This window comes from Silene latifolia, chromosome 6 (assembly GCF_048544455.1).
Source record: "Silene latifolia isolate original U9 population chromosome 6, ASM4854445v1, whole genome shotgun sequence".
NCBI lineage: Eukaryota > Viridiplantae > Streptophyta > Magnoliopsida > Caryophyllales > Caryophyllaceae > Silene > Silene latifolia.
The window spans coordinates 28857761-28929849 of record NC_133531.1 but is presented as its reverse complement, the minus strand read 5'-3'; the positions used below and the strand labels follow the sequence as shown (position 1 = coordinate 28929849).

Genomic DNA, 72089 nt, shown 5'->3' with positions numbered 1-72089 from the left:
CAACATGATGAGATACGAAAATGAGAAAGAATATTGGAGATTGCTTTCTTGTCTGATTAGGTAGATTTATTTGGTTATTTTATTTTTCATGTATATCTGTATATTTATCGCTTCCTTTTCTGGTTGCAATCGTGGCCTGAGGGAGAATAAAACGAATGTGGCTTATGCAGCTAATGTATTGCCATCTGATTCGGCCCCAAATTGGACCAAGTTCTTTATCATAGGGAAATTGAGTGTTTTTATACTTGGGAGCTTGCCTTATCCGCTACTATGTCTGGATGATGTATGTTGCTTACAATTTGCTTGACGAAAGTTCTGGCACCTTAAGATATCCTAGGAGGGCATGGAAGCCGTCTTTCTCTTCAATTGTACTGTAATAACCCAACAAATGAACTCTGGATGGCGCACTAGAAAGACTGTTGTGGGTTCAATTGCAAACAGACGCATCACATAAGGCATTAGACGAGCTCGCCTAGATAAAGAATGGAATTTAATTAATGTCGAAACTCAAAAGATCATCAGTAATTTGGATTTGGATAAACAGCTATCGGAAAAGTGAAAATATATCAAGCCATGGATCGTTAGAGTGAAAACTAGTGATATTAAAGTAGAAGCCATGGCAAATTTACGTTATGTCATTACTTGTTCATCTCAGCTGAATTTTTTTACTCCATGACTGTTCTGGTTCCGCTACTAGTTCCCCCCTCTCCTTTTTGGGCTTTCTATCCCGTCTCCCTCCATTCTGATATCTAAACAAGCCCTGAGTTATAAATACCCTTGTTTTCCCTTGAATTGTAGGTAGAATTTAATAAACTGTAAACTAGGCCACATCTCCCTTGGATGGAATTAAGTCGACGGGACTGTCACTATACCACCAAAACATTAACCTAGTAGCAAATCTTGAAGGGAGCAAAAAAAAGGGACGGCAAAATTTGAACCCATAGCCTATGTTTTATTAATCATTAAGCCAATAGGCCAAGAAGGGTCAAGTGATAAATTCTACTGAAATATATTACATTGGCTCAATTATTTGTTTATTATAAATGATCAGAATGAAGGGTGAATATGTTGAGGGTGAATATGTTGAGAAATCAACATGGTTCAGCCCTTGACAGACGAACCGCATCAGTACTTAAACCACTAGCTTGGATTAAGCGAGTATCAAAAGTTATACTCCCTCCGTTTTAATCATTTGCTTACATACCCGTCGTAATTTAATAATGTAGGTTTGAATTTTATGGTTTACAATTTCAAATTAATAAACATAATAATAATGTTTTTTTTTGGTACAAATAAACATAATAATGTTAATTTACGTAGTTAATCAAAGACAAAAAGTTGGGATGGGACGGGAAGCACGGGAGACATGATGATAACTCAAGCAGGCAGGAGCTTGGCATTACTGGTTTACATAAAGTTGTCATTTGCATTCTAAAGCAACTTTTGTTCCTTTTTTTTAATTAAAGAAATCCCATGATTATGATTACGCATTATTTCCTCTGAATTATTGCCTAATTCCCACTGTTTCTAGATCTGATTCTTTCGTTAATCACCACCATCTACTCTTACTTATCACAGCACCGATTTGCACGAAAATACCTCACTAAGATCGTCTAAAACAAGAACACAAAATCTCATTATAGACGGCATATATCCGTCTATAATTAAAGACGAGCCAAATACAATACCACATTCCTATAGAAGACAAAGAAGTGGGGTGGTGGTGGTGTAAAAAATGCCACCACTTTCAAGCCTTATTTAACCCGTTTTTAACTATGTAGATTTGATATATCCGCTCATAACCGATCCAATTGATAATATTTGTGACCACTAATAAATGATCGATGTAATATACATTTGCAAGTTGTTTTCATACAATAATTATAACATTAGTACAGTAATTCAGTACATTTTTCTTCTGGACTTGTTGCTTTCACGACCCAGATAGAAAAAATTACAATCTTGCCTCTTCTAATTGCATTTCTTATGACATACTATATTATACGGAATACATAATATATATTCGAAACAGAGTTCTTAGTTTCTTACCTTATGACGTAGTAATTCGAGTTATCCAACATTATTAAATGGAAATTGAGATAACAACACTCGAGAGTTTTCCATATTTGTAGAAGGAAATATAGATATCGTCACAAAACTGGATAGTACTCAATTTCAGTATCACGTCGTGTGAATAACGACTCATGAATCATTATTACCGTAGTTAATACCTTTCTTTCCTCGTCCGCCTCTCTTCTTGATCTTGCTACTACTACTACTACTACTTCCATGAAACGTAGTAGTTGTATCAGTAGTAGTATTACCATCGTTGTAAATCAATGGTAATTCATTAATATCATCGGCATCCTCAACGGTGTTGACACGGATACAAGAACATCTCTCAAGGGATGCAAAAAATGCAGTGGCTACGCCATTGATAACCCACATAGCCACCCCATCAAGCCTCGAACAGTGGTTCGATGAGGTGGTGTCTCGGGCCCTGTTTGAGGCCGTCGCCTTGGCTCGGAGGTTCCAAAAGTTGTTGTAGCTTCTTGATGTTGCTGTAGTAGCCATGATTTTTTTGAGTATTGTTGGTTTAGTTTTGTGTCACCTTGTACAAGAGAGTGATGGACCAACTTGGAATGTAAGTTGGGTGTTTGATGAGTTGGTTCTCTTCACTCTTTGGCTCTTTGCTCTTTCAATATGACTTTATGGAACAAATTAAATCTAGTATTACTATTTTAAGGGATGACTTGGATAGAGTAAGGATTCTTCCGTTTTTTTTAGAGGTCCATCACTTTTTAATAGGTCGGATTAAATCTGGACCCGATTGGATGATTGAAGATTTACGTGAGAATGAAAAGGTAAATGAATGACATTGGAATCTACTAAAAGAATAGCTGAACTCACAAATTTTCCCTAAAAAAAACTTCTTTTTAAATAAGAAATCTATTGATAATTTAATTGTATTCACTAAACAAACACTACACAAGAAATTAATAATTATAATTTATTTATTATATAATTCTTTTCAATAAAATTAATATTTTCATCAAATTATATAATTTTCACTACACACTAAACTATACTCCCTCTGATCCACACCAAAGGTAATACTTACCTAAAACGGATGATCCACAATAAAGGTAACATACCTTATTTGATCCACAACATTACCAAGTTGTCCTTGTACGTATACCCATTTCATATTTACACAAAATGTCATTACATACCCCACATATCATCCCACAATTAAACCCACAATTACATGACCCACCTATTTTTTCCCCCTTTTCCCCTTACTTTTTCCACATTTTCTTAAATACTTTCTTTTTCCCTATGCTACCTTTGGTGTGAATCAGAGGGAGTAATATTTTAATTAAAGTATAAATAATATAAAACCATAAACTATTAAATCTTTTATTGATGCTATTATTTGATAATGACTTGACTCATACTATTCATACTATGTATAAATAAAACTATAAATCGTTTTGATTACTTTCATAACAATAAAAATTGATAGAATTTATAAATTGGAATTATTAGCTTTGTGGTATGAAAAAGCTTTTAAAAAAAGGTTATTTAACAGGAATAATCCAACCTAAGCCCCATCTTCTCATATTAATCCCAACTAATGTTTAACTGAGAATAATCATAACTAGTGCATCATTTAACTTGCACTAAACCCATCCCGTAATTGACCTGATATAACCGGTTTCTCAACAAGTGACAATGTGGGTCCACCTCTTTTCTATTTTTTTTTTCATTTTTCATTTTTCTTCTTCTTCTCCTTCCTTCTTCATTTCTTCAATCTGTCCTTCCAATTTCTTCATTTCTTCTACTTCCTCTTTTATTTTTCTTCTTTCATTCTCCATATTTTCACCTTTTTATTTCCTTAATTTATTATTACTCCCATTAAATCTAACACAAAATTAGATTGACATGATGACATCCAAAATTCCAATAACCATTAAAATATCCTAAAAAACTCAGATTAGTGACACATCTTAACAACTCAGCTAAGCCAATTTGGATTTTTTTTAAACCATAGACCCCTTTTTTTTCCGAAAAGACAAAGCTATACAAAAATGAACATAATTTCCTACATATACATCTACGAAATCCATATCCTACCATTTTCTATATACACATTTCCTACCCTTCAAAAGGTCCACCTGTAAAGCTTTATAACAAGGGACAAGTTACATGTGACTGAAGACTACCAAGGGTATTGAAGTTCATTTCATTTCATTTCAGGTGTAAACCATAGGCATCGAATAAAGATTTCAGAATAATTAAGGGTAGTGTTTTTATGTTCATAAATGAAATTCCTCGATCCTCCTTGGTCAAAGTCGTCATATCAACCACGTCTCTACCGTTTATCCCAAGGTTTGCTATTGTTGTTGGGTTTGTGGCGGAGATGCGGCGAGGAGCAAGGAAGAGAAGATTGGGGGATTGGTGATGGACGGTGGTGCAGGAGTTTTGTTTTGTTTTGTTTGTGTTTGGTGATTGATGGTGGAGCAGATTAAAGGGGATGAAGATAAAGAGGATGAAATATGAAGTTCAAGTTAATTAATTAGGATTATAGTCAAGAGAAACCGGCTGTTCAGGTTTCCCTTCCACGAGTTTAGTGGAAGTTAAATGATGGATTTGATAGGATTATTCTTAGTTAAACATTAGTTGAGATTAATATGAGAAAAGGGGACTTAGGTTGGATTATTCATATGAAATAACTCTAAAAAAAATACATTTCAGCACATTACTCAATTTTCTTGGATTAATTTTCAGTTTTAATTTTTTTTTTCTCGAAAAAAATATAATAACGGGAAAAATGAACAATTAATGAGATAACACTATTATTTTACATTTCAATTTTACTCAGATTTCTTGAATAATTTCACAATTCAATTTTTTTTCTCATATCAAAATATAATGACGTTGATACGAATTTTACTCGAGAGGATAAAACTCGTATGAGTGCAGCGGAAACAAAGAAAGAACAAACAAGATCCGAACGTACTAGGTACGACCCGATCTGATTTGTAAGGATATTTGTTTCGATTTATGTGAATAAATCGAACCAATGAGATATTTGCTATTGTTAGACCTATAACAATAACAATGGGGATAGACAATGTTAAACTACACCGATAGTCTAACAAAGAGATTAACGCTCTACACCGATAGAGTTAATCGGGTTTTCACAAGACGACGCTTGGGAACAACCTTTCGAAATTGTAGACACAACTTCTATGTTTTACTTGAAAATACTCAAATAAAAACAATGGTTTTGTTTGAAACTCTTAACTTGATTGATAAAACTTCTGAATGAATAAAATTGCCAACAACAAAGACTATAAATAGCCTCTAAAGACCAACGTCTTTGGACCACTCCAAAAGACAACTAATGATAGACTTAATAGCTAATTAAGACCATTAATCTTGGACAAATTAAGGCCCTCTAAATGCAGAATTAAAACTACAAATGAATGGTAATTGTTCCGGGTGTAATTCCAGAGCAAGTATAGTTACCACCCGTGGCTTGTTGAATGATGTCTTGAGTTGGATTCTCCTTTGGTCTTAATCGTTCCTCTCGGCCTCTCCTGCAACAATGAACGAACTGAGGGCTTGGCTTTGTGCCAAGCGTACTCACTCCGACGCTCAAGTCAGTAAACTTAAAGGATAAGTTGTTACTTGGCTGAATGTATATTGTAGAGAGATAAGGAAGATATTACCAGATGAATACTGTGTTTAGGTCAAGTTGTATATTTCTGGATTGGATCCTTTCCTCAATGAAGGTTGAGGAGTATTTATAGACTTCACCTTTTGTCACGTAGTGGCCAAGTGACCAAGTGGCTAGCAGGTGGAAAGACTGATCTGCCCCTCGGCCGAGGGACCTATGGCTGGCCGGCGGGCGCTGGTGATGTAACACCCCGGTTTATAAAAGAAGTCCTCGTCAAGACATTCTCTAATAAAACGGACTGTTACCATCTCGGTTTCCCGAGGTAGTGAATAACAAATTAAACTCCAAGGCAATTTATGTAATATTTTCAACTTAATTATTACAAATACTCTTTTAATTCGAATTACAAGAACTGACATAATTAAAAGTGAAAGTCTTCTAGATGATGATCTAGTCACTAAGTCGTCTGATCCAATGTCTCACGCCCATCAAGCTCCCGTCCTATCTCTTAAACCTGTCAAGTCTGCTCCCCATAAAACGGATCATCACAGTGTTCACGAATACACAGGGTCAACCACGAGGTTGAGTAGGGAAAACAAAACAAGTACGACAACAAAATACATAACTCCATTTCCAATTAGTCACATCCTCCACCTCACCATATCACAGACAGACTCTGAATAATCTCCGCACCGTATCACAGTCCCTGAATAACTTCCACACCATATCACAGATTCACAGACCCTGAATACTTCCACACCATATCACAGATTCACAGACCCTGAATAACTTCCACACCGTATCACATATTCACAGACCCTGAATAACTTCCATACCATATCACATATTCACAGACCCTGAATAACTTCCACACCGTATCACAGACCCTGAATACTTCCACACCATATCACAGACCCTGATTAATCTCCACACCATCCACCAACGCATATGAATGATCAAAAGAAATTGATGCAACACAATATATATAAATCAATGAACTGATGAATCATAAAATCATGCCAGTTACCCGATGTTGTGATATCATACTCAATACGATCAAATCAGTCAATCACCCTTCCCAATATAAATGATAGTATAACTCGACAACCAGGAATCCAGTCAACACAATTCGATCAATAACGATAATAAGACAAGTGTAGTTCCCCTACCTCAAGTGCCAGCAAATCCGATTAAGCAGTTAAGCAGTCCAGAAATAAAGCAATGAATTGGATTATCGATCCTTCACGAATCTGTCACCTAAAACAATTATAATATTTATAATTACTAACTACCAAATATATCAATCTCCCAAAATAGAAGCTTCCCGAAATACAATCCCGACACCAACTTATGCCCGGCTGATAATTAAAATGATCCGATTAGTATTTGACCCAACTTCCCCGAAATAGAAAGTTATTAAAGTATAATCTCTTAAAATGGAACCTTCCCGATATAGTAACCTTTTCATTTAACACACCCGTCTCAAAATCCCGTTTCTAGTAAATAAATTATTATTTTATTTTAATTAGTTCGGAACTTAAACCAACCCGATAATTTAAACGAATTATACGATTTTAAGAAAACCCGAATCCAACATCGAACAACTCAAACATTCCCGACTCAAAATATGTCTTTAATTATTTAAATACTCGGGAATTAAATTAAATAATTAATTTAATGAATTAAACGATTTAAGACAAACCCGAATCAAACATAAAACAATTCCACAATCCCGACTCAAACCCATTTCTAATTATTTAAATAACTCGGGAATTACATTAATTAATTATTTAGAAGACTCGGAAAATAAATTAACTAATTAAGTATACAACTCATTACGAATGTGACGATTTAAATATTAAAACCCGCTTCGAAATAACAAAAACACTCGATATCAACTCGTCCCCTTCACAAACGCACATACACCACCACAGGCCACCTCACCACCGCGACAACCACCTGACCCTACACCCACTCTGACCTCACCACCCACGACCACCACCAGCCTGGTCGACTGCCGCCGGCGAGTCGAACCAGGGCTGGCAACCTGGCCGGTTCACCGAGCATCATCACCAAACCCCTCTGTTTCTTCTCCAGCAACCACCGAAACCAACAGCATATCCATGCCCAACTACCACCGTCCTATTCTCCGTCAACCCACGGCCACAGGCACCATAGCACCACCCTGCTGACCTCCCCTAATCGACGTTGGCACTACCCCAAACCCAACCATCTAAAACCCACCTGAAATCGCTGCTTAAACCCGTGTGTCTACCACCCATGTCGCTGATTCCTTTCTCCGCCATTATCACCACCAACAACCACCCTAAACACCACCAACACACTCTCCCCTTACCACACTCCTTCCCCACCCTGTCAACAACCACTAACAACACCGCTACAGGACACGACACAACAATCAACACTCGACATTAATACAAAACAGAGGAAAAGATGGGTTGAATACTTACCTTTCCCGCCACTACACAGCCACCATAGCCACCCTAGGTCGTCGACAATAGTCCCCTGGCCTTCCCTGCTACACCGTCAATCAGCCACACTCTTTCTCTCTCTCTCACTTGCACAGTTGGGTGAGTAATCATGGTAGGAAAATGGTAGGGTTGTCGGTTTTGATGAGGAAGAAGAAGAACATTGAAGTATGGTTTTTATGGGTGTTGATGTAGGCGTGGAGTTGGTGTTGGGATTGACGTGAACAGGGGAGTATGGGCTTGCATAGGTTCCATAAAAAAATAATCAAGCATGCCTATTTCTTGTCTCATGGGCACGAAACACCATCCTAATACGGTTTCCCATAATTATTTTGGGTCCGATGTTTAATTATTTAGTTTACCTTTCGAATCCTTATAAACCCGTCTTAATTAACTTAGCTCGATAACTTAACATAATTCTCGACTAACAATTAACCCGACATAACTAGTAATATAAATGTATAATAATTAATATAAAATAATATCCGTTTAATTAATTTTATTATATAAAAAATACGGGGTATTACAGTCTTCCCCCCTTAAAATGAACTTCGTCCCGAAGTTCGCTCCCATACTCAAACCTCAAAAGGGTATTGTATATCGTACCGACAGACGTCACGCATTTCTAACTCGGTTAACACACTCTTTTGACACATCAATTAATCATAACAAATACGGAATGTTACATTCTGCCCTCCTAAAAATAAACTTCGTCCCGAAGTTTAACTCATCATTACTTAACCAACTAATTAAAATTAATAACTACCTGAGAACACAATTGTATAACAACTAAATAATCATCTGAGAACACTGTCATCTTCCATCTAAATTCCGATCTCAAATTCGACATAAACTCATTAACCATGGTCGCACTGGACCGAAAACATAACTCCCGTCATCATCACTCGGCTCATAGGCCAACTCATAACTCATTACCAGTAGTTTAATCACACTCTCCTTTTTCACATCAACCAACTAACAGAAGTAGGAACAACACATATGGAACTCATTTGTATAGGTACCCCACAACTAAACATCAACTTGATCAAACTACAATCTACAAACATGTGCAATTAATCATCAAGATTTTACAATCCTCCCCAACTAGAAATATGGTTACGTCCTCGTAACCTTCGTTATTATAACCGAGGTTCTCAAACTACCGCTAACAATTGAAAGAGACTAAAAGATTCACAACTCACGCTCAAGTTAGCTAATCCTTACCAAGGACAATCAATATTCAAACTCTCTAAAGGAAGCTACCGTTACCAGTAAAATTATTAGTATTTATCCATTTTACTAATCGTTGTAATCTCATACTTTAGAAACATAGGGAATTAATCACATAAGGAAAGAATTAAGGTCAACATTTGATAAATCTATTTATGTGAATTTATAACTTACTAGGTTCAATCTGACTTTCCTTTACTTAGTGGTGTAGATTTAGGTCACGACCCAGAACCCTCAATAAGATGGAGACAACCAGCTTCGCAGTACTTATCATCCCAGAAATATTTTCAATCCTCTTAACAATTGGGTTTGGTATTTATTCATGAATGACGAATGCACATTGATTGGCAAATTTTATAACTTATTGGTCGAGTCACACAAGTGATTAAGCAACGATATTGGAAAGGTAACATACAAGACTATCATACATAAAATTTTGTTCTTTGTATTAATATATTTAAACTGCACCCAACACAATGACATACAAGGTTAATGTATTTAACGACACCAATTTTACAATTATTCGTTACCTGTCATGCTAATATCACTTACCATGTTAACACGTGATTCACTTAAATCACCACATCACATTTCCCGTTTCGACATTCGTAACCAACCACAATCCACCAATTCGCTACATGAACGAACAACATGACTAACTTGACCCACCACTTGTGACTCCGTTCTAATTTCATTACTCCAGACTTAGCAACTATCATGAAACCATTCAACCAGACACTAGCTGGAAATCTCCTTCCGAATTTATACTCACACGACAAAATTTGGCTTCATTTTCAAACTTTTACTTTCATACCGGACGATGAATAACTTTCCTAATCATAAATCTTATAACAGAGCCGTCATAGAATCCACTTACGGCTTACTACGAAACCCAAAATCAGATAAACTTAATTCAATTCCTTTAAACAAAACAAGCTTGGGTGTCGACTCATATATATTATAATCTTACAGATTCAGCTTATTCATTTCAGTCCTATCTTTACTAATGGACGACTATTACCTCAATCATCAGGATTTTAGTTGCACTTCTTTACTCAGTTATATTCACGACTCAATTAAACGTAACTATAACAACTATCATTTAAACCGATGTATATCATGTGAATCGTAAAAGGGTTATCCCATTATAATATTGCCAACATAGTTATCATAACCAATCCTTATCAGCATATAATTGATAGTGATGAACATATCCATTAAGAATTAACAACACTGTTTATTATCATGTTATAGGTGCAGTTCCACTGAAATAGATTAATGCAATGTAAGTAATAAACATACTTTAGGCACACTGACTCACAAAAAGGCATTAGAACTCAGATGACATCCTACATGTGTGAACATTTAGACACGATCATTACTACCATCCATGTGTAAACATTTAAACATAATTATTATCATGGTCATGCGAGTATATTAGAACGATCCAATTGACTTTTAACGCCATTGACTTTACTACGATATGACACTGTAGTTTATATTTATATATTCAACCACTATGCAATTACGATGAACACACCAGGGATATTACAACATGCCAAACATATAAAACATGTATCAACTGGACTCGTATAAGATATTTCACCCTTGATTACGAATCAAATTAATTTATTCAATTTTACTCATACCATCACGCCAACAATGTTATCAACTAAACTTCAATTTTTATCACTGGTTGAGATACGTAACTACTGAACATGCTTGCTACTATCATCATATAAGGACATTATAAATTCATATTATTAAAGCTCGTAGGTTAATCAAACACTGTATGAAGACTCAACCTAGAACACACATTTTACAAGTCATGATTCACGTTGTAACTTTCAGAGATCACGAATAATTAACCGTTCGATTAAATCTTGATTCATTTTACTTTTACAAAACACGGAGAGTTAAAATCACAGGGACAAGAATTAGGTTCAAAGCACAAGAATACTATTTTTAAGGACTTTTACAACTCAGTTGGTCCAACCAAACATGTGACAGCTATTGGTCCAAAACTTGGGTCAGTTTGCAAAACTCATTATTTAATATTGAGACATCAAGATTTTTCGTGGCTTATCAATTTGAACACGTATGTGAATTTTACGACCGATGGAGTTGGAATTATGCGAAAATTATTAATACCATTTAAATGAGGATTTTCACAAAATCGTTGGACAAAACATCACTGCACAGAAACTTCCTAACCACAGTTCACTAAATTTTTTTTTTTTTTTTTTTTTTTTTTTTTTTTTTTTATTCATAATCCGTATATCATATAAGCGTGAAACCAACGTCAAATGATCACTAACTCACGAGGCTATTTCTCATAAAATTTTCATCGATAGGCAATAAACAGAACAGGAATGGTAATAAGGTCAATTAGAGAGCAACATCAACCAAAACAAGTTTCATCACTAAGTTTTTCATTTACTATGTCCCAACTCTTACAACCCCACTATTGTTACTAACCCATACCAACTTAGATCGCACACTGTACTTACGTAAACATATACCCCATAGAACCCCTTCGCGTCTCGATCTACTCATTACATCTACATTACGATTGCTATGACTAAAAACAGGCAATTCAACAGCGTTTCTTATTACTATCACATTATTATACTAGCATGGCTTCGGGATCACACAACCGCATATTGCTTAGTCACATTAGTACTATCAGCACATCATTCAACATCCACCTAGGTAATTATCATTGACTCATAATTATTTTCATGCTCACGACTAGCACAACACTTCATTGATTATTATCCTGAACTTGAAAATTTATTTCTCATTTCCCAACATTATATGATCACGTCATCATTCATACAAAATACTTACCGTAGCGTTGTCTGCGAATGGTTAGAATATATGGGTTTCAAAGTATATATCAACTCGATCATGCAATAATCAATGCATCAATCAATTAACACTTAGGCAACGGTATAGGCATTTTAGGTTCAACCTTAGGCAACTTTTCTACCCTTTCTCTCATATACCCTCGGGGTTTTCCGAGTCAAACCGAGAGGGCCACTGTTCGGTGTGAGGGGGCCCCTAACTCAAACCTTACCTCGGTGTGCTCTAACGATTCTATCCCGGTGTTCATTTTATTTAGACTCATCCTATGTTCATTGGGCTCATTGGTTTAGGCCTGAGGATCGTTCGCTCCGATACCACTTTGTAACACCCCGGTTTATAAAAGAAGTCCTCGTCAAGACATTCTCTAATAAACGGATGTTACCATCTCGGTTTCCCGAGGTAGTGAATAACAAATTAAACTCCAAGGCAATTTATGTAATATTTTCAACTTAATTATTACAAATACTCTTTTAATTCGAATTACAAGAACTGACATAATTAAAAGTGAAAGTCTTCTAGATGATGATCTAGTCACTAAGTCGTCGATCGATCCAATGTCTCACGCCCATCAAGCTCCCGTCCTATCTCTTAAACTCACAAGTCTGCTCCCCATAAAACGGATCATCACCGGTGTTCACGAATACACAGGGTCAACCACGAGGTTGAGTAGGGAAAACAAAACAAGTACGACAACAAAATACATAACTCCATTTCCAATTAGTCACATCCTCCACCTCACCATATCACGATGGACTCGAATAATCTCCGCACCGTATCACGGTCCCTGAATAACTTCCACACCATATCACGATTCACGGACCTGAATACTTCCACACCATATCACAGATTCACAGACCCTGAATAACTTCCACACCGTATCACATATTCACAGACCCTGAATAACTTCCATACCATATCACATATTCACAGACCCTGAATAACTTCCACACCGTATCACAGACCCTGAATACTTCCACACCATATCACAGACCCTGATTAATCTCTACACCATCCACCAACGCATATGAATGATCAAAAGAAATTGATGCAACACAATATATATAAATCAATGAACTGATGAATCATAAAATCATGCCAGTTACCCGATGTTGTGATATCATACTCAATACGATCAAATCAGTCAATCACCCTTCCCAATATAAATGATATTATAACTCGACAACCAGGAATCCAGTCAACACAATTCGATCAATAACGATAATAAGACAAGTGTAGTTCCCCTACCTCAAGTGCCAGCAAATCCGATTAAGCAGTTAAGCAGTCCAGAAATAAAGCAATGAATTGGATTATCGATCCTTCACGAATCTGTCACCTAAAACAATTATAATATTTATAATTACTAACTACCAAATATATCAATCTCCCAAAATAGAAGCTTCCCGAAATACAATCCCGACACCAACTTATGCCCGGCTGATAATTAAAATGATCCGATTAGTATTTGACCCAACTTCCCCGAAATAGAAAGTTATTAAAGTATAATCTCTTAAAATGGAACCTTCCCGATATAGTAACCTTTTCATTTAACACACCCGTCTCAAAATCCCGTTTCTAGTAAATAAATTATTATTGCACCATAGCACCACCCTGCTGACCTCCCCTAATCGACGTTGGCACTACCCCAAACCCAACCATCTAAAACCCACCTGAAATCGCTGCTTAAACCCGTGTGTCTACCACCCATGTCGCTGATTCCTTTCTCCGCCATTATCACCACCAACAACCACCCTAAACACCACCAACACACTCTCCCCTTACCACACTCCTTCCCCACCCTGTCAACAACCACTAACAACACCGCTACAGGACACGACACAACAATCAACACTCGACATTAATACAAAACAGAGGAAAAGATGGGTTGAATACTTACCTTTCCCGCCACCACACAGCCACCATAGCCACCCTAGGTCGTCGACAATAGTCCCCTGGCCTTCCCTGCTACACCGTCAATCAGCCACACTCTTTCTCTCTCTCTCACTTGCACAGTTGGGTGAGTAATCATGGTAGGAAAATGGTAGGGTTGTCGGTTTTGATGAGGAAGAAGAAGAACATTGAAGTATGGTTTTTATGGGTGTTGATGTAGGCGTGGAGTTGGTGTTGGGATTGACGTGAACAGGGGAGTATGGGCTTGCATAGGTTCCATAAAAAAATAATCAAGCATGCCTATTTCTTGTCTCATGGGCACGAAACACCATCCTAATACGGTTTCCCATAATTATTTTGGGTCCGATGTTTAATTATTTAGTTTACCTTTCGAATCCTTATAAACCCGTCTTAATTAACTTAGCTCGATAACTTAACATAATTCTCGACTAACAATTAACCCGACATAACTAGTAATATAAATGTATAATAATTAATATAAAATAATATCCGTTTAATTAATTTTATTATATAAAAAATACGGGGTATTACAGATTCACAGGCCCGCCGCCGAGGGGTCTTGGATATGAGTACGCGGACATGTGTCCCGGCTGGCAGGTTGTCGTGCCGGGACCTAGGTTGGCAGGCCGATGGGCGGCATCGGCTAGGCTGTCTAGGTCGTTGACTTGGTGTGGACATCTTTGACCTTGCTCAATATGTTGACTTGGTCAGCGGTGCAGAATATGCCCCATCAATTTGCCCCCAGCGTAGTCTATGCCGTGGTATGGGCTTCGATGTACGTCTGAGCGTATATTCTGCGCAAGTAGTTTGTAGAAAATTTTCCTGCATCGGCTTCTTCTGCGGCGGCTTCTTCCGCTCTGCCTAGTCTTTCTTAGGCCGTACCATATCCCCCCTCCACATGGATGTGTATTGGGCATCCGATGTGGAAAAGAAAGGGACGCTGGCCGAGACCGGGGTTGAGACTGCCGGTTATTTTTGATTGCCCCCGGCCGGCGGTGTCTAGCTTGGTTGATCATGTGGCCGGCGGAGAGCAGATGCTTGGGAGTTTGTTGAGGAAGGTGAATAGGCAGAGAGATTTGAATAGGCGTGTTGAAGACGTTTGGTCACTGTTGCATTGATTGACATAACTGTTGCAACGATTGACATCCCGTGGTTGCATGTCCGACACGTGTCTGCACGCTGATTGGTTGACGCTTCATGGGCTGTTTGCTGATTGGTCCTGCTTCATGGGCTTTTCCCTATAAATAGGGCAATTGCTCCGAAAAATTGGCCACCAATTTCATTCTCCAAAATTTCCTTCTCTCTAAACTTCCAAGGGTTTCTTTGTCTTCTAATTTCCAGAGTTGTTACTCCGGCGAGCGTTTTCTTCAAGGTAAACAAACAAACTTTCCAATTTTTAATTTTGTAATTTCATTGTAAACATGTCTTCTGCCGACGCCGGGCCTAGTAAGCCGGGCCGTAGGTCCCCTTCTCCCGAAGTCGATCCTCGAATTCTGGAGGAATGGGAGGATGATTCTGATGTCGATGATGATGCAGAAGATTTTGGTGACGATGCTGAGGAGGCTCGTCCTAATAACGTGAGGAAGTACGTTATGGATCACGGCCTCGCTTGTAAAGTCCGTCTTGACTGTACTTGGACCCATAAGTTAGCCCGCTGTTCCGGTGAGATATTTTTCGAGAAACATTTCTTCTTCGGTGAGGGCTACGAAATCGTTATCCCGGAGGAGGGTCAGGCTGTCTGTTGCCCTCCACCGGGCCACACCGGCGTATATATGCGACATTTGGAGTTTGGGCTCCGGTTTCCGCTGAATGGGTATGTTGTGGCCATCCTTAAGGCCATGAACGTTGCCGTTGCCCAATTGCACCCGTTGGCCATGAGGACCATAATCGGGTTTGTCTGGCTTTGTCTCTTCAAGGGGGAGGCCCCAACGGTGAACTTATTTCGCCGACTTCACTACCTCCAGCCGTCATTCTCTGGCCGCGCCGGGTGGTTCAGCGTGCACACGGAGAAGGGTTATGTCACTCTGCGACAAACTTTCCTCTTGCGAAGGGCTGGCGGGGTCGGTGGGTGTACGTTAAGGTGCTTAACGACTATCCGCTTCCTCGCTCCTTTCAAAGCATCAAGTTAACTTCCGGTGTGAGACTAAGGCGGAGCATGACAGATGGGTCTCCGGAAGAAACTCAAAATGGATGTTTGGCAGGTTCTTCTCTCGGAGGACGAGAGGCTGGCAATGCGGCTTTTTGAGGTAGACAAGGGTGGGCTGCCGAAAAGATGGATTCCTCCAACGCAGATCATTCTCCAGGATGAGCCGCTTTGCCATGTCGGCCTCATACCGGCCCTAGCGCAGGGTGAGTGGGGTCGGTGTGAGGCCCATCACCGTTCTCGTTGTGTCTTTGAACTTTGATTTATTTCTTCTACTTAACTCTTGCTTCGTTTCCTTCGCAGGCCATTTTGGACCGGACCTGTCTGAGGATATCCTCCGGAGAATGGGACTGAACAAAGATAAAACCGTTGCTAACTTACATCCCAAAGCTCTCCCCAATGACCGCAGGAGGTCGCCGACTGATCTCATAGAGCAGCGGCTGAAAAGCTTGAGTGCGGTGGAGACCCAGGCGAAGGTTGTTAGTAACGTGCCGCGCCATACGCGCAAAACGAAGTCCTCGGCGGTGGTGGCGTCGACACCGGCTCCGCCTTCCATCCCCCTTGTTCAGAAGGAGACGGTGGAGATCATTTGTATCTCCAACAGAGATGACTCCGACGAAGAGGAGGGCTCGCCCCTTGTCCGTAAAAGAAAGCAGACGGCCTATACCGCGACCGTTGATTCTGCTGCTGACGAGGAGACGCGCGTTTCGGCCAAGAAGGCCAAGCACGGTATTGTTCTTTACGTGGCTTCGATTTAGCAGGTTTCTTAGGCGCCGCCATGTGGAGCTCTTCGGCATGTCTGCGTATGTCGATACTTATGCTTGCTTTAAATTTTGTAGATCGGCCGATCGTCCGCCGCTCTGTTGGGCGCAAGTGGAGGGGAGTTACGTGCGGGCTGGTGATCAACACGTCACCGTGAACTCTCCATCCCGAGAAGGTTCTCCTCCCCCATCTGCGGGCCGGTGATCAAAATGTCACCACTTTGTCCCTTCATCCCGGAAGGTTTCCCTCTCTCGACCACAGGGCCGGTGATCAAAATGTCACCACTTGTTTCCTCATCCCAGAAGGTTTCCTTCTCCCGGCTCATAGATGAAGGCACGGAGCTTATCAAGGAGGCGGCGAGGTGGAACGGTCTTACCGGTGCTCGTATCGTAGAGCAGGAGAAGGCCTTGGCTCAATCCGCTTTTGAGCTTAATGCCATTAAGAAGGTGGCCGTGAAGGCAAAGCGGATCTTCTCAACGAGCGAGGCTCGGGGGATGCTTGAGAGGGCGCTCTTGGGCGAAAGAAAACTTAGGCGGGGCGTTGAAAAGGAGGTCCTTCTTTGAGAGGTCCAAGGCCGAGGCTGCGGCGGCCCGAGCCGCTAAGCTCTGGGGGAAGTGTACACTTGTTCGGAGGCACGCCGACCTCTACCTCAAGCGAGAGGAATGAATCCGGGGGACTGTTTAAGGCCCAAAGCGGAGGTGGTTCGGATCAGAGATGCCGTCATTAGGCAAAAGGATAAGGACATTGAGATGCTCCAAACCGTCATGCTCCCTAACATGTGTGCTGAATTCCGGGATTTAGCCGAAGGAGCTGCTAGGGAAGTGATTGAGGAGCTCTTCCCTCTTGATGGTTCCTTTCCGTGGGACGATATGACAAGTCGCTTGATGACAAGCTCGAAGCCAAGGAGCAAGCCGTGGCGGAGAAGGCTAAAGAGGCGGTGAGGGCGAAGCGGAGAAGGAGGCGGCGCGAGAAGGCGCTCTGGCCGAGAAGGCTAAGGAGGCCCAAGAGGAAGCCAAGCGGGCAAAGGCGGCCGAGGCCGCCGAGGCTAAAGGCGAGCCGAGGCCGAAGCCGAGGCTAAGGGAGCCGGCTTGGGTACCCATCGAAAGAAAGTGCCGCTGCCGCTGCTGATGGCGAGCAACAACGGACATAGGGAGATAGCATTTGTAATTTTTGTCTTTTGGCTTATCCTTGTAATTTCTTGTGATTCGTTGAATATATTTAATAAGAGTTCGTTTTTACTTCACTTCTTTTCCTTGTGCTAGTATTCGAGCTTCGACTGTCCTTTTAGCGTCTCCGTCTTTGTCCGGGTTGCCTCTTTCCGTTATTAATTGAGTATCTCTTATGCTCCCGCCTCGGCTTGGCCGAGCGCGTCTAGAGTGCGTGTCTCAATTGTGTTAACGCTTCCAAGGCATCTTGATCGTTTCAACAGTATCAACCGCTGCTGTTTTATAACCGTCGCGATGTCTCGCTTCCTTGGGGTGCATGCCGCTCTTGTCGGTATGACAGTGTGAGCCGTCGTCTGCCGTGACGTCTACTACTTGGAGTGACTGCGACGGTGCCTGTTTCTTGAAGGAGACTCCCGTGGCGTCTACTACTTGGAGTGACTGCGACGGCGTCACACCTCTTGGGGTGACTGCCGTGGCGTCTACTACTTGGAGTGATCTGCGACGGTGCTGTTTCTTGAAGGAGACTGCCGTGGCGTCTACTACTTGGAGTGACTGCGACGGTGGCTGTTTCTTGAAGGAGACTCCCGTGGCGTCTACTACTTGGAGTGACTGCGACGGTGCACATTTCTTGAAGGAGACTCCCGTGGCGTCTACTACTTGGAGTGATCTGCGACGGTGCTGTTTCTTGAAGGAGACTCTCGTGGCGTCTACCACTTGGGTGGCTGCGACGGCGTCACACCTCTTGGGGTGATAGTGGCGTCTACTACTTGGAGTGACTGCGACGGTGGCTGTTTCTTGAAGGAGACTCCCGTGGCGTCTACTACTTGGAGTGATCTGCGACAGCGTCACACCTCTTGGGGTGATTTGCCGTGGCGTCTACTACTTGGAGTGACTAACGACGGTGCACATTTCTTGAAGGAGACTCTCGTGGCGTCTACTACTTGGAGTGACTGCGACGGCGTCACACCTCTTGGGGTGACTGCCGTGGCGTCTACTACTTGGAGTGATAACGACGGTGCTGTTTCTTGAAGGAGACTCCCGTGGCGTTTACTACTTGGAGTATCGCGACGTCACACCTCTTGGGGTGACCGCCGTGGCGTCTACTACTTGGAGTGACTGCGACGGTGCCTATTTCTTGAAGGAGACTCTCGTGGCGTCTACTACTTGGAGTGACTGCGACGGCGTCACACCTCTTGGGGTGACTGCCGTGGCGTCTACTACTTGGAGTGACTGCGACGGTGCCTGTTTCTTCATAGAGACTGCCGCTCTTGTCGGTATGACAGTGTGAGCCGGCGTCTGTTGCTTCCTGATAAAGGCTGCCGCTCTTGTCGGTATGACAGTGTGAGCCGGCGTCTGCTCCTCCCTAGTGACTATGGGAAGAGCGTACATTCTGATGGAAGACTTGGATGATTTTTCATTTAGGTAAAAACATGCGTCGGGGTGCCCACAGCTGTTTTGGACTCCTCCGACGTTACATGGAGTATTCCCGAGATTTTCCGGCGTCCTAATGGCCCGTTGAAGGCGTACCTCCCCAGTTAGCCGCTAGTTACATCCATGAGGTCGCTCTCCTGTTGTAAGGATAGACCTTTCCCTTTCTCCGATTTCTTTGCCACCTTAAGGGATTGCATGTTGCATCCTCTGGCGGCTATCCGGCGTTCACCACCTCGTCATTCTCGTCTTTGGAGACGAGCTTATGCGCTTCCCCCGGTCCGAGACGTACATCAATGTTAGGGCCCGGATGGACATCATCTGCGTCGGCCTCGCTTTCGAGTGACGCGGCCTATGAGAACGTTGTAGGCGGATGAGCCGTCGATGACCACGAACTCAGCTAGGACATTCTTGGCCGCGTTCCTTTCGCCGAACGTTACCGAGAGTCTGACTGATCCCAGTGGTACCAGTCCGGCCCCAGAGAAACTGTATAGCGGGTTGGTGCAGGGGCTTAAGTCCTTGACCTTCAGGCCGAGGCTGAGGAAGCACTCCCTGAACATGACATTCGTGTATGCGCTGTGTCAATCGGGCACCTTTTGACCAGGTGGTTGGATATGTCCAAATTGACTACAAGTGGGTCGGCGTGAGGAGCGATGACTCCTTCGTAGTCCTTTCTTCCGGCGATTATGTCGGGGATGTTGGAAGAGGGGGTGGCTGTGTTGGGCACAAAGTTGATGGCCTGATAGAGCTCGTTCAGGTGTCGTTTGTACCCATGAGCGGACCCTCCGTTCTCGTGGCCCCCGATGACAACGTGGATCACTCCTATCCGTTCGAAGACGGATTTCTTCTCTGAATCGGCGTCGGTCTTTTGGCTTTTGGCAACGTACTTGCTGAGGCTCCCCTTCCGGATCGGCTCTTCAATGGCATTCTTCGGATGCTGGCGAGTCGTTGGTTAGATGGCGGTGTGGCCGTGGTACTCACGATCGGCTCGTGTCACCGTCACTTTTTGGTTTTGGGGGTCTCTCCCACTTCTGGCCCTCGCTTTTGCTCAGGGCGAAGACTTCGGCGGCTGATACGACGAGAGGGGTTTTATCGTTATACCGCCTCTGGTGGTACGTTCCCGAACTCCACCCGGCGCCCGCCGAGTCCTGTTTCCTGGCAGATTTGTCAGGCCGTGACCTATTATTGTCTCGGCGTCTTTCTTCGGACCGTGACCCGTTGTTGTCACGGCGTCTTTCATGCGGGTTGTCCTCCTGGCGGCTCTTCTTTTATGAGTGCTCGACCTCGCTCGGGCCTAGCCACGTCTTGTGATAGTCTTCTACCTTGATGGCTTGGTCGGCCTTCTTCCCTGGCGGCATCAAGCCCAGGCCTCCGCACTTGATGAGCTCATTTTTCAAATCTCCCCTTGGGAGGCCTTTCATCAGCGCGAAGGCCGCCGGTTCGGGATTAATCTCCCGAATCTGTGGACCTTTCCGTCGAACCTCTTCATGTAGCTTCGTGAGACTCGCCCCCTTCCTGCTTGATAGTTAGGAGGTCCGATGTCTCCACGGCCCTTCTCTTGTTGCAAGAGTACTGGGCTAGAAAGGCGTCCCTTAGGTCGGCGTAGTAGTACACCGAGCCGTCGGGGAGCCCCTTGTACCAACTTTGAGCCATCCCATGCAATGTTGTTGGGAAAACTCGGCACCATACTTCATCGGGCTGCTCCCATACTGACATGTGAGACTCGAAAGCCTCAGCGTGGTCGGCTGGATCACCCTCCCCTTTGTATGATATGGGTGGCAACTTGAGCTTAGTTGGCACCTGGACTTCTAGGACGTAGGCGCCGAGGGGTGTCGATCACATGTCGGACGACACGTGGCGATCGGCTCCTCGCATTCCTAGCCCGACTCCTCTCCTCGTAGCGGGAGGGACTTCTTCCCGACTGCGGCGAGTCGGGCTTCTTCTTCTCCGATTCTGATGGGTCGGACTTCTTTCATTCCTCCGGAGTGGGCCTCGTGGGCTCGCTGCGGGTGACGCTGTCCCCCCGCGAGTGCGGTCGGGACTTATGTCCATCACTAGCATTCTGGGCTCCTCCGGTGTTTCAACAGGGCCAACCTCTTCCAGTGCTCCGTTCAAGTCTCTTGGAGTCACGTTCTGGGCCCTGGTCTCCTGGACGGGTCCCGCCGCTCTTGTCGGTGTGACAGTGTGAGCCGACGTCCTACCGATGAGGTCCAGGATTTGCTTTAGCAATGCCACGTCGACCACATGTCCCATGAGGGTGACTTGGTTGGCGGGCAGCGTCGCATCTGGTGTTATTGGCATCCCGAACTCCGGTTGGATTACTCCGCCGGCGGAGGGCTGTATGACTCCAGAATTGTTGAAGATATCATCTGGGTGGAGGGGCTCGTTGGTTACGAACACCTCTTGTTCTTTTGACATCTTCTTAGCTTTTTGGGTGGGTTTTTGTTGTCTTTTTTTTTTTGTTTGGGAATGAATGTGACTAGCTTCTAGTGTCTTTCCCCACAGACGGCGCCAATTGTTCCGGGTGTAACTCCAGAGCAAGTATAGTTACCACCCGTGGCTTGTTGAATGATGTCTTGAGTTGGATTCTCCTTTGGTCTTAATCGTTCCTCTCGGCCTCTCCTGCAACAATGAACGAACTGAGGGCTTGGCTTTGTGCCAAGCGTACTCACTCCGACGCTCAAGTCAGTAAACTTAAAGGATAAGTTGTTACTTGGCTGAATGTATATTGTAGAGAGATAAGGAAGATATTACCAGATGAATAGTGTGTTTAGGTCAAGTTGTATATTTCTGGATTGGATCATTTCCTCAATGAAGGTTGAGGAGTATTTATAGACTTCACCTTTTGTCACGTAGTGGCCAAGTGGCCAAGTGGCTAACAGGTGGAAAGACTGATCTGCCCCTTGGCCGAGGGACCTATGGCTGGCCGGCGGGCGCTGGTGACCCGCCGCCGAGGGGTCTTGGATATGAGTACGCGGACATGTGTCCCGGCTGGCAGGTTGTCGTGCCGGGACCTAGGTTGGCAGGCCGATGGGCGGCATCGGCTAGGCTGTCTAGGTCGTTGACTTGGTGTGGACATCTTTGACCTTGCTCAATATGTTGACTTGGTCAGCGGTGCAGAATATGCCCCATCAGTAATAAACACCCAACTAAATGAGGCATTAATACCCTTTTATTGACTCAAAAGAAATTTGTATCTTGAAGGCCTTGGAATAACTACTCCTTTAGACGGATCCAATGCATGACAATAAGCAAACGAAACGAGCCTTCGACTTTAATCGCATCATCCCCTCCCCCTTGGAAAGGAATTGTCCTCAATTCATGTAATCGAACTCCTCCGGGATCAAATATGAACACTTCATGCACACAAACAAAAAGAATACCAAACACCATTTTGTGCCTTCCACTCCCCCTTTGAAAGGAATTGACCTCAATTCTTGAATACCATCATCATCCAAATATGGTGATAGATCGCCCACATTGAATGTAGCGTGTACCCCATACTCTCCCGGTAACTCAACCTTATAAGCATTATCATTGATCCTTGAGATGATCTTAAAAGGACCATCCGCCCTAGGCATTAGCTTGTTCTTGCGCTTGCTTGGAAACCTTTCTTTCCTCAAATGGACCCAAACTAGATCACCTTCTTTAAACACCCTAGGTTTCTTGTTTTTAGACCGTAGTCTATAAGCTTCATTAACGGCCTTGATCCTTTCTTGAACTTGCTCATGTAGTTTGATCATCGATTTTAGCTTAGACTCCGCATCCTTATGCACCAACTCTTCCTTAGGCATGGGAATCAAATCCAAAGGCAAATAAGGATTCACGCCATAAACTATTGCACCTATGACAAGGAGTTCTATGCCATTGTAAGAGCTCTTGATCATTGGAGTCATTATTTGCGTTCTAACCATTTTGTGTTGCATTCCGATCATGAGTCTTTAAAGCATATAAATGGGCCACAAAAATTGAATCCGAGGCATGCGAAATGGGTGGAGTTTCTGCAATCTTTTAACTTCTCTTCGAAATATAAAGATGGCAAGAGTAATGTGGTGGCGGATGCGCTTTCGAGGAGGTATGCTTTAATTTCGATTCTTGAAACTCGTTTGCTTGGTTTTGAGACATTGAAAGACTATTATAAAGAGGATATAGATTTTGGTGATATATTTTCTAAATGTGGAAATGGAGCTTTCGAAAGGTATTCTATGCAGGACGGGTTTTTGTTCGAAAGGTATTCTATGATACGAATTATGGTGTATAAAACGTAATTGTAGCGGAAGCAAGCAACCAATATCGAATGTACTAGGTACAACCGATTTCGGTTAAATTTTTGTGTGTTTGGTATTGTTTTAATGCAAGAACGAGAGGATATGTAACACCCGCGAATTTTCCATTTTGGCAAATATAATTTAATTAACCGTTCTATTGTCTTATTTATATTTTAAATTATTTAATTTAATTGATTTCATTATTAAACATGATCTTTATAAATATTATATTTTTAAAGCTTAAGTTATGTGAAATAAATATTTTGGTCGGATAATAATAATAATAATAATAATAATAATAATATTCCCCGTCTTGAGTTGTAGTGGGCTTGAGACGAAACTTCTAGTGTATACCGACTCAATTTGAGTCAAGGCTTTTTATAACTTATGGGCTTTTCCCTTCTCTTTTCCCTTCACAAAACCCCCAACTAAACCCTCACAACTCCATCTCCCTCACTCCTAAATTCTGAAATTTTCCAACAAACACACAACTACAACACCATTGTTACACAACCTCCACCTTCTTCACTAAATTGGCCATAAAACCTTCATTTCTCATCGGTTTTCAGTGATTTTCGCGTCTATCTCTTCCTCTCATCGCCCTCCTTCTTTCTAGGTAAGAAAAGAACTATCTTTCCTCCATTAATGGGGCTGTCGAGCCAATTTATCATGGTACCCTTTTTTTCTAGTTTCGATTTTTAGTCTTATTTGGTGTTTTCTTATGTTTAGGAGAAAGTTTAGTTGACCCGGAAGTGGATTCTTGCTTGTGAGACGATTACAATAGAGATTAAGAGCTAAAAGGTAACGGTGATGGGTTACTCGACTTACATGTCAAATTTGTGTGTTTTATGTGTGGTTGGATGCATACAAATGTTAAAGTTGGTAACTTTCATGTTTCATTCCATTGTTATGTTGAATGAAGTGGTTTTATGAGCATTTTCATATGTTTGGTTGACATGCTATCTTATTTTAAGGTTCATAATTGATGTCATATGTTTAAATTATCCTAACATGTTAAATTTACCGAGTATTCATCATATTAGAGAAGTATGAAATGATTGAATGAAAGATGGTTGGATTTGGAAGACTTTAGATGGATGTTTGATGAGTTTTTCGTGTTCGGGGTGTCCTGCCGGTGGGCGGCGCACGCCTACCCAACCGGCAGCGCGTCCTTGAAATTCCAAGTTGGAAAAATGGGAAATAAGCCTTTGTATGTCTCTGCGGTGGGCGGCGGCAGTCCACCAACCGGCAGAGTTCCTTATGTTCACAAATTCATATGGTAGTATGTGATCCCTGCCGGTGGGCGGCAGCCAACAACCGGCAGAGAATACATAATGTGCAAGTTGAGCTTATTTGGCTATAGGGTGTATCCCTGCCGGTGGGCCGGCACCGGTCACCGGCAGAGAATACACATTGAGCATATGTTGACCTTGTTTACCTTGACTGTATTCCCTGCGGTGGGCGGCGGCCGTGGACCGGCAGAGAATACACTTTCAGCCTTTTTGGCTTTGTTTACCTTGGCTTGTATCCCCCGTCCGTGAGGCAGGGACCGGCAGAGAGTACACCTACTTCTATTTTTGGCCTTGTTTCACCTAGCATGAATCCTCTGCCGGTGGGCCGTGCAGCAATGTGCCCACGCCGGCAGAGAGCACCTGGTAATCATTATACTCTTATGTTCATACATGCTTCACATGAATTGTTTACGTTATGTTTGTGCAATCATTGTTACTCGTATTTGTGACCGGAGTGTGACGGTTTACATTGTGTGACTACTCGACATTCCTTATTTATTTGCCCTCGGACATTGGGTCACGATTATGTGCCATTGTTCCCGAGTTGGGCTATCTTTCTTCCGCCTCTTCGGACCTTGGGGTACGGATAGGTACCATGGTTCCGATTTGGGGTTACTCGACCTTGGGGCACGGCTAGGTGTCATGGATCGAGTCTTGGATACGATTTGGGATTGTATGTCGAATCGGGTGTCGTCCATCCCGAGAGTCTGGCCAGATTTAGACTAGGACCGTATTATGATCGTCGTCCTACCAGGAGGTTGGAGTCTACGGGTTTGTCTTGTTTGAGTCAAAGCTTTGTAAATGTCTGGCTTGTTACGGTCATTGGTGTGTTCTTATATACGAGAGTGCACGTCTTCTATGCTTGTTTGTGAGAGTCTTGGTCCTATCGGATACTAGTGGTGAGATGCAAGCCCCTAGTTGCGATATGATCGCCGGGATTGATGTTCCCATCCGTTCTTATGGTGAGATGTAAGCCATAAGTATGAATGTGACATTAGTAGCCACGTCCCGTGCTATGGTTGTTAAGAGGTTTTCAAAGGAATGGCTATTGGTTTCCATCCATGTATTTTCTATTTAATTGATCCATTATTTACTTTCTTCATATGATTCGATGCCTATCTCATTAAGAATGCAACATGCCTATATCGTTATGATTATCGTTATATTCCCTTGTTCATATTATTCAAGTATGATGCATGATCGATATGTTTAATTAAGTTCTTGCTTATGTGCATTTCGACATATGGTGGCTGGGAGAACCCCGAGTTACTCCCCACCGATCGTATGCGTTCATGTTTACATGAATGACAGGTTTGTGATGCAGATTATGGGGAAGACGTGTGAGCTAGCGAGAACGTTGACCCTTGGACCTTAGTTATAGGTTGCTTAGACTCACCTATCGTTAGACTTGTGTTTATTCGTGGGATATCTTTTCCCTAACGCACTTGTTTTAAATTGTAAAACTTAATTATCTTTCTTTTCATTTTTGTTCGATCACTTATGGTGGATTTCGCACTTTAAGCTTTTAAAGGTTTTAAAAATCTCGTATTTTCCGCTTTAATTTTGATGCCCTATCGAGGGGTGTCACAGTTGGTATCAGAGCATATGTTGCTCCCGACGCACACACGTGTACCCCGAATTTAAATTGAACTTGACCTCAAATAATAAATGAGAGATGGGTAGGACTAAGGACCTAAGTTGGTAGTCTCTTTGTGCATGCTATTTGTTAGGTGCTAACATGGTTGACTCTTTTGGTGTCTTGAGAAGATGGTACGACCAACCAAGGTGGAGAATACTATCATGGAAGCCCTTACTCTAATTCTTCGGAATCAACGGAATGCTAATGCTCAAGTTAATCGTCGCTCTAACCGCCGTGGCAAGAGGCCATCTGTGCCCTCATCCTCGTCATATCCTAGCAAGAAGAGGTTGGTGCCGAGAGTCCAAGGACAAGGAGTACAAGACCATGGAGGACAAGAGCCAATAGTGCAAGAGCCGAAAGGACAAGTACCTACATCTACTAATAGGCTTAAGGAGAACCGCAAGTGCTTCAAGTGTGGGCAAACTTATCACCCCGGGATTGGATGCTATGCTATGCCCTTGAAGTGTTACCATTGCAAGAAGCCCGGACATCTCTTCAGGAATTGCCCCGAGAAGAAGACTATCCCTCCTCCTCTCCCTCATGCTCCGGAAGCCGAGCCAAGAAGCGTCACTCTTGTCGAGAATCAAGTCGGAACCGCCGTTCCTCCCGACACCGTTATGGGTGTGTTTTCTATCATCGATCCACCTTTCCTTACTTTTATCCTGTGATGCTCATCCTTTCCTTCATAAGCTCTCTTTTGTTTAACCTTGGGAACTAGTTTAGTACGCACTCGACTTATCCTTCGTTTTTAATTCTCCTTCCATAACATCTTGCTTGTGGATCTCTTTATCTTGAAGGATTTCTTTACCGTCTTAAAGATACCTCCCTCTCTTCGAGCACCTTGTCACATTCCCTTATCTTTGTGTTTCTATACCTTTCGCAACTCTTATCCCATATCCTGGAAGATGTCTTTGTACCTTTTCCCCTTATAAGAGCCCTCTTGTACACCTTCATCTTTGCCTTATGGAATGCTAACTTTGGTCGGATAATTTAACTTTTGTGGAGTTTGTTTGTGTTCGACCCTTAACCCCGGTTTTGAGAGGTCGTGATGTTAGAAATACTTAGGTAATGTGATGAGACATACTTAGTGATTCTTATACCTAGTCCCTTGAACAAGTGAGTGTAATTGATTGGTGGATTCTTTGTGTTAGGAATGAGTTGCCTATGTGATTAAAATTATAGAACTTGGCTTTGTTGTTTATGTTTGGGATTTGAAAGCTTAGTAGGTTGAGTGTCGTCACCTTAGGAGTAAACATGAGATAAGTTAAAGATATGAATTTGGAAGAAAACCCATTTTTAGATGTTAACGATCCCGTATAGAATGGTGATGTGATTTGGTATTAGTTGTCCCTTGAGAATTTTGTTGAGAAGTCTTGTGTTGAGAACTTGAGATAAAGAGATGTTGTTATACTTGAGTGGTATACTTACCTTAGGGAAATCCTAATATGTGATAGGATAGGTGAACAATGAATCTAACCAATGTATCAACCCTTAAGCGAGCGTTTATTTTTACCTTGATCAGCCATAGAGGTGTAATCCTTTAAGAGAGACTTGCACATAAGGAATGAGATGAATTGCCTTGACCCTCATTTTGGAATTTGGTCGTTTTGTTATGATGGTACAATATCCTAATAGGCGTGACCTTGTTAGAGAGAACCTTAAGTCTTAGAAAGCATATGGTTTAAGCCTTAAAATCCTCCTTCGCACCTTTAATCATCTTCCTTTCCTTCGTTCACACCTTGATTAGATTTAATTCTTAAGTATAAAAGTTTACTTGTCGTTTCCTTGCCTTGAATACCTCTCTAATTCTAATGTCTCTTACTGGTGTTAACTAGTTACCTTTACTATTGACTCCTTTAATCTCACACCTCGTCATGTTCATGTATCCCCTTGAAATTTCCTATCATTTCTTGACCTAGTTATTACTCTGTGTCTCTTTAGTGGAGTGATGGCATTGTTGGCTATGTTGTAGAGTGAGTGAGATGCTCTTTGAGGATTCTTTGTGAACCTTGATTTCGTCAAAATTGGATAAGTGGAACTTGAGTTGAGTTGGGTAGGAAAAATTGTATGACAAACCTATTTACTTTTGGTTGGTGGTCTTTATGATTTGGGGAATGCGATCATCTATGCTTGTGGACTCGGGTGTGAATAAGATTTGGGTTTGGAGTGTTAGAAAGTATGAAGACCTTAAGATTTTGACCTTTGATTGAGGATTTTACTATAGTGAGAACTCCTAGTGGTCGATAGTTGGTTAGGTGTGTAACTGTTTTAGTAGTTTTGATCTTTCGTGGAAATCGTTTATAGATGATTTATATTTGAGAGTTATGGAATCACAATTGTGGTGGAGTTACTTGACCCACGGGGTAGCATAAGAGTAAAGTGTGGGTATTTTGAGGAAATGCTTGGGAGTTATGTGGTTATGAGTTTTGTGGTTAGGAAGTTTTCGGGCCGTTCGGATGACTTTGTTGTTCGAGATTTAAGTATCTAGTGTTTCCTTGTTGCCTAATTTCCCGTCCTCTTTGACCATAAGTGTTTCCGTTCATACCTCTCTTCCTCGTTTATGCTTGCTCCTCCTTTAGAATTTGATGTTAACCTATGAAATTCAATCTTTGATATCCTTGTAGATTCGATTTCAACTCTTCTCCTAGGAAGTTCATCATATCTCTTTTGTTGGTTAAGTTTGAACCCTCTTAGCGTATCTTGTTTTCATGATATCTAAGTTACTTTTCAATTCATAAAATTTCTAAACATTTCAAACTACCATTTTTGGTTCGTCGTTAAAAGTTTATGTTACTTTTACTAAACCCTACCTATTTTAAGAGTTCAAAAAAATGAAAATTTGATTTAGTTATCCTTTGTCCTACGAGTATAACTCCTTTTTATTGATTTTTAATTGCTAAACCCGAGTTACTTTTAACTTTGCTCAATTTCTAACTAGCTTTGATCTACTTATGATTTCGTTGTCAAAAGTTTAATATTATATTTTCAGGAATTTGACCTCCTTTTGAATTTAGAAATGAAACCTCTACTTCTATTTTGATCTTTGCAAAAGAAAAATTGAGTGAATTGCCTTCTCTTTTGATTTTGACGTTGATCGGATGTTAGAACTCGTTATTTGAAACGTTTAATAACTTGTTCTGCGCTTGTCGGCGAATGATTTTTGTTTTAAATTTGTCTTAGACTTGGAAAGTTAGCGTTCTTGTGTGCACGACAAGAGCAATTTCGTTCCATGAATGAGACTTATACTTTTGAAAATTCTTTATTAATGTTTTTGAAAGTATTTTGATTTTCGATTTATACAAATGATTTGCTTTTGACCATATCTTCGATTTGGAATGTGATGTTCTTGAATGCGCAACGAGAGCATTTTCGTTCCTTTGATGAGAATTTGGTTATGTCGGAAAATTTTATTTGGGATTTTTGAAAGGATTTCGATTCTTACGATAAGTAACCTTTTAATGTTTTGTTTACCGATTTCCAAAATTTCGGTTTTATTTTTATATTACTTTTCCTTTCTACTTTCAAGTTTCGAGGACGAAACTTTTTAAAAGTTGGGGTGTTTGTAACACCCGCGAATTTTCCATTTTGGCAAATATAATTTAATTAACCGTTCTATTGTCTTATTTATATTTTAAATTATTTAATTTAATTGATTTCATTATTAAACATGATCTTTATAAATATTATATTTTTAAAGCTTAAGTTATGTGAAATAAATATTTTGGTCGGATAATAATAATAATAATAATAATAATAATAATAATATTCCCCGTCTTGAGTTGTAGTGGGCTTGAGACGAAACTTCTAGTGTATACCGACTCAATTTGAGTCATTGGGCTTTTTATAACTTATGGGCTTTTTCCTTCTCTTTTCCCTTCACAAAACCCCCAACTAAACCCTCACAACTCCATCTCCCTCACTCCTAAATTCTGAAATTTTCCAACAAACACACAACTACAACACCATTGTTACACAACCTCCACCTTCTTCACTAAATTGGCCATAAAACCTTCATTTCTCATCGGTTTTCAGTGATTTTCGCGTCTATCTCTTCCTCTCATCGCCCTCCTTCTTTCTAGGTAAGAAAAGAACTATCTTTCCTCCATTAATGGGGCTGTCGAGCCAATTTATCATGGTACCCTTTTTTTCTAGTTTCGATTTTTAGTCTTATTTGGTGTTTTCTTATGTTTAGGAGAAAGTTTAGTTGACCCGGAAGTGGATTCTTGCTTGTGAGACGATTACAATAGAGATTAAGAGCTAAAAGGTAACGGTGATGGGTTACTCGACTTACATGTCAAATTTGTGTGTTTTATGTGTGGTTGGATGCATACAAATGTTAAAGTTGGTAACTTTCATGTTTCATTCCATTGTTATGTTGAATGAAGTGGTTTTATGAGCATTTTCATATGTTTGGTTGACATGCTATCTTATTTTAAGGTTCATAATTGATGTCATATGTTTAAATTATCCTAACATGTTAAATTTACCGAGTATTCATCATATTAGAGAAGTATGAAATGATTGAATGAAAGATGGTTGGATTTGGAAGACTTTAGATGGATGTTTGATGAGTTTTTCGTGTTCAGGGTGTCCCTGCCGGTGGGCCGGCAGCCGGCCTACCCAACCGGCAGCGCGTCCTTGAAATTCCAAGTTGGAAAAATGGGAAATAAGCCTTTGTATGTCTCTGCCGGTGGGCCGGCAGCCGGTCCACCAACCGGCAGAGAGTTCCTTATGTTCTGTCAAATTCATATGGTAGTATGTGATCCCCTGCCGGTGGGCCGGCAGCCGGTCAACCGGCAGAGAATACATAATGTGCAAGTTGAGCTTATTTGGCTATAGGGTGTATCCCCTGCCGGTGGGGCGACAGCGGTCACCGTGAGAGAATACACATTGAGCATATGTTGACCTTGTTTACCTTGACCTGTATTCCTGCCGGTGGGCGCCGGCAATGGTGGACCGGCAGAGAATACACTTTCGGCCTTTTTGGCTTTGTTTACCTTGGCTTGTATCCCTGCCGGTGTCCGGCAGGTGATGAACCGGGACCTAGAGAGTACACCTACTTCTATTTTTGGCCTTGTTTCACCTAGCATGAATCCTCTGCCGGTGGGCGGCGGGTCTCACGCCGCAGAGAGCACCAGTAATCATTATACTCTTATGTTCATACATGCTTCACATGAATTGTTTACGTTATGTTTGTGCAATCATTGTTACTCGTATTTGTGACCGGAGTGTGACGGTTTACATTGTGTGACTACTCGACATTCCTTATTTATTTGCCCTCGGACATTGGGTCACGATTATGTGCCATTGTTCCCGAGTTGGGCTATCTTTCTTCCGCCTCTTCGGACCTTGGGGTACGGATAGGTACCATGGTTCCGATTTGGGGTTACTCGACCTTGGGGCACGGCTAGGTGTCATGGATCGAGTCTTGGATACGATTTGGGATTGTATGTCGAATCGGGTGTCGTCCATCCCGAGAGTCCGCCGATTTAGACTAGGACCGTATTATGATCGTCGTCCTACCAGGAGGTTGGAGTCTACGGGTTTGTCTTGTTTTGAGTCAAAGCTTTGTAAATGTCTGGCTTGTTACGGTCATTGGTGTGTTCTTATATACGAGAGTGCACGTCTTCTATGCTTGTTTGTGAGAGTCTTGGTCCTATCGGATACTAGTGGTGAGATGCAAGCCCCTAGTTGCGATATGATCGCCGGGATTGATGTTCCCATCCGTTCTTATGGTGAGATGTAAGCCATAAGTATGAATGTGACATTAGTAGCCACGTCCCGTGCTATGGTTGTTAAGAGGTTTTCAAAGGAATGGCTATTGGTTTCCATCCATGTATTTTCTATTTAATTGATCCATTATTTACTTTCTTCATATGATTCGATGCCTATCTCATTAAGAATGCAACATGCCTATATCGTTATGATTATCGTTATATTCCCTTGTTCATATTATTCAAGTATGATGCATGATCGATATGTTTAATTAAGTTCTTGCTTATGTGCATTTCGACATATGGTGGCTGGGAGAACCCTGAGTTACTCCCCACTGACTGTGGCGTTCATGTTTACATGAATGACAGGTTTGTGATGCAGATTATGGGGAAGACGTGTGAGCTAGCGAGAACGTTGACCCTTGGACCTTAGTTATAGGTTGCTTAGACTCACCTATCGTTAGACTTGTGTTTATTCGTGGGATATCTTTTCCCTAACGCACTTGTTTTAAATTGTAAAACTTAATTATCTTTCTTTTCATTTTTGTTCGATCACTTATGGTGGATTTCGCACTTTAAGCTTTTAAAGGTTTTAAAAATCTCGTATTTTCCGCTTTAATTTTGATGCCCTATCGAGGGGTGTCACAGGATAGGCAATGTTAAACTACACCGATAGTCTAACAAAGAGATTAACGCTCTACACCGATAGAGTTAATCGGGTTTTCACAAGACGACGCTTGGGAACAACCTTTCGAAATTGTAGACACAACTTCTATGTTTTACTTGAAAATACTCAAATAAAAACAATGGTTTTGTTTGAAACTCTTAACTTGATTGATAAAACTTCTGAATGAATAAAATTGCCAACAACAAAGACTATAAATAGCCTCTAAAGACCAACGTCTTTGGATCACTCCAAAAGACAACTAATGATAGACTTAATAGCTAATTAAGACCATTAATCTTGGACAAATTAAGGCCCTCTAAATGCAGAATTAAAACTACAAATGAATGGTAATAAACACCCAACTAAATGAGGCATTAATACCCTTTTATTGACTCAAAAGAAATTTGTATCTTGAAGGCCTTGGAATAACTACTCCTTTAGACGGATCCAATGCATGACAATAAGCAAACGAAACGAGCCTTCGACTTTAATCGCATCAGACGTGAATATGAAAAAATAATGAGGTATTAATTGCGCGGGATCTAAACTACAATAATGATGTTTGTGAGAGAAAATGGACAAAAAAAAGAAATGGAAAAGATCCATTCCCACTTGAATAGGTCTTAATGATGTGATTAGGTTTCTTCTTTTTTTTCATTTTACAACTGTTAATATATTATTGGGATATTCTACATGGTACCCCTCAATTTTTTGACTTTCTAGATGGTACTCCTACACTTTTTAAAACATACTCCCTCCTATTTCCTTATATCTTCTCTTTTCTTTTGGGCACAAAAATTAAGAAAGGAGAAGAAAGAAGGAATAAAGTAGAATAAAGTATTGTAAGTTGTGAAATTTATAGGTGAGAGAAAATAATAAAGAATGAATGATGAATAAAGAATAGATAAAGTAATAAGAGTTGTTGATTTATTAGGAGAGAGAAATTAATAAAAAATAAATAAAACTTACCAAAAAAGGAAAGAGGGAAGATAATCAAACTTGTGTGAAAAAAGAAATAGGGAAGATAATAGAAAATTGGAGGGAGTACATGGTACCCCTAATTATTGTCATTATCACTAAGTGTACCCCTAAATTTTATTTTCCATCAATTAAACTCAGTTTTAGGCGTTAGGTAATGACTTGGACGCGTAACCAAACTTGTCATTTATTATCCCATGACATAAGGACTCTATTAGGCTCAATATCCATCTCGATCCTAATATTTATTGATACATATGGGCTAAAAATTTTTTGACAAAAAATTTATTGATTCCTTGCCAAATTATCACGCCCAAAGATGAATATTGAGTCTAATAGAGTCCCTTTATGTCATGGGATGATAAATGACAAGCTTGATTATGCGTCCAAGCAATCACTTAACGCCTAAAACTGAGTTTAATTGACGGAAAATAGAGTTTAGGAGTACATTTAGTGATAATGACAACAATTAGGGGTATCATGTATGTTTTAAAAAGTGTAGGGGTACCATGTAGAAAGTCAAAAAATTGAGAGGTACCATATAGAATATCTCTATATTATTATAAGGATAATAATAGGACGTCACCGAATGAGTGAATGGTACCGAATTTCTGTACCAACCTAATTTAAAGTTAAACTAATAAATTTGCTTTTGTATCAAAACCCAAAGGGTAGATGACATGTCATATAACCTTAAGTCAAGAGATAACAAACTGAGATAATGGTAAAAGATAAAGGGGAAAATGTTTGCGGTGTTCTTGAAATTTCGAATTTTATCCGAAATACCTAATTTTTTGTTCCGGAAAATTTTAAGAGGTTATAACTCCTGTCGAGTTCAGAAAGTGATAATTTTTTTTTCAAATCGATTATCTTTCCGAGAATTACGATTTAAAAAAAAAATTGTCGTATTTGGATCCTGTGACTAGGAGTTTTTGTACGTCAAAGTTTTTTTACCGAACAAATTTTGAGTGACCATATCTGACAATTTTTTTTTTCATGTCATAGTTCTCAAAAAGATAATCAACTTGAAAAAAGAAAATCGTCACTTTCTGAGCTCGTAAACACGAGTTATAGCCTCTTAGAGTTTTCCGGATAAAAAAATTGAATATTTCGGACAAAACATCAAAGTTCAAGGGCGCCGCGTGCATTTTCCGAAGACTTATTGGCTCGTTAACCATTGTTCCATTGACGATGATGGTGAAATAAGTTAAATAAAGAAAGGGATATTGAATGTGATTTTCAATGCGTGTCTATATAACATCTGGTGTCCACGAAATTCGAGTAGATTTGAGCTCGTTCTTATGAGACCTGGAAAAATTGCTCAAATAATCAGGAATGAGGTAAGTAAAAAGGCCCGTGGAGTTGAGAAGACGACTCTAAAGGACGGAGATCTGAGATGGTGTAAGGAAATCGATTTGATTTTCTAGGTTTTACTAAGGTAGAAGAATAAGAAGATTGATATTTGGAGGTGATTGAGTGGCTCACCTGTTTTTGTCGTAATAGGCTCCTATTTGGTTTTGTTTTGTTTGGTTTTTGTTCGGTCGGGTTATAGGTCTTGGGCCTGCTTTGCTGGGCTAATGATGGGGTGTTGCGAATCTTGCACACCGAATATTGTGTATTGGTTACCGTTCCCTATATATTTTACTTACATTTCATCAAAAAAAGAAACAAGTCAAATAAATCAACGTAGATACCAAACAATTTACATGTTAGATAGAAGTTTTGATTTCTCTTGTTGGACCTTATTTATATCGATGTTCATGATCTATAAAAGTATGATGTGGACCGGTTTGAAGGTTTAAGCCCTTACAAATATTATGCAGAGTATTCCAGTGTTATGAGTTTCACCAATTCATTTGTATCTTATCTGGCTTAACATATAGCACTCTTGAGTCATGCGTAACCTAATGTCACATAAATCGATCACAAAGTGATTAACCTAGCTGAAGTGAATCGAATCAACATGAATAAGAAAATTTATCCAATAGGACGTGTGTGTTTGATTGCCTTCTAATAACACATGAACTGAAAATTGTAAAAATGGCGAACTAATGATATGAATTACAGTAACCATTAGCAAGATTTTAGAAATTACAGGTTGATTGGGATATATTTTTTGGGTTTGATTCAGGCGGGTCATTTTTTATATTAAAGTTTGTTAGGAATTTTTTTTTTTAATGTAAAACTTGACTCGGCACTCGAATACGATGACCTCGAAATTTTACTCGGTGAGTCTTGGAATTTATGAGCTCTACTCACTAAAGATTCACATCCTCCTAATAAATCGCAAGGAGTTTATGACTCGTCCTTGAGATTAAATCCCAATATAATTAACACCCTTAATCTACATATTGGAGGGGGATGAAAGCTTACACATTTAGAAATGAACCTATTTTCACGCACGCAGTAGTTAGGGATTTTTAACGGTATCAAGTCGGAATAACCTGTTCGTCCTGAATACCTTGATTAAGGGCCAAAGAATTACTTGTGAATACCACATATAGAAATGATAGAATAATTTCTGATTAGACCAAAGCAAATGCCAATCCCCCATTAATCACCTTATCTGTCGTCGACATCACCATAGTTGTCGGCGTCGGCCCCACACACGTCCCCCGTCGACGACACCCCTTTCCTTGCCAACCGCTGCCACCATCTTACACCCTCAACTTACAAACCCCAAATCCAGACCACCACATCCACACCCGAAGTGTGGTGGGTTCCCCGCGCGTGGGTATGTTTTGTAGGTTGGGTTAGTGCTTGTGCGACGAGACTGGAGGTGGCACGGGAAGAGGGGTGACTGCGACGAGATTGATGGTGGCGGGGGTGTGATAGAAGGTGGTTTGTGGTGGTGGTGTCGGATGTAGACGGTGGATGCGTTGATATTGGTTTGGAGGACTATTGATTATAATGATTCCTTTCCCGCTAATCCTTTTTACCATTCTTTTACCCTTGTTTCCCTTGCCGATTCCCTTTCTCTTTTCTCAATGCGAACCAAACATCTCCTTTAAGTATTTATGAGGCAGTCTATATGGTGTTTGTAAATAACATAAACATTGTAATTTCTCGAAGCAAAGACCCAAAGTGAAAACGATATAAAATGGACCAAAATAACGGGTTACAAGGTTTGGTAAATGGGTTGGAAATTGAAATGAATCATTTCCGAGAAGAGAAGTTACGGCAAGCCAACGTAGCTCTCCTTGTCAGACCGTTACAAAATCGCACTCCCCCCAAATTATTCGTCTCTTCCTCTCTTACGAAACTCAACTCATATAAATATATATAATCTCGTCTTCCTCATTTACCCCCAAATTTCTGCTAATTCCACCATTTTTGATCGAAGAGCTCGAAATATGTTCTCTCATGGCGGTGAAACTCCTTCTAGGTATCAATCAACTCCTCTATTTCATCGTAAATTTCGTTCTTCTTTACTTATTTTTCTTAATTTTGCAATCAATTTTGTCAAAGTATCGTTTATTAAGTTTATACATGACGGTGCTATACTTGTGAACTACGGAGTACTTCGCAAGTTTAATTTATTCAAATTAGTTGATTTTATTCGAGTTCTTGATTTCTCGATCAAGTTTAATTATACTTGTGAATTGTTCGGCAAGTTTAATTATACAGATTAGTTGATTTAAGTTGAGTTCGTAATTTTGCGATCAATTTGTCAGCGTATTTGTGAACTAATAGGCAGGTTTAATTATTCATAGGACTTGATTTAATTTGAGCTTAGATAGCTCCTCGATGATTCCGCTACTAGTAATTTGCGCCGTTTGCGCGAGATTAGTATAATGATGTATAGGATAGAGCTATGTTGATTTGCTGTTATGTAACTAGACTTGAAGAATATACTGTTTGAAGTTGATTTTGTAAATGTAGCATGCATGAATGATGTATTTGTGTTTCGATCACGAGTTGTGTTTGCGTTGGAGAAAGGAACGCAATGAAACAGAGTTTTATGTTTTGTTATTTTTCTAATTATGTTTATCTGAGCTCAGTTTCGGTAAATTTACAGTTAACCAGTATCGAGCGTGAATAGTGTGTAATCTTTGATGCTTATAGTGCAGAAAAACGCCATTTGCAAGTACTACAAACTTAAAATTATGTCTATGTTGAAGATAGACATTAGTCACTGTATTTTGAAATCAGTAATGATCAGGCTTATTGAGGATAATATTTGAACGTCCTAAACAATTGATACGAAAAAGTACTCATTAGCAAGATCTTAAGGAGATGCTTTTGAGTTTATTTCCTCAAAAAGTTGTGTTTGAGTTTAGCTTGGATGCTTTTCTGTACTCTTGCGTTTTCTGTCTTGTCCATGTTTATTATTGTAGTCTGGAAAGCTGGTATAGTGTGAGATTATTTTTGCCACAGCCACTCTTACCCGTTCTGTTTAGTTATTCTGAAACTAGTAATTTGTGACCTTTGCTACCTTCGTTGAGATGTTGGGCTTCTAGCCAGGCCCCTCGATTTTTTTTTGTTTTTGCATTGAGCCGACTTCAAATTTCCTTCTTGTAGTCTTGTATTAAGGTGTAATTATCGAGAATATTATAACCACTGCTTTCGAGACGCCTGTAAACTGGCTGACTTTATGGCTAATTTGGGACATACATGTCCAGTTGTCCGACTTTGTCGAGGTAGATTGATAGCCATTGAATTTCACTTTCTTCTCTCATCCGAAAGGATGAAAAGATTGGCCCTGTTTCAGAATCAATCTTATTTTTCCGTATCAAAATAAATATGTTATAAAGCTACTTTATCTGCTGTCAGTGAACTGTTACTTAAGATTGACCCAGAGTCAATTCAGTTTCTCTGCCTTTTTGCGTAAGGTGCTCAATGTGCTTTGTTTGATGATGATGTTTTTGAAGGCAGGAGTTGTTAAGTGTAGTGAAGAAGCACTCAAATCTATTGGGGAAGACAGTAGTTGATGAGGAGGATGCATCAGACATCGAAATGGATCAAGGGTTCTGGCACGATGTTTTAAATCTCTATTTTATCGAAGGCAAGGAATCAAGGGGACGCCAGGATGATGATCTCGTATTTTTTGTCAAGAAAATGGTGCTTGATGCGTGTCTGTGTGTTTTTGAATAGCCTTATTATTTCTAAACAAAGAATTACTCTTATCTAGTTTTCATGGTAATATGTTTGTAGGGCTTAAATGGGATCAATTCTAATGATGAGTCAAATGCCAATCCTCCTTATTTTGTACGCCGGTGGGCGTCTAAGGTAAAAGCTGAACCCAAATCATTTAGATATTTGTTAATCCGTCCATTTAAATTGGAGTACAATTCGTTGGTGATTTGTAATTTTGGCATTGCTATATTTTGGACTGAATACGAATGTCTTTCAAATCCCCGTTATTCTTGTAACAGTGCTTCCTCTTTATGTTTCAATACGATCATGTTACATACATCCGACCCCTATTATCATGTCTATTCTGATTTCCGAGGCACTTGGGTAATGTTGTTATTGTAGTACCCCCCTTCTCAATCCTTTGCTTACCTTTTTTATTTTTTGTGAGGGGTATTTTAATCAAAGGTAAATAAATGGTTGGGAGGGAGGGAGTATATGGTTATACTGTTTTCAATTTGGAGTAATCATAAAGTATTGCAGTGCTATTGAAAAGGAGGGTGCATACATCCAAACTCTCATACCCTGGCTATAGGGGTAGTAGTCTGCCTAAACCATTTGCACTTCTTTCTGCAGTTGGATAGTATGGTTGGTGACAATGTGTTGGAGGTGGATTGGAGGCGGTCATTTTATTTGAATCTAATTGCACATACTTCATTCACAGTAACTGTAGCTATTTGCAGGTACCTGACCTAACTATCTCTATTAGCGTTTCTTCCAAAAAATATTGTGGGTATAGATCTGAAAAATATATCAGAAATTGTTTGTTTACAATTTTTTTTCGATGCTTCTGCCTTATTATGTCCGTATCAATCAGTACCTGCTCTTAGTTTAGCTGCCCAACGAAAAAATGTCACCTATTTCTTATTCCTTGGCTGATTGCCATATTTTTTATATGGTGATGGAAAAGTTGAACTAACAGTCTCATGAGGAAGATGTCATACATTTCCTGCTTTCGGCTCATATCTCCCTGGTATTTGATGTTTTGATTAGAAATGTTTCCTGCAGCTGATACTGGTGGACTTTCAGTTAATATTTTTCGTTGATTATTTGTTGTCTAGTGCCCATAAAAAATCGGTCGGAGATTACTTGTCTTGAAAAGTAAGAGAGTTTTTCTTACCTTCTTTTTAAAAATAATTCAAATTATATGTTCATGACTTCATGTGATCCGTTAGTCTCCTCGTGAAATCAACTTAATCCACGAGATTTCGTCTAGGAATTCTTGTTGTCCACTATATTGTAGTCGAAGATTAGTTCCTATATTGGCTCTGAGATATAATCGGCGCCTGTTGCGCTTCTTTTTCAAAGTTCTAGATGGTCTTTACAACTTAGTGTTTACTATTGCTTGGTTTGGTGTTCGATTCTGTTTGAGGCAGAGTTTCGAGTTGTTAGAACGCTACTGGAAGTCCTTCTTATTATTTAGGCAGGAGGACTTCTAGGCTCTAGATCCAATGTGTCTTTGTGTTTTAACAATATCTTATCTTTCTATTTAAATGACCAAGAAAGAAAAACAATAGGAAGGATTATTAAAAGCACTTTGCCGCCCTGCATTACTATTATATTTTAATATGAGATTTTTTTTGTTAGCAATACGGTACTTCAAAACCATCGAGCAGGGCAAGGTACTCCATTGAATCCTATATATAAGGTGTGTACTTCGTGACTTATGCCCCTCTCAGTCTTTTATTGCTGTTCTTCTTCTATGGATCATCTTATTCATTTCAAACTTTTCTTTTGTTTCTGTTAAACTGAGAGAAATAAGAGTATGACCCTTTGTTTTGCTTTAAACAAGACTCTAATTTGGCATTTTCCGGCATGGGTAACTCTCATAACTACTAAGTCATCAAGTCATGTCTTGACCCACATGCTATCGCTGTATGCCCATGTGTGTCTCAGTCATGGACTCATGGTGCAAAACATACGCGTGTTAAAGTAATGAAATTTCAGGTTGATATTATGCCATTTCGCATTATATAGCACCCTATTGAAAGACAAAGCTATCTCCACAATACTTAAACAGTTAAACCAATGTTTCTGAAAAATATGGAGACATTTAACCTTGTAAGATACCCATGGACAGGAGAGTGTTGTAAAGGATCCAAAAAATTTATAGGGAAATTTATCCTTTTGGATATTGATGCCCTAAGTAGTAACACCACAATATAACCAGGTCAATGGATGCGCATTTATGTTTCTTATCACATCCAGGTTTTGAAGACTGTTTATGCGTCACCAAGTCGAGTTAATTTCCATTTGGATGCTAGAAAGGCAAGTATTCAAGTTTAATGACCATCTTCCATAAAATGATTTATGCTTCATTAGTGTATGTGAATTTGTCTATTCCATGCGCAGGAAGCAGAAACAGTTCCAGCTTACCCAGATATATGTTTTGCCATTGATGACTTTGATTCCACAATTGATGCAGTGGTAATATCATCGTTTATTAAATTTTATGCATTTAGTTTGGGTAAGATTGTGCAGTCCATATTATCTGCCCTGACATGTTCTCGGCTTCTGCCACTGACCAAATTACTTCAATCTTTTTTATTTGTCATCTAGCGCTGCTAATGGCTATAAAATCTTCTATCTATTTGTTTCCTTTCTTCAAGTAAATAATTTTTTAATTCTCAACTGATCACATGCTTTCTGCTCATGGCTCTTCCTTTGCTTTGAGTATTAACTATTAACATTATGACAGTGATTTATTTCTCTCTGCTGCTTTCTCTTCCCGTGAGGATTTCATATCTTAGTTGCTTTTGGTATAAAAAAAACAATATAAAGATTGATTGACTTCTGATGTCGCAGTTAATTTCAAATGTGAAACATGAACTGTAAATTCTATTAGTTATTTTTTTTCCAATAGAGAAAAGACGCAGCCTAATGGTAAAAAGTCTGGTAATTATATGTTTGCTATGACCAGTAGTGGACCAAAATCATCTTCTTATTCACTACCACCATCACCAAAAGATGATTTTGGTGACTCCTCATTATTTGGATGTTATACCTAATGAGTAATGATATACACTCTGACATTGATGATTATACTGAGCCTTTAGGCAATTTATTGCGTTCCTTTTAGTAGCTTCTAATTAAGTTTTATTCATTTTAATAATCTCTTGCAGGTTTTGTCCGACACAGATCATTGCTATTGTGTAGTCCTTAATGCACATGCTGGTGCTGCGTTTCCTAATGAAAATCTTTCTCACAATGATGTCCAGAAAACTGAGAACGATTTGACGAAGTCTACTAAAACCAAGGTTAGTAGCATTCTCTCATATTTATCATCAATTTTCAGTTAGTTTTCTCATTAAAAGGCTTCATTAGTCGTAGTTTGTTAGTGTAAGACGGGTAATATCAATTTTTTGATCCAGCCATTTAAGGGCATTTGCATATGTTGCAACATCAAAATTTACCTGACTGGGTACTTAATTCAATGTGTAAGTCCTTCTCTTCCTGCAAACAGAATTGGAAAGGGTGTAGTGTAGGATTCAGTTTTGCTAATACTTGGTTTGGAGGGAAATGGATGTCGCAAATTGATTCATTGGTTATACACTTGTACTTCCTCCGTTCACTTGGATTCCATACGTTTCATTAAAATACACCTCGCATATATTAAACGAACGTATGGAATCTAAAAATGAACAGAGGAAGTACAACACATAGGAAGCTGTTTATGCCACTAAACTCAGAAGCCTATGAAGAATAAGATATTGTGGCATATACGTCTCGACAAAAGCTATAATTGGTTGTGGCCCTAACAATATTTTTATACCTAGAGACACCCTCTCGTAGGAATGCCATTTGAGCTTGAGATGCTGACATTACACAAACGCTCCTCTACCTTGAACTAATGTTCCAGGTTGGGGAAATAGAGACTATAAGGAAATCTGTAGGTATCAGGATATGATACTGTGTGTTCCGGGCGTAATTCCAGAGCAGATTTGTTTACCACGTAAGCTTGGTGAAATGATGTCTTTCCTTGTCTCGACTCTTCCTTTCGGTCTCTCCTGAAACGATGAACAAACTGAGGGCTCGGCTTTGCACCGAGCGTACTCACTCCGACGCTCAAGTCAGTAAACTTAAAAGGATTAAGTTGTGTGTTACTTGATAAAGTATATTGTAGAGAGATAAGGGAGTTTATACCAGATGAATAGTGAGTTTTAGGTTAGATTGTGGATCCCCTTCTCAATGAGAGAAGTGGAGTATTTATAGACTTTCACCTTTTGTCATGTAGTGGCCAAGTGGGCCAAGTGGCGTAGCAGGTGGAAAGTCTGTTCTACCCTCGGCCGAGGGACCCATGGCAGGCCGGCGGGCCCTGTTGACTCCATGCCGAGGGGTCTTGGATATGAGTACGCGGATATGTCTCCTACTAGTTGCTCGGCCGAGACCCAAGTGATCGGCCGACAGGCTGCGTCGGTTAGGTGGTCTAACATGTTGACTTGCTGTCTTTTGATCCTTGACCTTGCTCAATATGTTGACTCGGTCAGCGGGTGCAGAATATGCCCCATCACTGTGAAATGCTCATCTCAACCAAAAGGCTCAAATGATTGGCCCAAGCATTGGTTTTCAAGCTTCTACGATGATAGTCATAAATGCATGATTAGTTCAACAAGTTTCACCTGTGATTGGTATATGGATCATTTTGGCAATGGGGCTTTTGTCAGAAGCAGTCTTTCTTAACATGAAAAAAAGAGCTCATTGATTATGTTTTTTTATTAATGGTTATCTGATGAATACTTAGTTCTGGCATCCTCTAATATATTTCCTTTTGAGGTGTTTGCCTTGATTTAGAGTATGTTGGGAAAAGTATATGCCAGCTACCATACAATATTGTATTTTATATTGATATCTTCAAGGATATGTATGAGTGACTTGGTATGAGTTTGTTGACTTGTAAAAGGATGACAGAACGGCTATAGTGCCTAAGCTTCTGTGTATAGTCCTATTCCTTTGTCATTACTCATTATCATAGGTAGATTAACAAGATCAATCGAGGGCACTGATGTTTGATATTGTGCTGATTGATGAAAGGAGGTGTTGAAAGCAAGTTGTGATTGTGGAGGGGGACTTTGGAATTCCAAAGATTTTGGAGGGTAACTACCTAAAGTGTTAAAGTGTGTGGTTTGAAGTGGAAGACACACACATGGTTTTTATGTGATCTTGTTATCCCCCATTGATTAAAAAGAATTTCATCCGCATTGCAGTTAGGAGTTTAGGACTGAAATAATGTCCTGATCATAAAATTCATGTGGCAGAGATGTGTTTGTTACAAAAGAGGTGTTTGCCATAGAAGAAACGCTCACTTGAGTAGGAGAAAGTATGAGTTCTATTGAATATATGATTAATGAGCATTTCCTAAGGTCTTTTGATTATAGAGTCGGAGACTATGAGGTACAACGATTAGAAGGCTTCAAGTATAGATAGGAGTACATGATAAGATTTTGAGGTTTAAGGAAAATTAATAGATTTGTCCATCTCAATTTATGTTACTTTTTTTTCTTGGCTCTCTGCTTTTGAGGTTTAAGGACACCAATATGAAAATTCTAGGTATCGGACAAAATATGGCGTTGGAGAGGGAAATGTAGAGGGACATAGTTCGCGTATACGATGAAGTTTGATTTTTGGATTTTTGCTTCTTTTTTATCTATATTTTTAATTACAAATGCTTATTTTTCGACTTGTATTTTTTTTTTTAGTTTTTCAAACTTTTTTGCCACTTTAATTTGATTCTTCACATCTTGTCGTACTTACCCAACACTTACTAGTTTCATTTACCTTTTATTTTATTTTACTTTTTATTTTTATCTTACCTTTAAACAAAAGATTCTCCATTTTACATCTTCCATTTTCTTACATTGTTTGGCTCATTCATAAACGGATCTGAATGAAGTTTCATGTTAGCTAGCCCCAAATTATTTCGGGAAGGCTTTGTTGTTGTCTCTCTGCTTTTTATTGTTTTTACATCTCACAATCACGGTTTCATACAGTGTGTTTTTGTTGGCCGATTATAAATCGGGACTTTGCTTTGTTATTGGCTTTGTAGTTGTCTCTCTGCTTTTTATTGTTTTTACATCTCACAATCACGGTTTCATACAGTGTGTTTTTGTTGGCCGATTATAAATCGGGACTTTGCTTTGTTATTGGCTTTGTTGTTGTCTCTCTGCTTTTTATTGTTTTTACATATGACAATCACGGTTTCATACAGTGTGTTTTTGTTGGCCGATTATAAATCGGGACTTTCCTTTGTTATTGCAGTTGTTGTACTATATTAGCTTTAATAACACCACCCTAATGGGTTTCAAGAGTATTATACCCTAATGATGTAAGCAGCCATAGAAAACTTGTGTCAGTTTGCCCTTGGTCAAAATGTAGTGACTGTCTGCTGCTTCACTATGAATCCTGAAGGTAAGTACTTGAAAGTGAAGAATTGATGTATTTAGCTTCCTTTAGGGTCACCTAGTAATTTGTCTTACTGAACAAAATGTTGCGCTGGAACCTCTAATACAACTTTATCGTGGTAGCTGGATAAGTGATAATAAGAGGATATATTGCAGCTATATGCTGGAATATAAGTTGTTTCCACTTTGATAGGGTTCGCATAGCGTATGTTTCAACTCGGTAACATTTTAGTACTTTGCAAACATCGAACTTTGGATTTTCTCACGAGCATAGTTGACAGCTACTGAGCTACTAGACTCATAGAAGCAACAGCTACTAGACTCGTAAAAGCAACATCTCTTAGTGTGCTTGAAGCATGTTCTAATGGTTGATAATAAAGTTGGTGAAGGAATGTTGTTGATGATTCAAACCATATCAGTCATTTCCAGAAATCTGCTTCATGAATGTTATGTCCACTTTCACGATTTTGTAACAAGTGGGTAATTACACTATAACCAATTTGCTTTCACATTTCAGAATGTATTTCGATTATTTAAATATAATTTTCTCTACTTTTTTTTTTTATCATAGAATCGCAGGTATTTATCATTTTGATTTATTGGAAGTCTATATTCTGGATTCTTCTGCCAATCAATGGGCGAAGAATTACTTAAGATGGTTTTAATTTTTGAATGCGCATATTTTCCATTGGACAATCATCTTAATATATATATCGCTCTATTGCAGGTTACCATATTTTCAGGTTTTGTTAGTTACCAAATGGTTCGTGAAGCATTCGATGGTAACTCTCGTACAAGTGTACAACTTAATATTCTATTTTGGTAACGAAAATCAAATGTTCAGGATTCTCCTTTCTGGTACTAAATTTGTGTCGAAGCATTTTCTCAAAATCTTCTGCAATAGGTGAATAAGCCAAGGACCATTATCAATTAAATCAATGTGGCTGTGTTTTGTACTGACATAGCATGAGTTCAGCAGCTAAGCATCTCATGTTTATCTGTCAAGTAATGAAGTATGCAACAACGTTAGGGCTGTATTCAGCTGCACAAGTGAGTTAGTGACTAGTCCTTCAACAATGCATAAAGTGTTGCTGAAATAATTTTGTTCACAAGGAAAAAAATTGAACATGTGTGCATGGAATACCTTTTGGCCATTATAGGCATGACATTAAATATTGGTTTTATAGATCGTGAAAATTGGTCGTCGTTGTTTGATGTTGGTCTGTGCTATAAGCGTAGCTAATAGTGTCTCAAAATGTGGTGGTGGACTGGTGGTAACCTTCAAAATCTTTACAAAAAAGTCCCAATGCAGTGTTGGCGACCATATTCTAATCTCACGATTATAGGTAAATCACCAGTCAGCATAATTAGTACGCTCGTGTACGCTCTCTGTGTCTTGTCAAAAGTTCTTCTAGCAGTTATGATTACCAGAAAAGGAGTTCAAGCTGTTTGCAGATATTCTTTATAACTACCGGTGTGAAATTTGTTCTTGTATGTGTTTATGCAGACTAACCCTCCGTTTTGTATGCAGCCGGCAGATTTAGTTTAGGGAGTCTTCTTTCATTCAGTCATTCGCCAGGTAAAGCGGATAGACTGTACATGAAAGGTCCAGGTGGGCGTGGAGAAGTCGAAGTGGCCGTTTCTGGTGTTGAAGGTACAGAATTTGAACTTATATCGTATGAAATGTTATTTTAGTGTCCCACTTCATTTCCTTAGTTGACTTCTTCAAACAGTTAACTGTTAGCATCTCCATGACACCTTAATTAGCTTCCGGCATTCTATTTTCTAATATCACTATCCCCCTATTTTGGTCAGGTAAATAAATCTGCGTATATTAGGCTTTTACAGTGTTTCTATTGCTTGAAACTTTTCTTACAGTGAACTGTTAGTATCTCGATGACACCTTAATTAGCTTCTGGCATTCTATTTTCTAATATCACTATCCCCCTATTTTGGTCACGTAAATAAACCTGCGTATATTAGGCTTTTACAGTGTTTCTATTTCTTGAAAACTTTTCTTACATAAATGCCCTTTGGTGGAATATTATACCTTGGTGCTGGTGAAAAACCTGCTAGCCCCTGTACCTTTTACCTATCTTCCTAGTCAGTGCTTTACCTGCAAGAGTGTGGGCGAGCTGAAAGTAATTGTTTATACTTCTTGATTGGTCAACAAATGCAACATCTTCCTTCACTATTTGGGGAAATTCTGTCAGGGAAGATGTTTGTCCAGTGTCTCTGGTTCCCTTAGGACTTGGATCATAAAAGAATGGTAATTTGTACTTATGTCGTAGAAGAATATGAAATAAGCAATGTTCTTCTATGATCCAAGTTACAATTTAGAAAAATAATGGCGAAGGGAAGTTAAAGGGGCGGTGAAGGGAGTGTGAAGAGAACTATTATGCACTCCTTTGGAGGATAATGGATAATCCTTAGGGGAAGATGAGAAATTGTTCCTCTTCACGGGGGTAGTTATGACCATTGTTGTTAAAATCGCGATCCGGATCGTACGATCCTACGATCCAAAAAGTGAAAAACGCGATTCAAATCATCGTAGGATCGTTTTGGTGGTAGGATCGGTACAGGATCGGTCAGGATCGGGTAGGATCACATAGGATCGTGTATGATCGATAGTAGGATCGTTCAGGATCGTAAAATGCTTATTTGTGTTACAAATTTGTGAGTTGGTTGTTCTTCCATACTTACAACTCTAAATTAAAGGTATATGTAATATATTGAAATGATTATTAAGACTTTAATGTCATTAAATAAACTTATAACATTATACATCACAAATTATACCAAATTGTTTACATAAACTTGTTTATCCAAGCTATTTGTAGGATCTTACGATCCAATGATTCGATCCTCCGAGCCGATCCTACCACCCCTCTTCGATCCAAAGTAGGGCTTTGGATCCCGATCCTGACAACATTGGTTATGACCCCACCCCATCTTCACCTTCCTCTATCCAACATCACCACTATCACCATTTTTTGTTTGTTTTACCCTTTATCACCTCGTTGCATTATCCAATCCAAACATGATTATGTTATTTGTCATCTTGATTTTGTTGGAAAAAGTTTTTATGATGCTATAGCTAATGCATTGTCGATGCTATGTTTTTGATGATATACCAGACCAAAGTCAGGACATTTCAAGACCTTCTTCACCCATTTTTTCAAAAAGTGGATTTGGTTTTGCGACAATTGCGAAAAGAGCTTCCTCTTTTGCTTCTGTTGCCAGACAAGCTTATGCTGCTGCTTCAAAGAACGTAGATGAAGAGATGTTACCTCTCAAATGTTGCTTAATGTCCATATCATTGCCTTGGGAGCACATAGCTTATGATCTATTGTTAAAGGTAAGTACCAATTTATGAAGATGAATGTCCACCCCTACAGTTTTCTCCTGATAGATTGACAACCTTGGTAGTATGACCTCCTCTAAGTATCCTTTCCCCATTTCTATGGATATAACCTTGGTTCTAAAATTGATCCATGTCTTGATTCTGGAGTCCATCACTATGGCCTGATACCAGTCTTCATGCCATTAAGGCGGGTGATACCGCTGTACGGGCCGGTCGCGTTAACCCTTAAAACCTTTGTAATGTACGAGCTTGATCTATGAGCTTAAGAAAGAGCATTTTGAAGGTCTTAAAATATTCTCTAGAAAATCTAATTAGGAAAGAATGGTTGCATATGCAGAATAAGGCAAAGGACAGAGACTTCAGCTAAAACGCTGGTTTTGGGGGAATATGCTCATACTTATCATCTTATTATGATGATTCTAGCCTCGAGACTAGTCCTCTATAGTTTAGATAACCTATTCAGTCGTAGATCTAGGATTTTCAGTTTCGAGATAAAAATACTGTTTTAGTTGCGGACCGAAGAGTTGCCACAAGAGAAATTCACATGAAAAGGCATAAAAACGTTGTACCAAAAACTTGAAAGCGGTAACACAGTCATACATGCCTTCTTCAATGGGACACAACTTACGTGGGGGAGAAAATTATTGGACCTCTGTGCAGCCCAAATTGCCGTGGTCTATATTGCAGCCACGCCTAATTTACAAAATTTGACTCGTTTTTCTGCTTGTTGAATCAGAGCGCTCCACCTGTAAACATGTGAACCTCTGTGTAGCAAAGCGGTGGAGGCACTCAGAGTATGCTAGTACTCTTTGCGTTTCCATAGTTCCTAACTTCCTACCATCTGAAGGCTTGAGTTTCTGTGTGGAATGTACTCACATTGTCTGTAAGTAAGTCCTTCGCTTTTTCATCTCTACGGGTTTCATAGTTCCTACTTCCTACCATCTGAAGGCTAGAGTTTCTGTGCGGTATATACTATACATCTCTGTAAATAAGTCCTTTGTTCTTTCATTTCTTCATTAGCCATATTGTCTCCTTTTGAAAATAGTTGAGGTCTGAGAAGTGGTAAAGCTGTTGTATAGCTAAATGTAGTGGAGTACTGGAGTTACATCTATCTGTTGCGTTGACAGCGGTTTATCTTCCGTGAGTTACTATAGGTCTACAATTGTGCCATATACTCGAGGAGTAAAAATACTTTGTAATCAACTTATACCAACAAAGAAAAAGAATTGTTAGGCTGTTCGATTTGATAGTGAATGTAAATTAACGTATCCTACGAAGGATTGTTCCTCCGAAACAAAAAATGCTAATTTACAACACTAGATTTTTTTTTTTTTTTTTTTTTTTTTTTTTTTTTTTGGTACGAAATTTACCACACTAGATAAATGGTAAAAATTCTCACATTGTACTCTCTCGGGAGTGAAGTTTTTTGCAGTGTGTTTTTGAGTAATTAGTCTCCCTTGTGACGGGTTACCATTTGTGTCGGATATTTTGTGAGATAAAATGGTAACAAAATGGGTTAGTGGAGAAAGGGGACCACATGAATAGTGTTGCAGATAGAGAAAAAGTGGGTACTTTGTGAGGTAAAATGGTATCCGTCACTCAAGAGTGACGGATATGTGCCGTCACAAACAAGAATTTGTGGTTTTTGAGAGTGAAGTTTTTTGCAGTGTGTTTTTGATTTCTGATTTCTTAATTTCCATGCCAAGTAATTCTTGTTCTTTTGATTTCTTAATTTCCATACCAAGTAAATTTTTTGGCGTTAGGAAACAGCCTCTTTGTGTTTCTAACACAAGGGTAAGGCTACGTACATCCGACCCCCCCTTACCCCGCAATTTGTGGGAGCCATTGAGGCACTGGGGTAATGTTGTTGTTGTTGTAGAATTACCAAGTCGTCAATTCGTCATGCTAATTGTTACTCCCTCCTTCCCAATCATTTGTTTTCCTCTGATTAAATACTCTTTACAAAAAATTAAAAAGGCAAACAAATGATTAAGGCAAATAAAGTACACAAAAAAATTATTATTAAACTCGACTTCCAAACCAATTTTCCCTTTGCTCCTACTACACCCTTCAATTCTCCCCTCCCCCACGTGAAACACCTACACAGCTACACTGGCTGTCCTAGTATCGTCAAGTTACTATAATTCAGAAAAATGGATTGTATAGAGGCGGGCACTCTCACAATTGAACGTTCTCTTCCCACAGACCCTGGTCACAGAACCTTGTCCATCAACAAACTGCAACACTTACTAATGTTGCCGCCTTCAAGCGTGGTTGCAAAAGTGGAAAGGCCGATGGCCGAGGGCCGTGATGAGGAGGGAGGTTTTAAAGGAGTGGGAAAAGGTGGGTGGTCTGATGAGTGATGAGTGATGAGCAAGGTTGGTTATGGGGCTGTGAGGGTGGAACTCGTAAGAGTTTACTCTCTGGTAAAATGATACTCCGTATAAAAGTGTATAACTAGTACGGAGTAATATTTAATAGGAAAAATTATAAATAACCACCACATATTTGCGTTTTTTTACAAATTATCACCACTTATTTGCGTTTTACAAATAACACCCAAACTTCGCCGTATATTCCCCAATCACCACCGTATTTTTACCCGAGCATCGTTTTTCTTATTTTTCCGACTTGTTAAGTGACGATTTATGGGAAATTCCAAAATTACACTCGTTGACTTACATTGACTTACACGTGGAAATGGTGGAATATGAGATGATTTTTTCTTTTATTTTAATTTTGTTATATTTAGAAACCAAAATTTTAATTCTTTCCTATTTTTTTTTACCCTAACAAAGTGGTACAAGGACCTCAACCCTAATCCCAGCCACTACCACTACCTCCCCCCGCCAATCAACTACCTACCGGCACCGGCGAATGCCTCTGGCCACCACCGTGAATCCCCCACCGCCACCAGCGCACCAACCTCCTCACCCCCAGCAAATAGCATAACCGATTGAATCTTACGCCGCCCACCACCTGTTCGTGACGGAGAAGGCGTGCGGGTCCCCGATGGTCGGCATGATAGTGGCTGTTGTAGGGTTGGATGGCGGCTAAAGGAGGTTGATGATAGGTAAGGATGGTGGTAAGGGAGAGGAAGGTTGGAGGATGCACGCATACATCGCAGTACACATTGGTTGCTTTTTTTTAAAAAAAAAAATCTTAATTTGAAAAAAATACTCCCTTCTATTCCGAATAAGTGTTCCATTTGGACAATGGCACGAAAATTAAGGAATATAGTTAAAATAATGAAAATTATTGTATAGGGGTAAAAATATGTAAAAGATAGGATAAGATTTTGGTAAACATAATAATCAATCAATACATACATATATATAAAGCAGAAACTTTTCGAGCGATATTGGAGAGTCCAACTTTTTTAGAATTCCTAATAAGTTTATATCTAGCTTTTTCCTCTTAATTTATGAGAAAATTATCCTAATCAAAGTAGATTTAATAATTTATGAGAAAGTAATCCTAATAGGAGTGGATCTAATAATTTATCGATTATTCTTTACTAACATAATAATAGAAAAATAATGTTATAAAGAATATTTATTTTAGAAATATTTTATAAAGCAACAAAAAAAGTCATATAATAAACATATAAAAGTGTTAAAATTGTATATTTTATAAACATATAATTAATCTTTGTGAGAAAAAAAAAAAAAGAGATCCTAATTTCTTACAAATATAAATATTGTCAAAAATCTAATTGTTCGATTTTAATTACTTGGTGAAATTCGTGTAGTAATAAAGATAATTTTATTTAACAACTTTTTTGAATATTTAAAAGATTTACAAAAGATTCGAGTTGGTAATTATAACCAAACCTGTAATTGTCTTACAAAAACCTTAGGAAAAAGCTGAACTTTATTTAAAAAAAAAATACTTTATGAAAAAGTAACATGTCATAATATGAAAAAGAGATAAAGAATGACATTTACTTAGCATTTGACAGAGAAAAATCTCTACAACAACAACAACATCAGAGCCTTAATCTCAAAATGATTTGGGGTCGGCTGACATGAATCATCCTTTCGAACCGTCTATGGGTGAACGCACGCCTCAAAATGCGAATAAAAAAAAGGAAAATGAAAAACAAAAAGGAAGAACGAAAATGTAATGGAAAGTCAAGGTAAACTTAGGGGTTTTAAAATCGAATTCTGGATTTCTTTTATAAAAACTTAAAATTTAAATCGAGAGAAAAGATGAAAACGATTTTTAAAAACCGAAATAGAATTAAGGATCCAGAATGAACCAAGTAAAATCTATAATAAAGTGGTTGGTAAAAAAGTGTAATAAAGGAGAGAAGAAATGTCCATAAAATGTGACTAAGTTTTTATGCTGGCTTTCTATCCGGGTTTGGGACCGGCAGTGAATGACAATATTAGAAATAAACAACCTCAACGATGGCATGTAATAGTTTTAACTCTGACTTTCTATAACGTACCAAATATATGTGTATAATTAGATTACCAATAATATTCACATAAGATTAAAAAAAATTGAGTTACCATTTGAAAATATTAAATAAGTCTCATATCGATTTCGTCAAATGAGCCAAAAAATTAAATACAAATGAACAAAGTCAAGAATTTCGATTTTATGCGGACTAATAATTCAAGAACCAGATAACTACAAATAAATTAGTGAAAATATATATACAAATTATGAGAACTATATATAATCTACTATTATATCACCGTTTTTTTTTTCAAACTGGTTTCAAATTCATATCAAATCCATAATAGACGTTAAAAATGTATTCTACTACCAAATATACAAAATTATGCGGTTAGATCAATTTTTACTTTCTAAATTCCAATTCTTCTATGTGTTTTTATTCACTTAATTATTTATCGCGGTTTGCGAATGGCTGGTTATTACTTTGTCATGTACTGATTGTATATTTAAAAGTGCAATAGTTTTTACGGTAACTTTTCAAAGGTGTTTTTTTTGGAAAATTTCCATTTTGGTCCATGAGGTTTGTGTTAATTCCACTTTAGTGTCATGGGGTTTGCATAATTCCACTTTAGTGTCCTAAGGTTTCGACTACTTCCACTTTGTTAACCTGAGTTTTGAATATAATTTCATTTTGGTGGCCTAAAACGTTTAATAGTCAACTTTTATCTTAAGTAATTATATTTTCAGTAAAACGAAGTGCAAATTGGATATTAAACTGCATACAAAATAGTAATATTGCAAAAAATGCATGATTTGTTGTGTTCAAAATATTTTTTAGTACTTCTTCCATTATTTTTTATCTTCTCATTTCAATAAAATTCTCTCACATATATTAGAGAAGTGACCGGGGAGATAAAAGATGATGAAGGGAGTATAAAATATTAAGAATGTTAGGTATAAGTCATTTAAGTGGGAAGTAGACCTCAAAGCACCAAAGTGGAATTATGCAAACCTCGGGTACTAAAGTGAAATTAGGCTAAACCTTAGGGCACCGAAGTGAAAATAATCATTAGTTTTTGTTAATGGTTAACTATGGAGTATCCCATAAGGGTTTAGTTGAATATAAAGTACTTCTTAGTGTAATAAATTAGGTCAAACTTAAGAGTTTGACCTTAAGATAAAAAAAATCTAATTACATATATAATGGTTAAGAAGTGAAACGGTTGTACGTATATATTTAGTAATTTGAAGCAATTTTCTTAAATTTGAAACTCTTTCTAAAAATTTGTTCAATTTGTTATTATAAATAAAGAGTAGAATAACAATGTAAGATAATGAGACTTTATTTTGTGAATAGATAACATTTCAAATAAACAAAAATGAGTTATAGTATAATTTTAATAGAATTAATCAAAAACTAATCGACTTTAAGAGTAGTATCATAATATTCTACTCTCTCGAATCCACACAAAACCCCTGATTTGTTTTTTGGAGGTTAAACTTTGCAAAAATTGACCGTTAATTCACTTAAAAATATATCCCACATCCAAAAAATTAAATTTCGTATTATATATTTTACATGAAGTTTATAGGGAACAACCAGACTTAATGGTTAATAGGCAAAAACAAATTTTTATTGTTTAGAAATCTAACAATAATCCTCCAAGCAAGCTACATATATAATTGAGATACATGTTGTTTTGCATACCACCATTCAACATTTACACGGTCATATGCTTACAAAATCGAATATTTGTAAATGTTGTAAGTTAATCTAATTTGTGAATCTTATAAAATCGGCCTCAGTTATCATGCGTTCATTTTATGGAATTAAACCACATTTTTGGGAATGACGTTTTAAATTAACTAAAATTGGTGGTGCATACAACAATAAAAATAGATAATTACATAACATAATTGGGTCTTCGGATGCTATTCAACTGATATAATTAATACCAAAAGGAGTAGCTTTTAAGTTAAAGGGACTGATGATCCATCAATAATCAACCCAAAAGTTTTCTATGTTCCAATTTTCAAGATAGTTGAACTTTTTTTATAAACTTAATTGGCTTCTATTATCAAACCATGACAATACAAACCAACGTTTACAATCTGTTGTTCAACAAATTCTTAGAACATTCAACATACATATTGTTAAAGATGATCCTAATGGGAGTGTCATGCATTCTATGTAACAGAATCACATATATTTTTGTATTATTGTTTAGAAACTACTAATTTTATTGGAATTTAGTATGGATTTTACTTTACGAGAAGGTATATAAAGAGCAAAACACTCTCTTAATTGTAGATAGTCAAGGTAAATTTTTGCTATAGGAGATCTAACATTTCTCTAAATACACTAAATATAGATAATTATGATACTTGTTGCTTTATGTAACACCATTTAGTTTTACGTAGTGTTATAAGTTAAAATAATTTGCAAAACTCATAAAGGTTTGTCTCAGTTATTAAGGGCGGTTCATTTGGTGAGCTGCACTATATTTATGGAAATAATGTTTTGTATTAAATTAAAACCATTGATACCTATAACAATAATGAAAAAACTAATTACATACTCTTACTATGTTACTTGATGTTTTACAACTGAAATGATAACTACTAAATGACCAAACTCCTATGATCAACTATACCAACCACAAACTTTTGTTTATCAATGATTTAAACATAATTAAACTTCACGAACTTTTGTTTATCAATGATTTAAACATAATTTAACTTCTTTTATCAACTATAGAATATATTTATACTGATTGCCCTAATGAGAGCCCCGTGCATCGCACGGGCTTTTCAACTAGTTAGTTTATAATTTTAAAACTAATTAAATCTCTAATAATTTTCGTCCATATTGAAAATTATTCCTTCCATAATTAAAAAATAGATTCTACCACATGTTCACGTTTTATTGGTGGTGTATAAAAGATTTTATACACCAAGTGTAACCGTAGCATCTTCTGGATAAGTCGAACCTATTTCCTTTATGCTTCTGAAGGCCAATTTGGATCAGAAGAGAGATTTTTGTAGTTCTCTTATCAATGAATTCCCATAGAGTAAGCCTACTTAGCGAACTGAAAGACGCGGAGATTGGTTGATCACGTCACTTAACAATTTGACCTTAGGCTAGAGATCTCTTTCTCTCTCTCTCTTTTTTTTTTCTTTCATAGACACTTCCTTATGTAAATACGCTATTTTGATAAAATAAGATATAGCTTATTTACCTTGCCAGACAACCTTAATGTTATAAATCAAACGGGTAAAAATTGGAAGATGAAACATGAACAGTTAGTTATTTTCTCATTAACTTTTCATTTTAACTAGTTGAAATCGTTATTTTAGTGATTTAGGAAACATATCGAATAAACTTTTGTTGTCAAATGAGCCAACTTGTTCATATGATCAAAATATATCATTAACAAATACCTAGCCAATTGTGTTTCTAAATATTACCCCCAAGTCCCCACTTAAATATCTTCTACTACACTTGTTTTCTTCGCAAGGTCGGCCACCGTACGAAAGATTAAGAACTGTAACATGTAAACAAAATCTAAAAGATGGAAGGAAAACTTGATTAGATTATTCATACTCCTTTAAATCTTTAAAGTTTAAACTGTTAAATCAAAAACAAATTGAACGTAAATATCTTTGCACTGTCGATAGTCGACACAAATAATGTACTCCATTTTTACATTTCGAGTAGCCTTTTTCTTGCCTTTTCTACTGTCTCTTTTATATTCTATTCGAATTTAGAAGACCTTTCAATCACAAGCGTAATGGACGTGATGTATATCCATTTTTGATAATCACTCTAATGTCAGTTTGTCATGTGTAAAATCATTGTTCTCCATATTTTTGGAAGGGGACTGAATATGTTGTACGATGCGTCGATCATATTTGAATTTTGTACCTTCCATGGAGAAAACTAAAGAAAGTTAAAAAGTTCGTCTTATTATGACAACAAAATGATTGCCGAATTTTCGCAAGTTCAATTTTAGACGCGATGAAGTCATTAGGATGATGTGCAATTGTGTCTCTCATTTTCGAACTATTTTGATCACGAGGCCTGTTATATTCTCGGTTGGGTGGTTATATGTCGGATTAATCAAGTGGAATCGGTCATTTTATATCTTGTTTATTAAGGTTTTTCATTAATTCAACCATTTTGGATTTTCTCCTTTTCTTCTGCCATCTATTTTCTCTCAACCGTCTAGATATTATCTTAGAACGATTTTAACGGTCACAAATTTAAATAATGGATAATAATGTGTAGGAGAAACAATATAGACTATCCAATTCTTTTGAGAAAATAGACCGGATCCTAATCCCGATGAAAACCTACCCGAAATCATAATTTACAAATAGCAAACGTCCTCTAGTTATCCAAATTGTAGGCAGTCAAGAGACCAGTGTTAAGAAAATCTTATTTGTTGTTATCAGAACTTGAAGGCCTACCAATAGTAGTTACAGACTTACAGCCACAGGTTTAAGATTCTACCTGCCTTAAAATCTAAATCTATTTAACTACTGTTACTTCTATAAAGTTTAGATGATCAAGAATTGGAGACCACATAATCTGCTTTGACTGCTTAATCCTTGCTTCTTTACTTCATAAATTTCAAGCCTCAATCCATTTCTTTTAGCTATAATAAATCAGTTAGTCTTGCTGAAGACGGGTCGGAGTAAGTGACGGGTAATGTCACTCACAACACGGATAGGGGGGACAAGGTGGGGGCACCCCATGTGCTTTCTTTTCTCCTCTATTTGGGTCATTTGTGAGAGAAAATGATATCCGTCACTCCAAAGTGACGGATACATCTTCAATTAGATTTTGTGATAATAAATTTACGGAAGGCATAATATCACTCTAAAATTACTAACGATACTGACACTCTTATGCTTGTGAGAAGTTAACCCTCCAATATACTAAAAGAATAAAAATTGTCAAATATTTACTTTCAAAAGTAATCTAGCTAAATATACTCCTATATACTAAGGGGGCGTTTGGTTGGAGGTTTATAAGAAAGGGAAAGGGAAACAAAGTTATTGATTTCCTTTGTTGGTGTTTGTTTGACACAAACAAAGAGAATGAAACTCCCTTCCTTACCCCTCAATCCATCTAATTCCTTACCCCCCACCCCCCAAGGTATCAGATTTCATTACCCGTGTTACCCTTCAACCACCTTATTTACCTACCACCACACTTGCGACTCCCACCACAACAGTCACCATCAAGAAGCCATCACCACCACCTTCAAAACCACCACCACAGCCACCCCACATAAACCACCACCACCACCACCACAACCACCATGACGCCACCACCACCATCACCACCACCACTATAGCCACCGCCACCACCACGACGCCATCGCCGCCACCACCAAAACCACCTCCACCACCACCAAAACCACAACCACCCCACATAAACCACCGCCACAACCACCATGACACCACCACCACAGCCAACCTATTGCCACCACCACGACGCCATCGCCACCGCCACAACCACCATGACGGCACCACCACCACAGCCAACCTATTGCCACCACCCCCACCACCACCATCACCACCTCCACAACCACCTCACCTAAACCACTACCCGCACACCAAAACAAACCACAACCCACCACAATTCATTTTCTTGATGTAACCAAACAACTAGTTAAATTTTAGGTAATCCCTTACCTTTCCCCCTCTTACCCTTTCTTATTTCTTTTCCCTTTCCCTTTCTCTAACCAAACGCCCCCTAAGAGGATAAAAATTCTCAAATATTTTCCCTCCAAAATGAATCTAGCTAAATAAGAAAACAAGTCTTTATTTCATTATTTTTTTTTCTTTTATATAATCTTTTAATCATTATATAATCTTTTCTTCTGAAAACTAAAAAAACTTCCCCTCTCTAACTTCTAGACAGATAAAACTCTCTGAAAAAACCCCAAAAAGCTTAATCTTTCCTTCTCTGTTGCTCCACCGCTTCAGTCTCCCACCCACCTTACCACCAGTCTTCACATCCTTTCGTCGGAGATGCGGCTATGTTTCGGCCCATCTCCAGCGGACTGTCATGCCACTCATGATTAATTTTCGTCTATTCTAATTTATGTCCCATTATCTATTCGGGATGAGATCTCGACCCTCTTTGATCGATGATCGGCCTTAACAACCTCTCCTTGTTGCATGCCGCCTTTTGGTTGTTTGGTGTTCTAGAATCTGGATCCATACATGTTCGTCGTATTCCGATTGTCGTTGTTTGGGTTTTATCAAGAAGGTGTTCCCCTTTCCCTCGCCCCTCCCCCCACCTCCCTGGTATTTCTTCTATGATGTCCGGGGTTGTCGATCTCCATATCTGTCATATTGTTTTGTCTTTTGGTGATTTTGGGTCTTCCTTTTCTGTGTTAGTCATGCATGTTGCTGACTCGGTGTTCCCCTTCCCCTCGCCTCTTCCCCCACCAGTTAGTATTAGCATGTCTTTTTTAGGGTCGGTCTTCCTTTGCATGTCGCCTTTGTGGTTTTTTGTGGCGGTATATTGAGTATTCTTAGTCTGTCCGGGTTCGGGTTCGGGTTCGGTATGGATAATGGGTCCTTGTTCTTTCGGTTTCGTTTTTCCAGTTTTTCTTGTTTTGGGCGTTGTCTATGCATGGAGTCGGTCGGGTTTGTTATCGTTGGTCCAGAGGGTGGGTCTTCTCCTGATGGTCAGGGGACTCTAATTGGTCTGCTTGTGTTAATCTATGTGGTTATGTCGGTTTTGGATCGTGTTGGTCTGGGTTGGCTTGTAGTGTTGGGAGGGTGGGATGCGGTGGATTTCCATCCTTTCTTAATGGTTTTACTCGTCTTTTGTCTATCGTTATTTCCTTTTCCGCTAATAAGATCCTTTAATAGTATATGGATCGTTTTCTGGATTGTTGGTAGTTTGAATAAAGGCCTAGGGAAGCCGGTTATGGTGAAGTGCTGGCCTGGGATGGACTTGCCATAAATTTGTCCTCTTCATCTGAGACCAAGGGTTTGGGTAAGAGGATGTCTTGTTCCTCTTTTGTGTGCTTGCTAAGTTTTTTGGTCCGTACCTTTAATAATCCTAGTAGGAATAATGTCCGTAGTTGGGTGAATTTGGCCTTCGGACTGGTTGAGGAGCATCTCTTTTTCTGGCTTGTAAGTCTGCTCTTTGTCTTGGGTTGTTGGTTCGTTGACTGTAGTTTCGTTCTACGTGGTGTAGTAGAGTCATCTCCACCGGATATAGGCCTTCGTGACTTACTTTCCTCTTTAAATTTCTACGCTCTTATGGCGTAAGTACATCTCGTTCTTGCCTCACGACATCTCAATTGATCCAGTCGTTTGGGAGAAATGTTAGTATGACTGATGATTTGGGTGAAGATGCTCGTGACGAGTCCACTGTTCTCCTTCTGCAAGTTTCGGATACCGAATGGATTTCACTCCCTAGTTGTTCTTCATTAGAAAATTATTATTCTATGTTGTATCTTATTCGGTTTTACATTGTAGTACTTCAGTATAGCTTTGAGAGCCATATTAGTGGAATGTAAAACTATTTCGTACTGTCAAAAAAAAAAAGTCTTACTCCAAATTTTTCCGCTCAGCTATTTTAGTATGGAGTTGGGTTCTATTAATTGTCAATTTGTCATTATTCTAAAAGTTAAGTCTTATATTTGATTTATATGATCTTAATATTATATCATGTATTAGTCTATATATAAAACATGATTGCAGATTTGCAAAGACAACAAATCCTTACTCCGCTAAATGTTTTACTTAATTTATTGGCATTGTCTATGATGATACTCATAGAAATTTTAGTTTCTAATACTACATACAAACTTACGAATATATATATATATATATATATATATATATATATATATATATATATATATATATATATATATATATATATATATATATATATATATATATATATATATATATATATATATAGGGTCGGGATCCGGTGAGAACCACTCATATAATGAGAACCGTGAGAACCACTAATAACCATCAGATCTTAGACAAATAAAGTGTCGATCTTTCGTCCTACCCCCTAACCCTTCGTTTAACCAGTACACTTTTTATCTCCAATTTATTTTTCTCTCCCTAATCACCAAATTGCTTCCTCTAATTAAAGAACAAGCTTCAATATTCAGTTGCTTTCTTCATCAATGGAAACGCCTTCAATATTCAGTTGCTTTCTTCATCAATGGAGACGCAAATCGGGACATCATTCACTGTTCATCAAAATTCGACGAGGTTTGTTTGATTTCTCAATTAATTTCCTTGATCGACTTTATGTGTTTTGAATTTGTTCATTCGTCAATAAATTAGGGTTGACGAATTGTTGATTCGAGTTTATATACATATAATTGAGGTACATAATTGAAATTGAACGGTGATGTATGTCCATTCGCTAGCAACTGGACATCCAATTGAAATTTAAGTTTGAAATCACGACATCATGAAATTTGGAACTCCATTGATTGAAATCGTGAAATTGGGAGTTTATATACAGATATGATCGTCGCATACAGTAGACGGATAATTGGATAAGTATGTTAATGATTGTTAAGAGTGTGAAGTATAAAGCAGGTGAAGTGACAATCAAGGTTAAATAACTTTGTGATTAATTAAGCATAAAATAGTAGTTAATGCCTTAATGGACATGACTAACAGTAATTGTTGATTTTGACATGTAGTTATTTTCGGATTTGCTTGTGTACGCGTCTAGATTTGTATGCAATTGCAGTTTCTAGGGAGTTTCTCGTGGCATTATATTTACTAATGTTTAATCAGTAGTTGGTTGAAAAAGAAATGTTTTAGTTAAGGAAGGTAGACTTTTTGTGTGTATATCCACCTTGATATTTGACTAATGTTTGAATTGTTGTCACTGTGGATGATAAAATCAGGTATATATTGACTTAAATGATCCTAAATTAAGCTGTCAGGTTTTGAAAGTTTGTGAAAATTCGTAGGTGGTGAGGTGAGGTGAGGTTCGGAATTGAATGTGAAGTTAGGTTTGTATGATTTTTTGGTTATTGGCTTTGGGTGCTCTAGTTTATGCCTCAATTTGATTAATCGTGTAAACAACCTCATCTAAAGCACACGGATCGTAGTGAAATTTGATATTGCAAGTGGCATTATTTCCTACGAATCGTGTATTACATGGTAAGCACTACACACCATTTACAATTTATCTGTCTGAGGGAACACAATATCAACTGCTTCTCTGAACTTTACAATAAACTGTGGAGCCTTTTTTCTGCTTATGTGATTTATACGCCATGAGGGCAGGTTGTGGACATTGTGACATGTATTTGCCTAGTTACATTTGTACTTGTATTAAAAGTAAAGGCGATGATTGAAATCTCAAAGGCGTCTACATAGAAACCTATAGGCAGCCTGTCTCTAACTAGTATTGTGAATCCCAAAACTTGTAGCTAAGCATTTGGACAATTTGTGATTGATCTTGGAAACGTCGTTTCATATTTTTGGCAGCTCAATATGACACTGTTGAGGTTCATATATTTTCTTTCTCAGTTTTTTTACTTCATTCAATAGATAGAAAGTATTCGGATAAGTCCGTCAAATGTTTGCCAGCAGTGGGGATCATATAGCCGATAATGACTTTTAAATGGGATAAGTTGTATTGTATTTAGAGATATGTCTGTGCATGGTAGGTTAACACTCCAAGCCAATAGATTTTACATATTTCATGTATGTACACGGTTATTTAATGCGCATATATTATTTTTTCATGCATCTACAAGCCTACTTCATACACTGATAAGGCTATTGCACCCATAAAAACTTTTCGGCGTTAGCTGATCATAGAATTTCATTAGGATTGATTGAATGAGACATTTATGTTTCATCTCTTTTCTCCCATTTCCTAACATTTGTGATTTTTTAAGGACTCCATAATAGATGGCTCAACTTCACTATACTACTATGCCCTGAGAATGTTGTAAGCTAAAGAGACGAAATCATAAATTGAGAAACTTAAGAGCACTTTTGTTTATACAACTACTAAATTCTTGAGAAATTATTTAACCTATATGCGGTATAAAATGTAGGACATATACTCGACTTTTACAATATGAAAGCTCTATTAAAATTGTGATGAACTTACTTGTTAATTATAGATTGGATGACCTCTTATACCATTCTGTTAGCCTCACTTTCCCTTTCCCTTGTTCATGTTTAATTTTTTGATATCGCACATTGGCGCATTTACATTATGAATATTCTCGTTTTACTTTATTTAAAAGTCAATTAGCTCAAATGGGAGAGCATTGTGCAATGCACAAGATGTGGGTTCAACTCCCATATTGGCTTTACCAACACGTTTATACGTTAGTTGTCGAATGTCATTCATCAAGGGCTAAAACTTCCTAATAAGTGTAATGAGATGGGTATTTTCTTTTATTTGTTGAATCTCAAAATGATTGTTGTTGGAGTTTATTTTGTTTGTGATGCCACAGATTATGAACATAATTAAGAAATATCCAACTCATGTCAGTCTGAAGGCTGAAACTAGTCGTAGTTGATTTTGATGTCCGTTTAGACGAAGAAGGGATTCATCATAACTATATGGATTGGATTCGCTATCACTGGGAAACTCTACTACTTATGAAGATTTTGAACGCTCTACAGTGTTACTTGTTTTTTTGCTGAAATGGCTGCATATAAAAACAAAAAAGAAAATGTCCATCACATTGCATCTGAGAGAATGGTAGTGAAACTGAAGAGCATCAAGTATGAATGTATATATGATTATGGCATGCCTAATCTTATCTGGGCTGTACCGCTTGCATCTCGTCTTCGACAAGATGCAATCATGGAATTTGTTATTTGATAGGCTATATGGGATTCGAACCCATATCTTTGTGCAAAATTAGCACTTCGCTCTACCATTGAGCTAATAGCCTTTAAAAAACGCTAAACAAATACGAGTATGAAATAATGGGCGTACCATATGATTATGGCTGCCTAAATAACTGACATAAGTACACTGAAACTTTTCTCACATATTAGTAAGATATGTAATAAATACACTAAAATGTCTTGAAAGGCCGATAAATACATTAAATCTCCTCTATAGTTATTTCCCTGATTTCATGCACATAGAACCTTATTTCATGCACATATAATCTTATTTCATGCCCATATAAAATTAATGTCCTTAAGTAACAATAATTAGTATCATAACAGAACCAACAGAACCAACTGCTGCAACTTTTTAATGCACATAAGACCTTATTTCATGCACACAGAACCTTATTTCATGCATGTACACGGTTGTTTGATGCACATATATTACTTTTCCATGCATCTACAGGACTATTCATGCATTGATAAGTCTATTTCATGCACATAAAACCTTATTTCATGCATGTACACAGTTGTTTGATGCACATATATTACTTTTTCATGCATCTACAGGACTATTTCATGCATTGATAAGTCTATTGCACCCAAACTCTAACCATTATTATTGGGACAAACGATGGGGGAATAGGGTCCTAAAATTTAGGACGGGAAAGGGTTTAGGGCTAATCCAACCCTTAACCCCTTCCCTTATTTTTATTCGAATGGCAGCAAGAGCAAAAGACATTTTAGAGGGGCAGAGTGAACCCTTTTGAGGGAAAGGGGTTAGGGTAGGATTCGCCAACTCCGAGGTAACATTTTTCGGAAATGTCATTCAAAAGGGGATTAAAGAGAAAAAAGACGAAATGGCGCATATTTTTACATATTTCATGCATGCATAAGGTTGTTTAATGCACATATATCGCTTTTTCATGCATGTATGTTCTATATGGGCCGAGTACTTCACCAAGCCAATCAATATTATCTTGATGGTCGAAAATGCAAACATAGACAAATATATTTGATGGCCTAAATAAATGAACAGAATTATGAAAATAGATACTGATTTTAAGTGTACCAAATACTATATTAAGATCCGTCCATATCCTCTCCATAAAAAGTCATTCATTTACCCTGCCATTGCACTCTAAACTCTTACCATTATTAATAGGCCGGGGGGATCAGAAACAAAAAATACAAGCAGTCATTCAAACCGAGATCAAGTAAAAAAAAAACAGAAAGACGAATTGATGCATATTTTACATATTTTAGGACACTTTATCACGAGCTCATTTTCCGCATTCAAACAAAAAATCTAGACCAAAACACTTTTATCAGAAGTAATGAGCGTACAGTTCCTTACGAGCTTTGATAATTTGGATCATCCGTGAGTCAAATCCGCTCATGGAGAAGCTTGATAGGACATATATAATTTTGGACAAAGAAAACTTCAAGGGACTGTAGTAGATAGATATTCTTAGATGATGAAGACAGGGGAGATTCATCCATATCGACATCATTGGAGAAAACGAGTACCTTTCATTATCATGTCCCATGCTGACAGGAAGCGACCAAAATTGAAGGCGTAGTTGGCCAGTAAATGTACTACTGATTGCTCAGGAATAAACAAAACTAAACTGAGAAGATCCATCATCTTAATGCCTTTTAGAGACCTGGAAGTTCGTCATTATTAGGCAAATTTCAAGTTCACTAAGGCAATACCTCTGTAAACTGCCCACTGTCGGTGAATGCTTCTCCCCGTGGACTTCTTTCTAATTAATATCATGCTCCTGGTCTTTAGCATTAACAGCTGCAACGCTGCAAATAAAAATAAAGCTTGTATTAGTCATCATTACCTTGCTGATTGTGAGTAATAGACCTTACTCAAACCATAATTACAGCTTTATAAGTTCATATTACCCTGGTATTGAAACACATGAATTCTCGTATAAAATGGGCTAGTGATAAAACTATCATGAAACCGATCTTCTAAAGTAATTACTTTATGCACTGATAGAGTCATTGCGCCCTAAACTCTTACCATTATTACTCAGTCGGGGATCAAAAACAAAAAATACAAGGAGTCACTCAAACGGGGATCAATTCCAGAAAAAAAAACAAAAAGACGAAACGATGCAAATTTTACATATTTCATGCATGTGCAAGGTTGTTTAATGCACATATATCACTTTTTCTTGCATCTACAAGGCTATTCTATGCACTGATAAGGCTATTTAAGCCTAAACCCTTACCATTCAAGCTTTTCTAACATAAATGACGCAAACATAAGCTTGGAAATGAATCTCCAGGGAATGAACTATAAATTATTGTAAAGCTGATTTCCAAATCACTAATAAAACAGTTTGCTAATATATATTGCTATAAATTTTAATTGGATTGTGTAAAATTTCAAAACACAGCTTATGACAACTGACAAGTAATTATCGAGGAATACAACTAAGAATCAAATGACATTTGAAAAGAAGCAAAACAACATAGAGCAGAACACACAATGAATGAAACCCTAACTTATATCATTAATATCGTAAAGTTGTGGAATGAAAAAGAAATAGGGAAAACTGGAAATTAGGGTTAATTGCAAGATACAAATTGATGAATCTTAGGAAAAAATACATGAATGAACAAATTAGGGAAAGTATGGAGTATAATCGCCTTTACCTGAATCCGCGGAAATGTGCGGTGGAAGGAGCGAAAACGGTGGTGATTGATGAATTCAACCCTAATTTGAGAAGCGGTTTGACAAGAGTCGAAAACAAGGTGATCATAGGGATGATCGGAGAGTGATATGATCGGAGAGGGTGATTAAAGAGGACGATCGCAGAAAGATGAGAGAGAAAGAGGAATTGTCAAAGTGATTTGGTTTGGAGGGTTTTGGGGTGTCTGATAATTTTGAAAATTTCGGGAAGTTATTGAGACCAACAATCTCAATCGTCCAAATTCAATTAAATCCAAGGATTGTAAGTGGTTCTCATGGTTCTCATTATCTTAATGGTTCTCATAGGATCCTAAATCTATATATATATATATATATATATATATATATATATATATATATATATATATATATTCTTCCACTTTAACTTAATATCTACTTATCCATGTTTTGTAAATATTTAAGTTCGCTTTAAATTTATCATCTTTTTTTTTACTAAACTCTCTAACATGTTGATCTATAAAAAATCGTGCATTTATGCACGGGATTTAAACTAGCTACAATTCATGGACTATAACAACCGGTTGTATATGTTGTACGGTGTAGAATCTGAGCTTTGTGATAAAGTACCGAACTTTATGTTAAAGAATATGTGTTTTATTAAAAAGTATTGAGTTCCCCTATTTACACATTAAAAACATGAACTTTGAATTAGCTCAGAAAGAATACATATAAGCTCGGATTCTTATACCTTGGTTTATGCAAACGCTTATAAGTACAATTGGATGTATAATCCTATTTATGCACTAGTTAGTAACATGCTCTTAGAGTTAGCTTGTATTGTTGTGACATTAACAAAAAGTGTTGACATTACCATTATCATTTCCCTAAATTTACAAGCATTCTAAATTTTGTAAGAAGGAATTTTTCTACAATACTTTACGGTAAGGATTTTAATTTACTTTATTATTCTTTAGGTAATATATTGAACAATTTATATAAACACAAAATCTTATTGAACACGGCACGTATCCGTCACTTTGGAGTGACGGATACCATTTCTTGTCACAAATTACCCAAATAGAGGAGAGAGGGAAGCACATGGGGTGCCCCCACCTTGTCCCTCCTATTCGTTTTGTGAATGGCATTACCCGTCACTTGTTCCAACCCGTCTTTAGCAAGACTAATTGTTACAAGTATATAAAATGTTTTGATCATCCTGTCATAACATGATATTTACAATAATCATCCTGTCTTTTGTACTCACTTTTACGCTCCACGTCACTATTTACCAAAAATGTCACAATTTATATAATCTTGTCACCTCTAATTTGTTACCATTTGTATGTCGTATTTTTTGTTCTTATGTACCGGAAAAAAACGTAACCCATTATGTTGAAACCATTTTATCGTCAGTAGTGATCAATTTTAGTTACTCCCTTCATTTAATTAAAAAAAACTTAATAATAAACAAATAATTAAAATGGTGGGATAATTTTTTATTTTTTTTAATTTATGCTCATTTTACAACTTTATCCTTAATTCAAATAAGTGAAATTATTTTAGAATAACTCGCTCTAAACAACCCGAATCAAACTTCAAAGTATTAAAGATAAGTCATATAGGACTATAGGGTTTTGTTTGGTAAAACTACCTGAAAATGTAGCTGAAAACTGAAAAGGTAACTAATAAGATAGCTGAAAATTGGGAACTGATAAGGTAACTGATTATATAAAAATGTGTTTGACAAACTAGCTGAAAAGGTAGCTGATTTTGGTAAAATGACGTAAATGGATATGAAAATTATTTAATATTATAGAATAAAGGGGTACAAAATGAAAAATAAGTTATTTCAGGTACCAGATTTCTCAAATGCAACATAAGGTAGCATTTCATTTCAGGTACCTTATTTCACCAAATAAGTTACTTGCCAAACACTTGTAAAAAAATCAGGTAGCTGAAATTTTGGTCAAACAAGCTACCTGAAATATCGTATCAAACGGTGTCTAGGAGTATCAATTGGAGGACTATACTTTGATCTCATTGGTTGAAAATCATGATTCACATAAATTCTCAAAAACATTGTAACATGGTCGCCAAGGTGTATGGCTAAAATGTCTAGTTTCTTCTTTTGTACTTACTCTTCGTCATTAAGCTAATGTTTCGTTTGGCAATGTGGCACCCCACAACCTCACCCACCTACATTCGACTTGCCACATTTCTGCCTCCAAACTCCCTAGAAATAAAATCATTGAAAAACAAGATCATAGAAAAGTAAAAGAAGATCGAATTAAAAGCACAAAAAAAACAAACAACCAAAGTGCCAAAATAAAATAAAAATAAATATAAAAATAATCAGCTGGTCTTCTTTAGAGTTTAAGACAAATATAACTGTATTATAACTAAAACAGTTAAGTAAAAAACTATCTAAATAGGTGAGCCAAATTTTTATTATTTCTTGTATATTTACTAACAAATTTTCATTTACAATGGACACTTTTAGTCATAAGAGCATCCGCAAAGGTGGGGGAGGTGTTTCCCCATATGTCCTCTCTCTCTTCATATGAGGCTCCTTATTGTTGCACAAAACTCCTCAACATTTGAGGTTCCACTGTTTTTAAAGGAGTTCCCCAAAAAAAAAGTAAGGCAATTTGTGTTACTTTTGAGGAGGTTCCCAAATTTTTGTGTGTGAATTGGGGAACCCCATTGTTGCATAAATGTAATTATGAAATGGAGAGGGTAAATGGAAAAGTTAGTGGAAAATGAGGTGGACGAATAAGAAAAGGAAAGAGAAGATATGGGGAGCCTCACCTTTGCGGATGCTCTAAGTTTAAGACCTCTCACAAGTTGCAAGTAGGAGAGCAAGTGGGATAGGGTTTGTGACTGTCACAAGCGAGACTTGTTGATGTGTACTATTTTATCTCATCTATGCAAGTGACTAAGTAATATTTAACCCGTTTTGACTATAAAATTGATATCTCCGTCTTAAATAAGAATCGATTAAAAAAAACAAATTAGAGTCATTAAGCATTTGTGCCTAGACCTGGCAAAACGGGCAATGGGTCGGGTTCGGGTCGGACCAATTCGGGTCGGGTCTGCTCAGGTATATCACAATATTGAGTTAGTTTGGGTCAGGTCGGGTTCTTTCGAGTTTCCAGATTTTTTCGAATACGTTTGTTGAGTCATTTACGGGTCAAGCGGGTCGTTTTGGGCCGGGTCATTTTCAGGTCAGTGATTAAAGGAAAAAAAGGCATTTCAAGTCTTTTGGGGTCAATTAAAGTTATGTTTTGTCGGGTCATTTTCAGGTTATGTGGTTTTAGATCGGTCATTTCGGGTCGGGTCTGTTACGAGTCTATGAATGCTCGGGTCATTTTTGTATCGGGTCAGGTCAATTCGAAATTCGGGTGTCATTCGAGTGCGGCAACTCGGGCCGATTTCGTATCTCGAGCCAGCCTTTTTAGGTTGGGTCAATCGAGTCGAGTTGGTTTTATCAGGTCCTAGCCCCATGTTAATGTTTCATGTCATGTGGGTTCCACACTTCCAAAAACTCCTCTATAAATTCTGCCCTCGACCAACTCCATTCTTCCCTTTTCCCTTCCTAATTTCTCTCCTTATATGCTCAAAAACTTTCTTCCAATTTCTTTAGTCTAATATCATAATTCACAAAAATGATTGACACTCAAAACTTTGTTCAATTTGATTTCCCCCCACATGATAATTATCTTGATAATTATATCTCAATTCCTCAAGAAATTCCCCAAGATGATTTACGTGATACTACAACACAACTTGTGCCAAATGGTGACATATCTCGAAGTTACGAGGAAAATAAAGATCCTAAATTAAGACGAAAGGTGTCAAATCGACTATCTGCTCGACGTTCAAGATTTCGCAAAAAAATACATATGGAGAATTTAAAAGTCGAATTGGACCGACTTAAGATCCAAAACCGTGAGTTTAAAACCCGGTTGGGCACGGTCACGTACCAACGTCGTATTGTTAGAAGTGAAAATGAGAGATTACATTATGAATCAACGTTACTTAAGCGAAGGTTAAACGATCTATGTAACTCGTTGATGGCCATGCAACAATTCCCTAATGATTTCTACCATTTATTAAAATATGACGATTATTGAACAATTTAATTACCGGCTAAATTAAAATAAAATAATTTACGTAAACTTTTTTTATTTTTGGCATTTTCACCCGTGTGTTACTTTTACTTTATTAGTACAAGTTACTTTAAGGAGGATAATAGCACGTGGTAGAAATTTTGAGGGTTTTTGGAAAGGCATCTACTTTGTGTAGATTGTAAAAAATGGAATGTTGCATTCTCAATTACTGAAAAATATTGAGAGATATAAAGTAAACTTGCGGTTAATGGATTGTTTTTGTTATCTCTTTGTAGTTGTTGCTATGCTTTTATTCTATTGTATGGTCTAAAACCATAAAATTTTCAAAGCAAATAAATATGATGTAACGATAAAAAAAAAAAAAAAAAAAAAAAAAGTCAATCGTCCGAAAAGCTATTATTGATGCCACTTTTCGCTATGGGGCTAGTTCAGTGCATATGTTAGAGTATAAAACTGATCTCAAAACTCCAATTATCAGTTTAAGCTTTTGGTTGAAATGATTTCTTGACAGCATAGCTATGGACTTATGATAGTGGTGACACTCACAAGAGTTTAATGTGTTAAGTGAATTGTTAACTTTTAATCGTGAGGCAAATTAAGTCATTTATTCATCATTTCTTAAACTTGTGTCCAAGCCTAATCGAGAAAACGTTTCTATTTCAAACATGTTTTAACTAATGGAGACTGTATATATAGCGGTTTTATTCTTTGTATTCCATTTATATATGCTTGAAAATAAAATGATCCAAGTACTAAGTACTAACGCCTCATTCCAGCTTCTAGCATTTTTCGTTAAACGGTCGCTAATTACGTACACTTCCTTGTAGTAAAGCCTCGCTTCACCTAGAATAAGTCTCCCAT

General features: G+C 38.2%; 1 protein-coding gene across 2 annotated transcripts; it reads left to right on the top strand.

Moving 5' to 3' along the window:
* Nucleotides 1–37399: 37399 nt before the first annotated feature.
* Nucleotides 37400–50422, top strand: LOC141586620 (uncharacterized). Of its 2 annotated transcripts, none has more exons than XM_074407912.1 (12): nt 37400–37623; nt 39110–39299; nt 39393–39467; nt 39948–40054; nt 40959–41019; nt 41580–41639; nt 41724–41798; nt 42494–42628; nt 46497–46551; nt 47301–47423; nt 48907–49127; nt 49870–50422. In XM_074407912.1, the coding sequence occupies exons 1-12, from the start codon at nt 37592–37594 to the stop codon at nt 49891–49893; spliced, it is 1158 nt and encodes a 385-aa protein (XP_074264013.1). In that variant the 5' UTR covers nt 37400–37591; the 3' UTR covers nt 49894–50422. The 2 variants fall into 2 exon arrangements, with proteins under 2 accessions (XP_074264013.1, XP_074264014.1); XM_074407913.1 differs by having other exon boundaries at nt 37482–37623; nt 39110–39312.
* The last annotated feature ends 21667 nt before the right edge of the window (nt 50423–72089 follow it).

Coding starts and splice junctions, on each gene's coding strand:
- LOC141586620 (XM_074407912.1), top strand. CDS start 37,592: ATGTTCTCTCATGGCGGTGAAACTCCTTCTAG. Junction 39,468..39,947: donor TACGCCGGTGGGCGTCTAAG/GTAAAAGCTGAA, acceptor TTCTTTCTGCAG/TTGGATAGTATGGTTGGTGA. Junction 40,055..40,958: donor GTAACTGTAGCTATTTGCAG/GTACCTGACCTA, acceptor TTTTTTTGTTAG/CAATACGGTACTTCAAAACC.